The sequence below is a fragment of the Somniosus microcephalus genome, chromosome 1, assembly GCF_052327205.1.
Source record: "Somniosus microcephalus isolate GS21.2 chromosome 1, FLI_Smic_1.0, whole genome shotgun sequence".
Classification (NCBI taxonomy): domain Eukaryota; kingdom Metazoa; phylum Chordata; class Chondrichthyes; order Squaliformes; family Somniosidae; genus Somniosus; species Somniosus microcephalus.
The window spans coordinates 268,707,808-268,771,709 of NC_140987.1; the positions used below are offsets into that span (position 1 = coordinate 268,707,808).

Here is a 63,902-nt window from a genome sequence, read left to right on the forward strand (position 1 = left end):
TCCCGAGCACCGGCCTCCTGCTCTCCGGAGCCCCGCTCTCCGGAGCCCCGCCCTCCCGCTCTCCGGAGCACCGCTCTCCCGAGCTCCGCCTTCCCGAGCACCGGCCTCCTGCTCTCCGGAGCCCCGCTCTCCGGAGCCCCGCCCTCCCGCTCTCCGGAGCACCGCTCTCCCGAGCTCCGCCTTCCCGAGCCCTGCCCCCCGCCCGAGCCGGCTTCAAGACCATAGAGACGCCGCCGCGCAACCTGCCGCGTGAGGCCCGGCCGGACTCAAGTCACGCTCCGGGCAGAAGATGACGTGGACGCTGACTCCTGCCTCGCCTGCCTTTACTAAGATGGCGGCGGTGGCGACGCTCGGCTGAGGACCGCCCCCTCCAGCCTTCACAAAGATGGCGGCAATCGCTGGCCTTTTGTCGATCGCGACGGGAGGCGCCTAGCTCGGGCGTGGCTGGTCAACAGACGCCCACGCTTTGAAGCCTGGAAAAACGGTGAAAGCTAGGAAAATTATAGAGGTTAGACAAAAGATTTACAAATTAATTAACTTTTTTTAAAAACAATTTGTCTTTTTAAAGCAATTTTTTTTTGCTGGAAATGTGGATTTGAAAAGAAACACGCAGAAAGCGGGAAAAATGAAAAGTTTGGAATCAAGATGGCGGCGACTCACCTCGGTTCAGAACGATTAGGCCCGCCCACACACGCATTGGTCGACCGTCAGGTCACCGAAGCGTAGGGTTGGTCAATCGTCCCGTCACTCGACTGTAGGAGGGCCCACCTGCACGTGCCAGGAACCCGACGTACGATTGGTCGACCTCGACGTCACTCTATTGCTAATGAGCAGATAATGAGATGCTAATGAGCGGAATTTTGAACGTTTTTTGGATACCGTGGGCGCAATTTTTGTCCGGCCGAAACGTATATACGCTTACGACCGTTTTGGAATCGTAAGCTTTCTTTTGATGTAACGCACACGTAGGTACGCTCTATAACTTTCGAGTGTATAGCCGGACAGATGTGCACCGAAGGACAGACAGACAGACAGACAGATCTGTGATCTTACTCATAGCAGCACCATTGGGGAAAAGCATGGCATTAGGACCCCTAGCCTGGATCTTCAAAACAATAGTAGTCCTTACAGATGCCTGCAGGCTAATGACAACTCAGCATGTGATCACATGTGAATATAATAGATATTCCTTATAGATGCCTGCGGGCCAATGATAATTCAATATGCAAATATTACAGAGTTGTTGACTAATCACAGCAATCAGTCTCTATCAATTGGTCTACAACAGACCCAGACACGAGGCAAGGAAAACCCCAAGGGTAGACAGCTTTGGGAACCATAGGTCTATCCAAAGTCACCTGCCCCACCCGAGCTTGCAACACTCACCACACGTCATGACACAAATTACTCACCTACTGTATCCCAAAGTGTTATTTTCTGAAATAACATAAGAACATAAGAAACAGGAGTAGGACAATCGGCCCCTCGAGCCTGCTCCGCCATTCAGTCAGATCATGGCTGATCCAATCTTGGCCTCAACTCCACTTTCCCACTCTCTCCCCATATCCCTTGACTCCCTTGTAGTTCAAATGTCTGTCAATCTCCGCCTTGAATATATTGAATGACTCATTCTCCACAGCTCTCTGGGGAAGAGAATTCCAAAGATTCATGACCCTCTGAGAGAAGAAATTCCTCCTCATCTCCGTCTTAAATGGGTGACCCCTTATTCTGAAACTATGCCCCCTAGCTCTAGATACCCCCACTAGGGGAATCATCCTCTCAGCATCCACGCTGTCAATCCCCCTCAGAATCTTATATGTTTCAATAAGATCACCTCTCATTCTTCTAAACTCCAATGAGTTAAGGCCCAATCTGCTCAACCTTTCGTTATACGTCAACCCCCTCATCCAGGAATCAACCTAGTGAAGCTTCTCTGCACTGCCTCCAATGCAGGTATATCCTTCCTTAAATATGGAGACCAAAACTGTACGCAGTACTCCAGGTGTGGTCCCACCAACGCCCTGTAAAGTTGCATCAAAACTTCCCTACCTTTATACTCCATACCCTTTGCAATAAAAGCAAACATTCCATTAGCCTTCCTAATTACTTGCTGTACCTGCATTCTAACCTTCTGTGTTTCATGTACTAGGATCCCCAGATCCCGTTGTACCGCAGCATTTTGTAGTCTCACTCCATAACTACTATATAGGCAAGGTGCTGGGTGGCTAGCTTCTGTGAAACTGTACCCGGTGTCCCAGAGTCAGCATATACAGAAGAGGGAGAAATAAAAGAACTCATTCAAATCACCTGCAGTGCCAGGACCTACCTTGTGTCGTCACTCAAACCTCTGGTGTATCAAAGAATCAACAAATTAGTGAAATATGTGTAAACAAGGAAGTGTGGGCCAGGGGGCGATTTTTCACGCAAATTTTTGTTGCACATGGTTTTTAAGACCACTCGGCTTCAAACTGGGCAGAAATTCCAGATCTGGGGAGAATCCCGGCCTACAGTCTACAGTCAGCTTCAATTGTTTTGGCTTCCAGCAGCACCAACAAAGGCTCACGGAGCAGGAGTAGGGATTGTCCTGGAGTCTCCAGGAATTAAAGATTAACTTCCTGGACCCAAGTTAAAAAGAATGATGACATTAAAAAAAATGGTGTTTCCTTTCCATTTCTTTGAGAACATTTGCTTATAAAAATATTGGAAACTGGGAAATAAATAGGTTTGACTCTCGAGATTCATCCAATAGGGTAACAAAGAGTTTAGGATGATCGTGCACTGAGGATGGAGGTGTTGGGCGAAAATGGTGGGGCAGTTAGCTCACTCACCATCCCTCCCCCGCTCTCCCTCCGTCCCTCCCCCGCTCTCCTTCCGTCCCTCCCCGCTCTACCTCCGTCTCTCCCCCGCTCTCCTCCGTCCACCCCCCGCTCTCCCTCCGTCACTCCCCCGCTCTCCCTCCGTCCCTCCCCCGCTCTCCCTCCATCACTCCCCCACTCTCCCTCCATCACTCCCCCACTCTCCCTCCGTCCCTCACCGCTCTCCCTCCGTCCCTCCCCCGCTCTCCTTCCGTCCCTCCCCGCTCTCCCTCCGTCCACCCCCCGCTCTCCCTCCGTCACTCCCCCGCTCTCCCTCCGTCCCTCCCCCGCTCTCCCTCCGTCCCTCCCCCGCTCTCCCTCCATCACTCCCCCACTCTCCCTCCATCACTCCCCCACGCTCCCTCCGTCCCTCCCCCGCTTTCCCTCCGTCCCTCCCCCGCTCTCCCTCCGTCCCTCCCCCACTCTCCCTCCGTCCCTCCGCCGATCTCCCTCCGTCCCTCCGCCGATCTCCCTCCACCCTCCCCCGCTCTCCCTCCACACCCTCCTCCGCTCTCCTTCCGTCTCTCCCCCGCTCTCTCTCCGTCCCTCCCCGCTCTCCCTCCGTCCCTCCCCCACTCTCCCTCCATCCCTCCCCTGCTCTCCCTCCGTCCCTCCTCCACTCTCCCTCCGTCCCTCCCCTGCTCTCCCTCCACACCCTCCCCCGCTCTCCCTCCGTCCCTCCCCTGCTCTCCCTCCACTCCCTCCCCCGCTCTCCCTCCCCTGCTCTCCCTCCACACCCTCCCCCGCTCTCCCTCCGTCCCTCCCCCGCTCTCCCTCCATCCCTCACCGCTCTCCCACCGTCCCTCCCCCGCTCTTCCTCCGTCCCTCCCCTGCTCTCCTTCCGTCCCTCCTCCACTCTCCCTCTGTCCCTCCCTGCTCTCCCTCCACACCCTCCCCCGCTCTCCCTCCGTCCCTCCCCTGCTCTCCCTCCACTCCCTCCCCCGCTCTCCCTCCACACCCTCCCCCTCCACACCCTCCCCGCTCTCCCTCCGTCCCTCACCGCTCTCCCACCGTCCCTCCCCCGCTCTTCCTCCGTCCCTCCCTGCTCTCCCTCCACACCCTCCCCCGCTCTCCCTCCGTCCCTCCCCTGCTCTCCCTCCACTCCCTCCCCCGCTCTCCCTCCGTCCCTCCTCGCTCTCCCTCCGTCCCTCCCCCGCTCTTCCTCCGTCCCTCCCCTGCTCTTCCTCCGTCCCTCCCACGCTCTCCCTCCGCACCCTCCCCCGCTCTCCCTCCGTCCCTCCCCTGCTCTCCCTCCACTCCCTCCACCGCTCTCCCTCCGTCCCTCCCCCGCTTTCCCTCCGTCCATCCCCCGCTCTCCCTCCACACTCTCCCCCGCTCTCCATGCAGATTGTGATTGGATGCTGCTTGCCTGTTGCCATGATGTGCCCTGTTGGAGCTGCTCGTTATTGGCTGGGTTTTCTTTCTCCCCTGGCCATTCAATGTTGCTGCTGTTTCCTTGGTGCTGAAGGCGTTTCCACCTGTGTTACTCAGCATTTTAGCAAAGAACCAATAAGCAGTGGCTGATCTGGGAGTATTGGATAAGAAGTGTAGAGGGAGCTATACTCTGTATCCAACTGATCTGGGAGTGCTTCATGCTTACACAGGGCACCTGAAATGAAAAGGGTTTCCATTCCACCAGCACTCACCTCCCTTGTCTTTATAAGCACAAAATTCACAAAGGAAAGTGTAGTGTATGTACCTTTAAGAGGAACTATGTTTTTGAAGCCCCTGTATACTGTAGTACCAGTAGTGACCACTCGGGTATATAAGCCTGTGTAGCGTCTTGTGTAGTTTAGTTCACCTCCAGACTTTGTTCAGTAAACACTTGTTAAATCAACTCCTGCATTCCGTGTCTCCATTAACACACGGATCTAACAGAAAGGATGAAAAGGACGACTCCAAAATGAGACCAATGGATAAAGAATCACAGCTTCATGCCCACGATCTCTCATTCTGGGACTGGTCCCACTGGATGCAGGTAGCATGTATCTGCACCTTGATATACTGACATTCCCACTCAGACTCAGTCGGTGCAGACATTCCCAGTGAGGAGCTCATCATGGGTAAAGTCGACAATGGTGCACTCTTCAGATTAGAGCAGGCCGTTCCCACTCCCCCGAGAAAGGACAACATGCCGTGTCTACAGTAATAGAACGTTTATTCAAAGGTAAAAATCATTTCAATACAACAGAATGGCACACTGTAAACAAAAGCAAACAGATTGAGAATGACATGTGTTTTAGATGACAGGACGCAAAGATTGTAATGGGTGGAAAGACCCGAACCAAACACTGTGCCTTCCTCACAAACCATCACAGGAGGGGATGCTGCCTGATTAAAGGTACACAGCTGAGTGGGTGGACCACTGCAGTGGGACATGGCACCAAGCAATGTGAAACAGTAGGCAACCAGAAAGTATCGCCTGTTACACACCTGCAGCAGAAGTTAGGATTTGGCAACTAAACCTACCTAATAATCTCATTTCTACACTTAATGTTCATTGTACTGAGGAAAAGATTTCAGTAACAGCCCCGAGAGGTCATCAAGTGCCCCCTCTCCAGGCGCTATGTTGTCTTGCTGGAAGGGGAGTTAAAATAGCACACAGCAGTCCATCCGTGTAGCACGTGTACTTCACTGTGGGATGTATGCTGAGGACCTTGTAACAACCCAATGGTGAGCTTCTATTCCAGTTCCTTGATTCAACACATTTTCTCTGTGTCACTTTTATATCCCATCAAACCAGGGTTTAGTGAGGAAACATCAGAGATTGGCTTCATGCCAGAGGCAAAGCTCTGTGGCTGGAATATTATGCACAGTGAGCTCCCGATCCCATTCACATCACCACTCAACTAGATCGCCTACATCCTTAAGGGAGAGAGAGACCGACAGTCATTGCTGGGACACTCTCACACACTTTTCGAAGACTTGATAGGACAGTGGAGACTGTGAAAGGAAATGAGGGGAAGCAGGGGCCTGCCCACCCACCCATTCTGTCATATACGATATCCAGGGTGGGACTAGAAAACAGGAAGGGGAGAAATTAACCTGAAAAGGAGGGAGTGTAACCTGAAGGCCAGCTTGTGTATAAGGCCCTCACAGTGTTGGCACTTAATTTATACAGTGAGAGTGGGATTAGGGGCTGCAGGTCCAATCTGTAAAAGAAAGATAGACTTGCATTTTTGTTGCACCTTATCACATCCCAAAATGCTTCACATACAATACATCAGAGAAATCTGCGTATCTGGATGTTCAAAGCCACAAATAAGGAATGGAGACAGAACCAGAGGGAGTCTGGGCTGGAAGTGGAAGCAGAATCACAGAGGTGGCTGTTAATTGCTCTCAGCCCCTGTGGAAGAGCTGGTGTGGAGGTAAGGCACATTGAGAAACAAAGAGGAAACAATTAACAAAATGTCCTGTTAGAAGTTGAATATGAAATATAAGAATATAAAATCCCTGCATTTCACTCTTTTACCTATTGATGAAGAATAAAATAGTTGCTTATAATGAAGACTTGATAATAGAGTGGAGGCTGCTTACCAACTGACCGGGATTGTTAAAGGATATGACATCCCTTGGTGGTCTGTAAGTGGGATGAATAACAAACTAGAGTGTAACTAGAGGTAGCAGCACTCAGCAGGCTTAAAATGACCCCCAAGCAGTAGCACTGTCCAGTTGAGATGACCCCTGGCAGTAGAATTGCCCGGGCTGAGATGACCCTGATAATTTCAAGCTGCACTGGACATTGATGACATCTCAACAGCTCGATGTGTTACTGCTTGGTGAACAATACAAACAGGGCAATAAGCAGACGCCACAGGAACAAATTAAATGATAGCAACATTGACGGAGTTGACGAAAATTTTGGAGACTTTGGAAAAGAATGTGCTTTAAGCAGGAGTTCTCTGGACTTATTTCTCCCCTCTCACTTATCTGGAGTGATGCCCTTTAGGTAATAGATCCAAGATATCACCGTTCCGGTTCCTGCAGACCGTGGGCATGAGGCAACCAACTTGCCAGTGACAGGGGATTTGGTGGTAGTTGCAGTTGTGTCAAAACTGACGACCACAACGTGGGTTTTCTTAGGACGGAGGGTCTCAGTTGGCTTGCAAACAAACAATGGATTGTCCACTTGGAATGAGAAAGTAGTCACCTGCGGGAAGATGTTTTTAAATGGAATGGAAGTGGTGGTTCCGGCTCGAATCTGGAAGGGACCCTGAGGCTTGGCAGGTAGGCACATTCCAAAGAGGGGGATGTTGTACTCGCCTCCAATGGAAGAGAAGACATTGAGAGTCGTTCTGGACTCACCCAGCCGGAGAGGCTCGTAGACCACCTCCACACTGACCTCTGAACCACCCGGTGAGGCTGGTGGCACGGTGATGCTCTTGTCCACTTGGAATTCGGAACTGTCAACCTAAGGAAGGAACACCTGAATCAGCTTCATACACCAAGATAGCGGAGACCTTGGCTAATTTACAAGAAATCTGATCAAAGAAGCTCAGATGTCATCAGAAATTGCAATTGCAAACTTTAATAAAAAATTAGAAAGAAACTTTTTTGGTCAATTTTGAAATCAACAAAGGTGCTGAAGAATGGAAAACTACTCTACTTCTGCACCCATTTCAGCATCACCTCCTTGCAGAAATGACATGGTCTACATGCAGAGCACAGCTCCTCTACTCTGCCCAACTTCTCCAAGAACATTCCCCCTGCACCAGTCTCCTTTGTGGTCTCCGAGTGAGATTCATGCTCCAGTGCCAATTTGTGAAAATCTTTGTGTTTTTTTTCTGCCCAAACTCAATTCACATAAACTCAATTCACATAAAACCCTAACAGCTGGTTAGAGGTTGTCATCCCATTAATCTGGAGTGGATCCAAACTCAGGCTGCTTAGGCGGATGACCAGTGTGCTGACATTCTACAGAATCCAGTCCCTAGTTTGAGCGATTTATTGAGCAAGACTCATATGTAATATCAAACCCCCAACAGGGAGGTTTTCTCCCTTATGGGGAGAGCCCCACAAATTGCAAGGGAAGTTTAGCCAAACTAAACTGATCGAGGGATGAACAAAACCAAAGGTAACTTCAATTAGGACAGTGAAATCAGGTGCAAGGATGGTACCTGTAGCAAGCAATGGCCGTTGGTCACCAAGGGCTTTTAATGATCCAGTAGATATTGCAAACTGCTACTCCAAGATCAGCCTGGGGTGGGCAAGGGAGAGTTGGGGTAGGCAGGGGAGAGTGAGGTGGGCAGGGGAGAGTGGGGGTGGGCAGGGGAGAGTGAGGTGGGCAGGGGAGAGTGGGGGTGGGCAGGGGCGAGTGAGGTGGGCAGGGGAGAGTGAGGTGGGCAGGGGAGAGTGGGGGTAGGCAGGGGAGAGTGGGGGTAGGCAGGGGAGAGTGGGGGTAGCCAGGGGAGAGTGGGGGTAGGCAGGGGAGAGTGGGGATAGGCAGGGGAGAGTGTGGATAGGCAGGGGAGAGTGTGGATAGGCAGGGGAGAGTGGGGATAGGCAGGGGAGAGTTGGGGTGGGCAGGGCAGTGAGGTAGGCAGGGGAGAGTGAGGTGGGCAAGGGAGAGTGAGATGGGCAGGGGAGAGTTGGGGTGGGCAGGGGAGAGTGAGATGGGCAGGTGAGAGCGAGGGTGGGCAGGGGAGAGTGAGGGTAGGCAGGGGAGAGTGAGGTGGGCAGGGGAGAGTGAGGTGGGCAGGGGAGAGTGAGGTGGGCAGGGGAGAGTGAGGTGGGCAGGGGAGAGTGAGGTGGGCAGGGGAGAGTGAGGTGGGCAGGGGAGAGTGAGATGGGCAGGGGAGAGTGGGGGTAGGCAGGGGAGAGTGGGGGTAGGCAGGGGAGAGTGGGGGTAGGCAGGGGAGAGTGGGGGTAGGCAGGGGAGAGTGGGGATAGGCAGGGGAGAGTGTGGATAGGCAGGGGAGAGTGTGGATAGGCAGGGGAGAGTGGGGATAGGCAGGGGAGAGTTGGGGTGGGCAGGGCAGTGAGGTAGGCAGGGGAGAGTGAGGTGGGCAAGGGAGAGTGAGATGGGCAGGGGAGAGTTGGGGTGGGCTGGGGAGAGTGGGGTGGGCAGGGGAGAGTGAGGTGGGCAGGGGAGAGTGAACTGGGCCGGGGAGAGTTGGGGTGGACAGGGGAGAGTGAGATGGGCAGGGGAGACTTGGGTAGGCAGGGGAGAGTTGGGTAGGCAGGGGAGAGTGAGATGGGCAGGGGAGAGTGAGATGGGCAGGGGAGAGTTGGGTGGGCAGGGGAGAGTGAGATGGGCAGGGGAGAGTTGGGTGGGCAGGGGAGAGCGGGGGTGGGCAGGGGAGAGTTGGGTAGGCAGGGGAGAGTGAGGTGGGCAGGGGAGAGTGAGATGGGCAGGGGAGAGTTGGGTCGGCAGGGGAGAGTTGGGTCGGCAGGGGAGAGTGAGATGGGCAGGGGAGAGTTGGGTCGGCAGGGGAGAGTTGGGGTGGGCAGGGGAGAGTGAGGTGGGCAGGGGAGAGTGAACTGGGCCGGGGAGGGTTGGGGTGGACAGGGGAGAGTGGAATGGGCAGGGGAGACTTGGGTAGGCAGGGGAGAGTTGGGTAGGCAGGGGAGAGTGAGATGGGCAGGGGAGAGTGAGATGGGCAAGGGAGAGTTGGGGTGGGCAGGGGAGAGTGAGATGGGCAGGGGAGAGTGAACTGGGCCGGGGAGGGTTGGGGTGGACAGGGGAGAGTGAAATGGGCAGGGGAGAGTGAGATGGGCAGGGGAGAGTTGGGGTGGGCAGGGGAGAGTGAGATGGGCAGGGGAGAGCGAGGGTAGGCAGGGGAGAGTGAGGGTAGGCAGGGGAGAGTGAGGTGGGCAGGGGAGAGTGAGGTGGGCAGGGGAGAGTGAGGTGGGCAGGGGAGAGTGAGGTGGGCAGGGGAGAATGAGGTGGGCAGGGGAGAGTGAGATGGGCAGGGGAGAGTGAGATGGGCAGGGGAGAGTGAGATGGGCAGGGGAGAGTTGGGGTGGGCAGGGGAGAGTGAGATGGGCAGGGGAGAGCGAGGGTAGGCAGGTGAGAGTGAGGTGGGCAGGGGAGAGTGAGATGGGCAGGGGAGAGCGAGGGTGGGCAGGGGAGAGTGAGGTGGGCAGGGGAGAGTGAGATGGGCAGGGGAGAGCGAGGGTAGGCAGGGGAGAGTGAGATGGGCAGGGGAGAGCGAGGGTAGGCAGGGGAGAGTGAGGTGGGCAGGGGAGAGTGAGGTGGGCAGGGGAGAGTGAGGTGGGCAGGGAAGAGTGAGGTGGGCAGGGGAGAGTTGGGGTGGGCAGGGGAGAGTTGGGGTGGGCAGGGGAGAGTGAGGTGGGCAGGGGAGAGTGAGATGGGCGGGGAGAGTGGGGGGGTGGGCAGGGAAGAGCGGGGGTGGGCAGGGGAGAGCGAGCATGGGCAGGGGAGAGCGAGGGTGGGCAGGGGAGAGCGGGGTGGAGAGTGAGGGTCCGTCTATACTGATATAAGGAGCTGTGCCACTAGGTGTAATGCTGGAATCTAAAGGATTTGTTTTCCAGATGTACTGGTCCCAGGTGGAGTCTCGCCTGCTGAGGCATCTAGCGGGGAATCATGGGTGAGCTCCTCACGATTTCCTAACCTGAGCATCTGGTGGGTCAGGCACTGCCCTGGGAGCGTGCATTTGGATAATCGTCCCTAATATTCTGATGTGCCCAATGGTTCCAGAAAGCGCTCAGTGAACCAGCAGGTGTAGTTATCCAGAATATATCAGGAGGAAGCACAAGTTAAAGTTAGGAGTAAAGCGGAAACTCAGGCAACACGTTTTCACCCAAGGGGTAATGGAGTTGTGGGACAGGTTAGCAGGGAAGGGCACTCATGCACTATGAATGGATTCAAGTAACAACTGGATGCACCTCCGGAGACAGAAGGGATTGGAAATCTGGAACTCATTCCCTGAAAAAGCTATTGAGGTTAGATCAATTGAAAGTTTCAAAACTGAAACTGATAGTTCCATATCCCTTAATACCCTTGCCTAACAAAAATCTGAGACGTGTAAATGGGGCTAAGACACAGACCAGCCATGATCTAATTGAATGAAAGAAAGACTTGCATTTATATAGCGCGTTTCACGACCACTGGACGTCACAAAGCGCTTTACAGCCAATGAAATACTTTTTGAAGTGTAGTCGCTGAAATATTGTGGGAAATGCAGCAGCCAAGTTGTGCACAGCAAGATCCCACAAACAGAAATTAGATAAATGACCAGATATTCTGTTTTAGTGATGTTGGTTGAGGGATAAATATTGAGGAGAACTCCTCTGTTCTTCTTAGAAATAGTGCCATGGGACCTTTTATGTCTACCTGTGAGGGGAGACAGGGCTTCGGTTTAATGTCTTATCTGAAAGACGGCATCTCCAACAGTGCAGCACTCCCTCAGTACAGCACTGAAGTGTCAGCCTGGATTATGTGCTCAAGTCTCTGGAGTGGACCCACAACCTTCTGACTCAGAGGCCAGAGTGCTACCACTCAGCCACTGCTGAAACAGTAGTACAGCTACCGGCCCAGCCCTTAATCTCTAACTTTTCAGCAAGCACCCAGCCTCACGTAGAATCTACCTTGCAAAGGTACTCAAGTTTCTGGCGGGAGTGGTTGATGAACTTGGCACTGAGGACCTGGCTGCCACCAAAGGTGGTCCGGAAGTAGAGTGGCTTCTCGAGCCCCGCTGGCTTGGCTTTCAGGATGAGGTCATACTGGAAGACACCCAGCTCATTGTGGTTCAACATGAGGCGGCCGCTGGTTTCGCCCACTTTCAGAGGCTGATATTCAAAAATCAGTACACCCTACGGAGGGAAAGAAAAACAGTGAGATTTGACAAGAAGCGACCAGGAAAACCGACCAACAGCACATCGATTGTTTGAGAGGTTGGATCAGATTCAGAACCAGCTAGAATCTTTGTGCACTCTCTCCCCCACCCCATTAATTTTTTTTTAGCAGCTCTGGAATGATTTGGTGTAGAAACTTGCTTGGAGACATGATCCACTGCATCATTATCCCTTTCCACCATGTCCTCACCTACACCCAACTCCAATTCCTCGTGGTCAGAGCAAGCCTCCCATATATGAGAGGGCTCATGCAAACATAGAAACATAAAAGATAGGAGCAGGAGTAGGCCATTCGGCCCCTCGAGCCTGCTCCACCATTCAATGAGATCATGGCTAAACATCCAATTTCAGTACCCTGTCCCTGCCTCCTCTCCATATCCCTTGATCCCTTTAGCCTTAAGAAATATATCCAACTCCTTCTTGAATATATTTAATGAATTGGCCTCCACTGCCTTCTGTGGTAGAGAATTCCACAGGTTCACCACTCTCTGGGTGAAGAAATTCCTCCTCATCTCTGTCCTAAATGGCTTGCTCCTTATCCTTAGACTGTGACCCCTGGTTCTGGACTCCCCGGCCATCGGGAACATCCTTCCTACATCCAGTCTGTCCAGTCCTGTTAGAATTTTATAAGTTTCAATGAGATCCCCTCCCATTCTTCTAAACTCCAGCGAGTATAAGCACAATCGACCCAATCTCATACGTCATTCCTGCCATCCCAGGTATCAGTCTGGTGAATCTTCGCTGCACTCCCTCCATGGCAAGAACATCCTTCCTCAGATAATGCGGCCAAAACTACACACAATACTCAAGGTGTGGTCTCACCAAGGCCCTGTACAACTGCAGCAAGACATCCTTGTTCTTGTACTCAAACCCTCTCACTATGAAGGCCAACATACCATTTGCCTTCTGAACCGCCTGCTGCACCTACATGCTTATCTTCAGCGACTGGTGCACAAGGACACCCAGGTCTCGTTGCACTTCCCCCTCTCCCAATCTATTGCCGTTCAGATAATAATCTGCCTTCCTGTTTTTGCCACCAAAGTGGATAACCTCACATTTATCCACATTATACTGCATCTGCCACGCTTCTGCCCAATCACCCAACCTGTCCAAATCATCCTGGAGTTTCGCGGCATCCTCCTCAAAGCACACACGCCCACCCAGCTTTGTGTCATCTGCAAACTTGGAGATATTACATCTAGTTCCCTCGTCTAGATCATTTATATATATTGTGAATGGCTGGGGTCCTAGGACCGATCCCTGCGGTACCCAACTAGTCACTGCCTGCCACTCGAAAAAAGAGCCGTTTATTCCAACTCTTTGCTTCCTGTCTGCCAACCAGTTCTTTATCCAAGTCAGTACCTTGCCCCCAATCCCATGTGCCTTAACTTTACACGCTAATCTCTTATGCGGGACCTTATCGAAAGCCTTCTGAATGTCCAAATACACCACATCCACTGGTTCTCCCTTATCTATTCTACCAGTTACATCCTCAAAAAATTCCAGTAGATTAGTCAAGCACGATTTACCTTTTGTAAATCCATGTTGACTTTGTCCGATCCTGTCACTGTTTTCCAAGTGCTCTGCTATTATATCTTTTATAATGGACTCTAGCATTTTCCCCACTACCGATGTCAGGCTTACCGGTCTATAATTCCCCGTTTTCTCTCTACCACCTTTTTTGAATAGTGGGGTAACGTTAGCTACCCTCCAATCCATGGGAACTGTTCCAGAGTCTATAGAATTTTGGAAGATGACCAGCAATACATCTACTATTTCTAGGGCCACTTCCTTAAGTACCCAAGGATGTAGATTATCAGGCCCTGGGGATTTATCCGCCTTCAATCCCGTCAATTTCCCCAACACCATTTCCCTACAAATACTGATTTCTTTCAGTTCCTCCCTCTAATTAGACCCTATGTTCCCCGACATCTCTGGGTGGTTATTTGTGTCCTCCTTTGTAAAGACAGAACCAAAGTATGTATTTAATTGGTCAGCCATTTCTTTACTCCCCATTATAAATTCCCCTGATTCTGACTGCAAGGCACCTACGCTTGACTTCACCAATCTTTTTCTCTTCACATATCTATAAAAGCTTTTACAGTCAGTTTTTATGTTCCCTGCAAGCTTACTCTTGTAGGAATGTCTAGTTCCTATCCAAAGACTGAGGTCCACTCAGGCGCTTAAAGAAAATGAAGTTTAATGGAAACTAACAGGTTTAAACAAGTAACTGCAGGAGAACATCGAGTGTAGGTCTATTCAGTTCGGAGACTCCACGAGGACTGCTGGCTGGTCCCGTGGTTGACGTCATGACGTCATCACATTCTTCCCGCCAGTGGGGGATCACGTGATGTACGGCGTGACATCATCGCGTTTACCCGCGCTGTTAAAGTAATCATGCTCTATACAAGTAAACAGTATACATAAAGATACAGACTCAGGCTGTAACTAACATGTTGTTAAAGGGAATTATATACAAACGGTCTGAGTCCTTTAGTGGCACTGCCACATGCGCCCCCCCAGAATTGTCTTTAACAGCAAAAGTGAGATGGCGAGGAGGCCTGACAAGCCTGTCCGAGCGACTTCTGTAACCCTGAAGTGGAAACTGATGGCCGGTGGTCGAGCTGTCGGGCGGTTGTGGTGGAGTTGGCACAGCGACTGTGGGCGGTTGGCCCCGTTTTGGCGGTTGAGCGATTTCGACTGCGCTGTCCAGCTCTAAGTGCGCCGGCTTCAGCCAGTCAACCGATATCTGGTCCGGTTTACCTCCGATATCGACCGAAAAGGATTTGTCTCCCGGCTCTATGACGCGGAAGGGACCAGTGTAAGGAGGCTTGAGCGGGTCCTGGTGAGCGTCGTTGCTGGGATGCGGACCATGGCTCTGTTGGAGACGGGAGGAAGTCCCCTAGTACTCGTAGTGGTTGGCCACATACGAGTTCCGCCGAGGAGGATTGTAAATCTTCTTTGGGCGCCGTACGAAGACCCAAAAGAACCCAGGGAAGTCTGTCCACCCATCCCATGCCTTGAAGACTGGCCCGCAGAGCGGCTTTGAGCGACCTGTGGAATCGCTCGCACAGGCCGTTCGCCTGTGGAAAATAGGCGGTGGTGCGATGCAGTTTGGTGCCGAGCCCCAGCGTTCCAGAGCTCAGAGGAAAACTGCGGTCCACAATCAGAAGAGATGTCTGCCGGTACGCCGAAACGAGCAACCCAAGAGGAGATGAAAGCTCTGGCCACATCTGCCGAAGTGGTGGAAACCAAAGGAACTGCCTCTGGCCATCTAGTGGTGCGGTCTACCATTGTGAGGATGTGTGTAAAACCTAGAGAAGGTGGAAGCGGCCCCACAAGGTCCACATTCACGTGGTCGAATCGACACTACGGAACAGCGAAGGTGGCCAATGGAGCTTTTACATGACGCTGCACCTTGGCCTTTTGGCAGACCACGCGCGTGTTGGCCCAGTCATGGACATCCAGGTGCATACCCCTCCAGACGAATTTTGACGACATCAGCCTTTGCGAGGCCCTCATGCCAGGGTGTGACAAACCGTGTATGGCGTCGAACACTTTTCGGCGCCAGGCGACTGGAACTATAGTGCGGGGAACTCCCATGGAGACGTCGCAAAGTAGCGTGGTGCCTGCGGCATGGAATTCGACGTCGGCCACTTGGAAGCTAGAGGGGCTGGTCCTGTATGCTTGGATCTCCGGGTCCGAGGCTTGATCTGCAGCCATGAGGGCATAGTCGATTCCGAGTTGGACTGCGGGAGAGACAATCCGCCACCAGGTTGTCTTTGCCGGACACATGCTGAATGTCCGTGGTGAATTCTGAAATGAACGTCAGGTGACGTTGCTGCTGAGCTGACCACGGTTCGGCAGTCTTGGCCATAGCGTACGTTAGTGGCTTGTGGTCCACGTAAGCTGTGAACGGACATCCCTCTAGTAAGAACCGGAAATGGCGGATGGCTAGAAAAAGGGCCAGCAACTCCCGGTCGAAAGTGCTGTACTTTCTTTCGTTTCGCCATAGTTGACGGCTGAAAAACGCAAGCGGTTGCCACGTCCCATTCACCCACTATTCCTGCACTGCGCTGATTGCGTAGTCCGACGCGTCGGTGGTAAGGGCGATGGTGGCACCTGGAAGCGGGTGCACCAGCATGGTTGCGTTGGCCAAGGCGCCTTTGGTGTCGACGAACGCCCGGTCCATCTCGGCCGTCCAGCTGATCGGATCCTTACCGGACTTGGCCTTGAGGGCCTTGTACAAGGGCTGCATAAGCAGAGCCGCCTTAGGGACGAACCGATCATCCCGAGGAACTCCTGCAGTGCCTTGACGGTCTGCGGGCGCGGGAAAGATGTAACCGCCTCGACCTTCGTCTGCAAGGGAATTGCGCCGTCTGACGTAATGCGGGGGCCCAAGAAATCAATCCGCTGCAGGCCGAACTGGCACTTGGCCGGGTTGATAATCAAACCGTGTTGACTGAGGCGTGTGAAGAGGGTACGCAAATGGCAGAAGTGCTCCTCTTTGCTAGGGCTGGCGATGAGGATGTCGTCGAGGTAGACGAAGAGGAATTTTAGGTCCCGAAGCATGGAGTCCATTAAGCGCTGGATAGCCTGTGCAGCATTCTTTAAGCCAAACGGCATCCGTAGAAATTTGAACAGGCCGAATGGAGTGATGACTGCGGTTTTTGGGACGTCTTGCGGGTGCACGGGGACCTGGTGGTAACCGCGGACGAGGTCGACTTTCGAAAAAAAGGTATTTCCCGCCAAATGGGCCGAGAAATCTTGGATATGCGGGATCGGGTACCGATCAGGAGTAGTGGCGTCATTCAGGCGTCGGTAGTCGCCGCATGGCCACCATCTGCCGCCGGGTTTCGGAACAATGTGGAGAGGCGAAGACCAGGGACTATTCGACCGGCGAATAATCCCCAACCGCTCCATCGTGTCGAACTCCACTTTCGCAGCCGCGAGCTTGCTGGGTTCAAGTCGTCGGGCCCGTGCGTAAACCGAGGGGCCGGTGGTGGTGATGTGATGTTCCACACCATGTTTAGTAGCCGAGGAGGAGAAAGTGGGCCTGGTCAGATCCGGGAACTCTCCGAGGAGCTGAGTGAAGTCCTCTGGAGGTGGGACCGCACAGAAGACAGTGCGCGGCATGGCGTCACCGTGGTGGCATGGGATGGAGTGGAACGTGGCCGCATTGATCAACCGGCGGTGCCTGACATCGAACAGGAGGCCGTTGGCGCACAAAAAATCCGCCCCAAGGATGGCCTGCGTGACTTTGGCCGTGATGAATTCCCAGTGGAAACGCTGGCCGCCGAAACACACCTGGACCCGCTGCCTTCCGAAGGTCCGAACGGCCGCGCCATTAACCGCCGCGAGGGCGGGGCCGTGGCCCCCAGCTAGTATATCGAGATTTGACGTAGGTAGGATGTTACACTGCGCCCCGGTGTTGCAAAGGAAACGTCGACCAGAAAGGGAGTCAGTGATGAAGAGGAGCTTCCCTGAGTCTCCGATGGCCATCGCGGCCGCGAGGCGCTCGTTAGACCCAGTCCTCTTTCGCCAGGGTGTCTGTAGATGTTTTTTTTTTGTGCGAAAAACTGCAGGGAGGGCGGCAGCATCTTGCTTTCGCGCCAAAACGGTCGTGGTAAAAGCACAACCCCGCTGATTGAGGAGCTGGAGCAGCGTCTGTGGGGGAGGGGCGCCTCGTGGCCACACAGTGCTGTTGTGTCACTGCGAAGATCTTGTCCGCTTCGGCAGCAAGCTCCACGCAGTCTGTGACTTCGGGCCTGGCTAGGGCAGCCTGAACTTGCTTCGGGAGTAGGCTGAGGAATAGCTCCCTGAAGAGGAAGCATTCCGGCTCGGACCCGAGGAGCATGAGCATCTGGCTCATGAGCTCGGATGGCTTGGGGTCCCCGAGGCCAGGCATAGCGAGCAGCCGGTGAGCGCGCTCCGACTTCATGAGCCCGAAGACCTGCAGCAACCGCGCCTTTAAGGTGTCATACTTGTGATTAGTAGGCGGACTACCGAGTAAGCTGACGATCTGCGAAGCTGTGGCGCTGTCGAGGGCAGAGACCACGTAATAATAACGGGTCTGATCTGCAACGATGTCCCTGATGGCGAACTGGGCTTCAGCCTGGATGAACCACGTGGCTGGTTGTTGCTCCCAGAACTGCGGCAGCTTCAAGGTAACGGCGTTCGTTTCCATGTTGATTGTCTTCTGCGAAAACCGTTCGCAAAAGTCGGGGTCACCAATGTAGGAATGTCTAGTTCCTATCCAAAGACTGAGGTCCACTCAGGCGCTTAAACAAAATGAAGTTTAATGGAAACTAACAGGTTTAAACAAGTAACTGCAGGAGAACATCGAGTGTAGGTCTATTCAGTGCGGAGGCTCCACGAGGACTGCTGGCTGGTCCCGTGGTTGACGTCATGACGTCATCACGTTCTTCCCGCCAGTGGGGGATCACGTGATGTACGGCGTGACATCATCGTGTTTACCCACGCTGTTAAAGTGATCATGCTCTATACAAGTAAATAGTATACATAAAGATACAGACTCAGGCTGTAGCTAACATGTTGTTAAAGGGAATTATATACAAACGGTCTGAGTCCATTAGTGGCTCCGCCACACTCTCATGCTCTATTTTCCCCCTCTTAATTAATCCCTTTGTCCTCCTTTGCTAAATCCTAAACAGCTCCGAGTCCTCAGGTTAAATTAGATTAAAATCAGGAGAAAAACAGCCTCCATCATATTTCATAAGGTCCCGCATAAGAGGTTAGCGTGCAAAATTAAGGCATATGGGATTGGGTGCAAGGTATTGACTTGGATGGAGAACTGGTTGGTGGACAGAAAGCAAAGAGTTGGAATAAACGGGTCGTTTTCCGAGTGGCAGGCAGTGACTAGTGGGGTACCACAAGGATCGGTCCTAGGACCCCAGCTGTTCACAATATATATTAATGATCTGGACGAGGGAATTGGATGTAATATCTCCAAATTTGCAGACGACACAAAGCTGGGTGGTAGGGTATGTGTTGTGTATGTACCTTTAAGAAAATAACTGGTCTCAGACTGCAGTACCGGCAGTGACCACCCCTGTATAAAAGGCGCTAGTGAGCCTCTGTTGTTTTCAGTTTCACTATTGACTTCCACCAGGAAAGACTTGTTTTGTTCAACTCCTGCTGTCCGTGTCTCAATCATTCACGGACGTAATACTGGCGACGAGCAGATACGAACCTACCTACAGTCTGCACCACCTCCTGGGATCCATTCCTACAGTGAAGTGAGCAGAGGTCGAGGCCAGAAAGAAAAGAAAGTAAGAGGCAGTAGAAACGGGCGTCAACCGTGGCATCCGCCCTGTGTTGCGGAGTTGAAGATTGCTGGAGAAGCTGTCGGAAGCGGGGCCTGGTTCCTGTCGACAGTGCTTCAGCTAATCGGGCTGGTGGCAGGTAGTGCACTGATCCTTCCTGGGCTGCGGCGGTCGCGAACTCGAGCGGGTGGTTTGCAACGGGGCCGAGCAGCGTTGTCGGGAAGAAGAGAGAGAGAGGGTGGAGCACACAGGGCGCGGCCGGTGCTACGAAGCCGGGCTGCGTATAGACCCGAGAAGAGGGAGGCAAGAGTCCCACAGGGTTGTTCCACGACGGGAAAATAATAAAAAAAAGAAATATTAAACGCGCAAGAAACCGCGAGGAGCTGCAGGTTGCAACGGGAACCGCGGAAAGCAGGACTAACAACAGCGGGGAAGAAGGCAAAGCGCGGGAGGCGCCATCTTAATCAGCGGGGAAGAAGGCAAAGCGTGGGAGGCGCCATTTTGTTAAATCGGGGAAGAAGGCAAAGCGCGGGAGGCGCCATTTTAGATTTGCAAGGTGCCGAAGGCTGGCTGTATCACTGCTTTTGATAATACAATAGAGGACTGGACCACGTATGTGGAAAGAGTCAAGGTATATTTCGAGGCAAACGAAATAGCGGAGGAGAAAAAGGCATCGATATTGCTAAACTTAATGGGCGCTAGAACGTACGGCCTATTGTGGGACCTGATTACTCCAGCCAAACCAAAGGCGAAGAGTTTTAACGAAATTGTTGCTGTCCTACAGGAACACCTAAACCCTGCACCGCTGTTGATAGCAGAAAGATTTAATTTCCACAGGAGAACTCAGCATAAAGATGAGAGCAATGCTGAGTACCTTACGGAACTACGCAAGCTATCAAAGCACTGCCAGTTCAGAGCAGGACTGGCAGATACCCTACGGGACAAATTTGTCTGTGGACTCCTGAGTGAAGGAACACAGAAGAAGTTACTCTCAGAGAAGGAGCTGACGCTAGATAAGGCTTTCAGCGTGGCAGTATCGTATGAAGCAGCAGCCAGGGCCCTGAGCTGCAGAAATTCAAAAAAATCCACAGGAATACGGCACCCACGAAATGACACGGGGATTTGCAAAATGTTATCGCTGCGGCAGAAGGGCTGCTGGTCCAAAGACAAAATATGCAGGCAATGCGGGAAGATGGGACACATTGCACGAGTTTGCAGGTCTGGGAAGAAGACCAGCGACAACAAAAAGGCTACTAAGGAACCGTACAAGAAAGTACAAAAGATGACGGACAGTAGTTCCGAAGACCAGATGAGCGATAGTGAATCCGGGAACAGGAGACTAAGCTGTCTCAAACTTCACAATGTAATCGCAAAAGAGGATCACCGAACCATTTGGGTCATCCTCACGATAGCAGGGTCCCAAGTTAAAATGGAATTGGATACAGGATCAGCGCTAACCGTCATGAATCGACGAGACTACGAGCGGCTATTTTCACACATACCCTTGAGAGAGACATCCATCGTCTTGACGACGTATACGGGGCAAAAAGTATACCCCAGAGGAAAAATAAGGGTGCCTTTCAAATACAACGGTAAGAAAATACGGAAATTGTATCTCTACATACTGCCAAATGGTGGACCACCGTTATTGGGATGGGAATGGATCAGGAAGATAAACTTAGATTGGCACTGTTGTGTATGTAATATGTATGCTACTTTAAACCTATGGACAGGACTGCACTACTTGTAGGGCGTAGGGATACGCAGTACCACTCCTGGCCATAGGGGTATAAATAGTACTGTGTGTACTGATCTCCCCTCAGTTCCCGCCTGTGGGCATGAAGAAAAGACCTACGTATAGTCCCTACCTCCAACCAGTAAAGGCCTGTTTTTATTGTTACTCATTAGTCTGTGTCTTAATTAACTAAATAATTCACAGACTTAACACTGGCGACGAGTCAGGTTCTTACCCTGCGGCAGTTATTCCACGGCGGTTGAAGAGAGGTTTCAAACCACCCCACCCCACTGGAAGCGACAGGCATTAGGACCCTGAAGCCTCCATCAGCGACTGAAAACTGGAGGACAGAAGACATCCTGCAGCTTCTTTTTCAACCTCGGTGGTGGGTAAGCCGAGCAGCGTCGGCTGCAAAGACAGGGCTGGGGAAGTCGGAGGAACAAGGGCGATCGCGATCGGAGATAAGGGCCATCGATCGCAATCCCTGATAAGGGCCGCACTCGGGCTGAAAGGCGCAGCGTCGGCAGACACCGAAGGCGCGAGAGCCGTGGTGAAAAGCGCGGGCCATCGATCGCGGCGGAGATAAGGGCCGCACTCGGGGCTGAAGGGAGACGGCGTCGGGGGACGGGTGAAGACCGCCAAGCGCGGGAAAACCGCCATTTTGTGGGCGGAGGACGACGGCAAGAGCGGGAAGCCGCCATCTTGGATAGCAGTAAAAAAAAAAATCTGAGAAATTGCAAATCTGATAAAGTACTACAATGCCTAAACACGGGAATATTAGCAACTTTGATAGTGACATCGAAGATTGGGCCATATATGTTGAACGAGTTAAAAATTATTGTAAGGCCAATAAAATTCGTGAGGCTGATAAAGCACTAACATTATTAAATTTAATGGGTGCGAAGACGTACGGGCAATTGAAACACCTGTTATCACCAGATGAACCGGCGGATAAGACGTTCGATGAGATTGTTACTGTCCTGAAAGATCATCTAAACCCCACGCCGCTGATGCTAGCGGAATGATTTAAATTTTACGACAGAAGGCAGCTACAGCATGAAAGCAATGCTGAATATTTGCTGGAATTGCGTAAATTAGCGAAATATTGCCAGTTTGGAACGGGACTGACAGATGCACTACGAGACAAATTTGTGTGTGGTTTATTTAAACAGGATACACAAAAGCGACTGCTCGAGGAGAATGAGCTGACGCTTGAGAAGGCGGTCACTATGGCAGCAGCACACAAAGTCGCAGCGAGAGGCACGGCAGTAATGCAGCTACGGTCACCGGAGCTCAGTGCACACAAATTGGGTGTGAGTTCTGGCAAATGTTATCGTTGTGGAAAGACAACGCATGATCAGAACCAGTGTTGGTTTAAAAACCAAGAATGTAGAACATGTGGTAGGCTTGGACATATAGCTAGAGTATGCAGGTCAGGGAAGAAGACCAGCAACAAGAAGTCACCGCAAGGGAAATACGCAAAGGTACACAAGGTGGCCGAACAGGAGTCCGATTCAGACGCTAGCAGTAGTGAACTGGCTAGCTTAAGGTTACTCAACGTTGGTAAGGGTGCAGACCTCCAGACAATTTGGGTTACTCTTCAGATAGAAGGAGTCCAAGTAAAAATGGAATTGGACACTGGATCGGCATTGTCGGTCATGAATAAGAAAGATTACAGAAGGTTATTCCAACATATTCCCCTACAGGATACGGAGATTATATTGACAACCTACACGGGGCAGAGAGTGTACCCCATCGGGACAATAAAGGTTGCAGTGGCCAACAAGGGCGAAGGAAGTCAAATAAGGGACTTATATGTGCTATCTGAAGGAGGTCCTCCACTACTAGGACGGGAGTGGATTAGGAAAATGAATATCGACTGGCATTTCCTACAAACAATAACGAGTGAGAACTCGGTGAACATAATCAACCCAGACTCTGGAACTGATGATGGTAAGACCAACCCGTGTGCAAAAGACAAAGTTTCAGCACAGAATTCCACTGAGATAGAGAATTCTGAGTCTGTCCAGTCTACTGACATGCACATTTCTGAGGGACACCGGGCTCGAACTCAACTCCATTTCAAACTGCAACAGCAATTAGAACAAATGATTCGCCGTTTTGAGCAAGAGATGAATGCGACGAAAGAGTTCTTTGATATAGAGTGGGAACATCTGGAAAGACAACAGAAGCAGCTGATGGAGCAAATGGAGCAGGAGCACACAAAACGTCTGATGTCAGAGGAGTTCACGGTCAGCCAACTCCTGCATATGCTGAAGGACAGGACTCTGAAATGGGAAAAACTTGAACACGAACTTCAATATTCAAACGAAAGGGGTTCGGAGCTCTCAAAGGTTATTGGAAGAGCTGAGGTGGCAACACAGACTGAGATGACTGCAACAGAGCAGCCCTTGGATGCCAAAAGTACGCTGACTCACGTCAACGTAGAACAACAGACCGCTGAAACAGCTGCTCCGGTAGAGGGATTGAATAGTCCGATCAATCAATCTCCAAAAGAAGTTGAAGTAGTAAAATCTCAAATGAGGTCATTAGTAAACGATTTGCTGAAAGCCCAGAAAAAGCTGGATGAAGAGGTACGCATGAAGAAGTCTCTTCAGGAAAGATGTCTGGACTTGGAACAAAAGCTGGCTAATGCCCAGCTGGGTATGGAGGAAATAGAAGACCCTCTCGCTGGCCTAGATCAGGACGACACCAAATATTACCATGACCTATTGAGTGACACTGAATATTATAGTGACCTGGTCTGCCCAGCTTGTGATGAAAACTCACAAAGTGCAGAAATCAGGATGAATCACTTAAAGTCAAAGGAACATAGGGAGATGGTGGCGCTACAGCTGGCAGCTGACAGGGGAGCCCAGAGAGTCTCTAAGAAGCAGAAAAGGAAAAGACGAAGCAGAAGATGATAACCATCTGAACCATTATCACCCCTACCAGATCACACACGTGGTCCCTCCGAACGGAGCCAAATCAGTTCGGAAGTTCAAGCTGTTAAATCCATGGAAGGACTATTGAATGAGTCACTCCAGCAACGTGAACCGACTACACCACAGAGACTGAATCTGTGAACTATTTTCCGCAGAGATTGAATCTGTGAACTGTTTTCCGCAGAGACTGAATCTGTGATCTGTTTTGACATGAAGTTATCTATGTATCTATGTTATTCTGTTATGTAAACCTGAAGTTATATATGTATATATGTTATTACGTTATGTTAAATGGGGAGATGACTGTAAAGCTAAGAAGGGAGGAATGTTGTGTATGTAATATGTGTGCTACTTTAAACCTATGGACAGGACTGCACTACTTGTAGGGTGTAGGGATACGCAGTACCACTCCTGGCCATAGGGGTATAAATAGTACTGTGGGTACTGATCTCCCCTCAGTTCCCGCCTGTGGGCATGAAGTAAAGACCTACGTATAGTCCCTACCTCCAACCAGTAAAGGCCTGTTTTTATTGTTACTCATTAGTCTGTGTCTTAATTAACTAAATAATTCACAGACTTAACAGGCACTCCATTCATGCAATGACGGTGGACGGTAAAACAGATGAAGATGTCACTCCTGGACGATTGTCAACAATCTTAGCTAACGCCAAAGAGGTATTTCAACAAGAACTGGGCACGCTTAAAGGCGTAACCGCCTCGATAAAAATAGAAGAGAATGCAGTTCCCAAGTTTTTCAAAGCAAGACCGGTACCATATGCAATTCGCCCAGCCGTCGAGGCAGAGCTGGAGAATCTGGAGAAGGTAGGCGTGTTGTCTAAGGTCGACTGGAGCGAGTGGGCGACACCCATCGTTCCTGTCATGAAGAAAACGTTAAGCAATAAGTCCGGGGTGCCAAGGAAGATTCGCATCTGTGGGGATTTCAAGGTAACGGTGAACCCAGTCCTTCACACAGTACAATATCCTCTTCCAAGGATAGAAGACATCTTCGCCTCACTGTCTGGAGGGAAGCGTTTCACAAAAATTGACCTAGCACAAGCATATTTGCAGATGGAGGTTGAAGATTCCTCTAGGAAGTATCTCACGATAAACACTCACAAAGGTCTTTACCAGTATCATCGATTGGTATTCGGAGTAGCATCGGCTCCGGCGATATGGCAAAGAGCGATGGAACAAGTCCTGTAAGGGATTCCGGGGACTCAGTGTTACTTGGACGACATCCTGGTGACAGGTGAAGATGACAGTGAACACCTTAACAACCTAGAACAGGTGCTCACTAGACTACGGGAACATGGGCTGCGAGCCAACCGCCCCAAGTGCGAATTTTTAAAGAAACAGATATCGTCTTGTGGCCACGTGATTGATGAAGAGAGGTTACATAAGTCCCCTGACAAAATTGAAGCGGTTGTTAAGGCCCCAGTGCCTGAAAATGTGTCGCAACTGAGGTCATTCCTCGGGTTGGTGAATTACTACCAGAAGTTTTTGCCGAATTTGTCGACAATTCTGCACCCACTGAACGCCCTGCTACGAACGGGGGTAGCATGGAAATGGAGCGATGATTGTAAGCGGGCCTTTCAGAAGAGTAAGGACTTAATCACTTCAAGGGAAGTTTTGGCTCACTACAACCCAGCACTGCCGATCAGACTGGCGTGTGATGCGTCTCCCTACGGCATTGGGGCGGTACTGTCACATAAATTCCTTGATGGTTTAGAGAGGCCGATAGTTTTTGCGTCACGCTCGTTAACTTCTGCCGAGTGTAACTACGCCCAGATTAACAGAGAGGCCCTCAGCCTAGTGTGGGGGGTGAAGAAATTCAATCACTACCTGCACGGTCAAAAATTTACTCTACTAACCGATCATCAACCTCTTGTCTCCATTTTCAACCCTCAGAAGGGCGTACTGATAATGACAGCACAACAGCTGCAGAGGTGGTCCCTTTTCCTAGGGGCACACCAATATGACATCGAGTACAAAGGAACTAAACAGCATGGAAATGCTGATGGATTGTCATGCCTACCGTTGCCGACGGTGGAAGAAGAAGACCTTGCAGTGGATCCAATGGAGTTATTCCACTCGACCATAGTCGAATGTCTCCCTGTGACGAATGCAAACATAGAAAAGGAAACACGGAATGACCCGACACTATCACGGGTCTATGATTTAACGGTGAAGGGATGGCCAGCACATGGCGAACCACTGCTGCCAGCATTCTCGCCGAGAAGAGAACAGCTGTCAGTGTGCAGAGGAACCTTGATGTGTGGATCCAGAGTAGTAATTCCACCTAAGTTGACGGATAGAGTGCTCAATGAGCTTCATGAGTGTCATCTGGGTGGGGTAAAAATGAAGAACTTAGCCAGAGCGTTTGTGTGGTGGCCGGGAATCGATAGAGAAATCGAAGAGATGACCAAGAGCTGTGCAGAATGCCAGAAGGTCCAAAACGCCCCACCACAAGCTCCTCTGCATCCATGGGAGTGGCCCTCATCTCCATGGCAAAGGGTGCACATTGATTTTGCTGGTCCCTTCATGGACTCGATGTTTTTAATTGCGGTGGATGCACATTCAAAGTGGCCAGAGGTAATAAAAATGTCCTCAACCACCACGGAAAAAACTATCACAGTTTTACGAACCATATTCGCCAGGAATGGGCTGCCTGAACAGATTTGCTCTGACAATGGACCACAGTTTGTGTCTGAAGAGTTCCGAAGGTTCTTAAAGAACAATGGTGTTAAGCATTACACATCTGCCCCATATCATCCAGCCACTAATGGATTGGCCGAGAGGTTTGTCCAAACATTCAAGAAGGCTATCAAGGCAATGTGTAATGAAGATATACCCCTACAACACAAGGTGGACAACTTCTTGTTTGCCTACCGGAATGCGACACATGTGGTTACCAACCAAACTCCAGCCATGGTGTTCTTCAATCGAAGACTACGACGCCGCTTGGATTTGGTTAAGCCAAACGTCCGAAGAGATGTGGAGAACAGGCAGTTTCAGAATATGAATGAAAGGCCGACCAGGCGTTTTAAGATAGGTCAACCAGTTGTGGCCCGGGACTACCGCACTGAGAAATGGCAGCCAGGAACTATTTGTACACGACAAGGACCTCTCATGTATACCGTGTGTAGTGTATGTACCCGTCTACCCTTAAGGAAATTATTGTATGTAACCGTTCACCTTTAAGGGAACTACTTTAAGTGTGGCACTACTTGTTTGGCTTCTGTATACTGTAATACCGACAGTGACCACACCAGTATATAAGTGTTGTGACAGGATAACTGGGGCAGATTCGCCCTGACCTCTGAATAGTAAAGACCTGTTTGTTTGTACTTCAAAAGTCTGTGTATTTATTTACTGCACAACCCACAGACTTTACAGTGGCGACGAGTCCGATCGTACCCTGCGGCAAGAATAGCAAAGTAACAAAGAGCATCGAAGAGAGGCAACCGCCCTCGTCGTGCTACCAAAAGAAAACACGAGGCTACAACAACAGAAAGTGTGGTACTGTACAGAAGCTGGAAGACTAGCAACAAAAGCTTCATCAGCAACAGGCACTGATTACCCTGCTACCACGGTGTGGAGTGAGCCGACCAGCAAGAAACAAGGCGGCCGAAGAGACTGTGAGTAGGGGAAGGGGTAGAAGTATCCGGAGGAGAAGGGCAGAGCACTCGACCTCGGTCGAGGGGGAGCTGTACCGGCCAAAAGTCGGGTCCAACGGCGTCGGGTGACAGCCGGACCGCGATCGGCGGGAAAAATCCAGGCAGCGACCGCAGCCACGAAGCGCTGAACCTGTGAGTAGGCGCGGGAGGAGAAACCCAGCCGCAGCCGGGGAGGGAAACACCGGTCTGCGAGAGGGCTGGGGAGGCGAACGGGAACCGTGCGGGTGAGAGCCGGGTGCGGAGTGAGAGACTGCGAGGAGCCAGTCCAGCGGCTGAGCTGTTCTCCACCAACGGGGTACTCAGAGCCGGCAAAACCTAACGTGCGGGAGTGGGAGAGCGAACAGGAGCCGAGAACGGGGAGAGAGACTGCGCGAGAGCCAGTCCAGCGGCTGAACTGTTCTCCACCTACGGAGTACCCAGAGCCGGTAGAACCGAACGTGCGGGAGAGGGAGAGACAGAGCCGAGCACGGGGAGAGAGAGACTGCACGAGAGCCAGTCCAGCGGCTGAACTGTCCTCCGTTAACGGGGTGTACCCAGCGCCGGTAGAGCCGTGCGGGCGGGAGGAAAAGACAGAGCCGAGTAAGGGGAGCTGTGCGAGAGCCAGCCCAGCGGCTGAACCTGTCCGCTGCGGGGAAAGCGTACCCCTTCCACCAGGAAGAAACGCGGGAAGCCGCCATTAGGTGGAGGAGCCGACAGAAGCGGGAAACCGCCATTGAAGTGGGCGGGGAGAGAAAGGAAGAGCGGGAAACCGCCAAATTCGCGGGAAAAGCCGCCATCTTAGAAAAAAAAATACATAAGAATTTAAAGAAATATTTGTGTTGTACCCAAAGAAAGGAAGATGCCTAAGCGTGGGGACAGCAACGATTTTAACTCCGAAATAGAAGACTGGCCCACGTACGTGGAACGTATTGAGATACATTGTAAGGCTAACAAAATAGCTAAGGAGGAAAAAGCTGTAACCTTACTTAACATGATGGGTGCGAAAACATTCGGGTTGTTGAAACATCTTCTCTCTCCAGCTAAACCGGCGGATCAGACTTTCGAGGATATAGTAGCGGTGCTGAAGGATCACTTGAACCCCACACCGTTGAAGCTGGCTGAACGATTCAGATTCTATGCGAGAACGCAGAAGAAAGACGAAAGCAACGCGGAATACTTGGTCGAACTGCGGAGGCTAGCGAAACACTGCCAGTTCGGAGGGAATCTGACAGAGGCACTGCGAGACAAGTTCGTATGTGGATTGTCCAAAGAAGGGACGCAAAAGCGACTACTGGAAGAGAACAACCTCACACTTGACAGGGCTGTCCTTATAGCCGCATCATACGAAGCCGCAGCAAAAGGAACGGCGGTAATGCAGCGGAAGGCGGTGGCACTAGGGGTGGACCACATCACCTCGAGGACTACGAAATGCTATCGTTGTGGGAAGACAACACACGACCAGAAGCGTTGCTGGGGTAAAAACCAAGAATGCCGGAAATGTGGCAAGATCGGGCACATAGCTAAAGTGTGCCGGTCAGGAACGACGTACAACAATAACGAGTCCTCACAAAAATGGTACAGAAAGGTACAAGAGGCGACTAGGAAGAGTCTGAAGGAACAGAAGTCGGACTCACACTCCAAATGCAAAGGACTGGACAGTCTGAGAATCCACAACGTGAGCAATGAAGCTGACCGACAAACTATCTGGATAACGCTACAGATTGCAAAGGTCCAAGTAAAAATGGAAGTGGACACCGGATCGGCGTTGACGGTCATGAATAAGCATGACTATAAGAAATTTTTCAAGCATATTCCACTACGGGATACGGAACTAGTACTACAGACATACACGGGGCACAAAGTATTCCCCATCGGAATGATAGAAGTCAAGGTGAGATACAAGGATAAAGATCATCACCGGTTGGACCTGTATGTATTGCCTGAGGGAGGACCACCACTCCTGGGACGGGAGTGGACCGAAAAATAAAATTGGACTGGCAGTCCCTAAACACCATGACGGTGGATTCCGAAAAAGAGGATGTCAAACCTGAACGGTTGTCCAGAATATTGGACGAAGCTAAGGAGGTATTCCAGCAAGGACTGGGAACGCTGCGAGGTATTAAAGCAAAGGTTAAGATTGCAGAAAATGCAAGCCCAAAGTTTTTTAAGGCCAGATCAGTCCCTTACGCAATACGACCAGCGGTGGAGGCAGAACTGGAAGAACTTGAACGATCAGGGGTTCTGTCAAAAGTGGACTGGAGTGAGTGGGCCACGCCCATTGTTCCCGTCATGAAGTCCTCGCCGAGTAATAAGCCTGGGGGACCGGGGAAGGTCCGTATCTGCGGAGATTTCAAGATTACTGTGAATCCGGTGCTTCACACGGTACAATACCCGCTTCCGCGGATTGAAGATATCTTTGCTTCGTTGGCTGAAGGGAAACATTTCACGAAAATAGATCTGGCTCAAGCATATCTACAGATGGAGGTCGAGGAAGAGTCACGCCAGTACCTCACCATCAACACTCACAGAGGCTTGTATCGCTACAATAGACTGGTCTTTGGGGTAGCTTCGGCGCCAGCAATTTAGCAGAGGGCCATGGAACAGGTGTTACAAGGAATTCCAAGCACGCAGTGCTACTTAGATGACATTTTAATCACGGGAAAAGATGAGGAAGAACACCTCACGAATTTGAAACTGGTACTCACCAGGTTGAAGGAGTATGGCCTTCGGGTTAATCGCAAGAAGTGTGAGTTCTTCCAAAAACGGATCTCATACTGCAGTCATGTCATTGACCGAGAGGGACTACATAAGTCACCCGAAAAGATACATAGATACATAGATACATAGAAGATAGGAGCAGGAGTAGGCCATTCGGCCCTTCGTGCCTGCTCCGCCATTTAATGAGATCATGGCTGATCCTTTAATTCAGTATCCCGTCCCCGCCTTCTCTCCGTAACCCTTAACCCCTTTTGCCCGTAGAAATATATCTAATTCCCTCTTAAATATATTTAATGAGCTGGCGTACACTGCCCTCTGTGGCAATGAGTTCCACAGGTTCACCACTCTCTGAGTGAAGAAATTCCCCCTCATCTCTGTCCTAAATGGTTTAGCCCTTATCCTTAAATTATGTCCTCTAGTTCTGTTCTCACCCGCCAAGGGAAACATTCCTTCTGCATCCAGTCTGTCTAGACCTGTCAGAATTTTATACACTTCTATGAGGTCCCCTCTCAATCTTCTAAACTCCAGTGTGTACATCCCTAAACTACATAGTCTCTCCTCATAGGTCATTCCCGCCATTCCTGGTATCAGCCTGGTGAATCGCCGCTGCACCCCCTCCATGGCAAGAACATCCTTCCTCAGATGAGGCGACCAAAACTGTACACAGTACTCGAGGTGTGGTCTCACCAGTGCCCTGTACAGCTGCAGCAAGGTATCCCTGTTCCTGTATTCTAACCCTTTTGCTATGAAGGCCAGCATACCGTTTGCCTTCTTGACCGCCTGTTGCACCTGCATGCTCGCCTTCAGTGACTGGTGTACAAGAACACCCAGGTCTCTCTGTACTTCCCCCTCTCCCAATCTATTGCCATTTAAATAATAATTTGCCCTCCCGTTCCTGCACCCAAGGTGGATAACTTCGCACTTGTCCACATTATAGTGCATCTGCCATTTATCCGCCCAATCGCCCAGTCTGTCCAAATCGCTCTGGAGCTTCCTGGTCTCTTCCTCTGAGCCCACCCCACCTCCTAGTTTAGTGTCGTCTGCAAATTTGGAAATGCTGCATCCGACTCCCTGATCCAGGTCATTAATGTAAATTGTGAACAGCTGGGGGCCCAGGACAGATCCCTGTGGTACCCCACTTGTTACTGCCTGCCATTCAGAAAATGAGCCGTTTATTCCAACTCTCTGTTTTCTATCTGACAGCCAGTTCCCTATCCACGCCAAAACTTTCCCCTTTATCCCATGAGCCTCAATTTTCCATGCTAATCTTTTATGTGGGACCTTATCGAAGGCCTTTTGGAAGTCCAGGTACACCACATCTACTGGCTCTCCCCCATCTATTCTACCAGTTACTCCCTCAAAAAATTCCAATAGATTAGTCAAGCACGATTTACCCTTTGTAAATCCATGTTGACTCTGTCCTATCCTGTCCCCATTTGCTAAGTGCTCCGCTATTTCATCCTTAATGATGGACTCCAGCATTTTGCCCACAACTGATGTAAGGCTTACAGGTCTGTAATTACCTGCTTTTTCCCTACCCCCCTTTTTGAATAGTGGGGTAACGTTAGCTACCCTCCAATCCATCGGCACTGTTCCCGAGTCTAATGAATTCTGAAAAATCATCCTTAGTGCATCCGCTATCTCTAGGGCCACCTCCTTCAGTACCCTAGGATGCATGTTATCAGGCCCTGGGGATTTGTCCACCTTCAATCCCTTTAGCTTCCTTAACACCATATCCTTAGAGATATTGATTTGCGTCAGTTCCTCCTTTGCCAATGTCCCTATTTTTCCCGATATCCCAGGGAGGTTTTTTGTGTCTTCCTTCGTAAAGACTGACCCAAAGTATGCATTTAGTTGATCTGCCATTTCCTTATTTCCCATTATATATTCCCCCGTATCTGACTGCAATGGACCAACTTTGGTTTTCACCAGTCTTTTCCTTTTGATATATTTATAAAAGCTTTTGGAGTTAGTTTTTATATTTTCCGCCAGCTTGTTTTCGTAAGCTATTTTGCCCCTCTTGATCATGCCCTTTGCCCTCCTTTGCTCTATCTTAAACTGTTCCCAATCTTCCGCTCTGGCGCTTTTTTTGGCTATTTTATACGCCCTATCTTTGGATTTTATGCTGTCTCTAATTTCCCCTGTTATCCACGGTTGAGTCACCTTTTTAGATTTCCTTTTATGCCAGATTGGTATAAACAATTTTTGCAATTTTGTCATTCTATCTTTAAATGTTTGCCATTGTTTATCTACCTCCAGTCCTCTCAGGAACGTTGTCCAATCAGACCTACTCAGTTCCCGTCTCATGGCATCATAATTCCCCTTGTTTAAATTCAGGACCTTAGTCTCTGAGTCAATTTCTTCGCTCTCCATTTCGAGTGAGAAATCGATCATGTTATGATCGCTCTGACCCAAGGGTCCCCGTACAACAAGATTACTGATTAGTCCCTTCTCATTGCACAGTACCCAGTCCAATATAGCCTGTTCCCGAGTTGGTTCCTCGACATATTGATCCAGATAACCATCCCTTAAACACTCAAGGAATTCCTCCTCCTCATTATTTTTACTGATTAGGCTAGTCCAATCTATATGTAAGTTAAAGTCACCTATGATGACAGCTGTGCTCTTATTGCACGCTTCTCTAATTTCCCTCGTGATGCCCTCCCTAACCTCTATTTTACTATTTGGAGGCCTATATACCACTCCTATTAATGTTTTTCGCCCCTCGCTATTTCTTAGCTCCACCCATATAGATTCTGTATTAACTGAGTTAATATCCTTCCTTTCAATTGCATTTATCCCCTCTTTTACTAGCAATGCTACCCCTCCTCCCTTTCTTTTTTGTCGATCCTTCCTAAATACTGAATACCCCTGTATGTTAAGCTCCCAGCCCTGCTCACCCTGCAACCATGTTTCCGTAATCCCAATTAGATCATAATTATTAACCTCTATTTCCACAGCTAATTCATCTACCTTGTTCCTGATGCTTCTCGCATTAAGGTATAAAACCCTCAGGCTTTTTTTATGCTCACATTTTTTATGAATTAGTTTGGCCCTTTGTTTTTTGTTCCTCACCCTTTTACCATTTATTTCTGTCTGCCTTTCACTTTCCTCTATTTCACTACATAGGTTTCTAGCCCCCTGCCATACTAGTTTAAATGCTCCCGAACTGCTTTATCAAAAATTACCCCGAGAACATCAGTTCCATCTCTGCACAGGTGTAGACCGTCCCTTTTGTATAGGTCACACCTACCACAAAACTGGTTCCAATGCCTCAAAAATTTAAAACCCTCCCTCTTACACCACTGCTCAAGCCACGTATTTAGCCTAACTATCCTGTTCTCTGTACTCTTACTAGCACGTGGCACTGGTAGTAATCCAGAGATTACTACCTTCGAGGTCCTACTTTTTAGCTTGGCTCCTAACTCCCTAAATTCTACTTGTAGGACCTCTTCCCTTTTTTTAGCTACGTCGTTGGTACCAACATGTATCACGACAACTGGCTGTTCCCCCTCCCCCTCCAGAATGTTCTGCACCCGCGCCGAGACATCCTTGACCCTTGCACCAGGGAGGCAACATACCATCCTGGAGTCTCGGTCGCGACCACAGAAACCCCTATCTATTCCCCTTACAATCGAATCCCCTATTACTATAGCCCTGCCACTCTTTTTCCCTCCCTTCTTTGCAACAGAGCCAGTCATGGTGCCATGAGCCTGGCTGCTGGTGCCTTCCCCCGATGCGTCACCCCCCCCGACAACAGTACCTAAGACGGTGAACCTGTTGCTAAGGGAGACAACCCCAGGGGATTTCTGCACTACCTTCCTGCCCTTGCTCTGCCTTTTGGTCACCCATGTACTGTCTACGCTGGCCTTAACCTGCGGTGTGACCAACTCACTAAATGTGCTATCCACACCCCTCTCAGAATCGTGGATGCTCCAAAGTGAGTCCATCTGCAGCTCAAGGGCCGTCATGCGGTCCCACATGAGCTGCAGCTGGACACACTTCCCGCACACATAGTCGTCAGGGACACAGGAAGCGTCCCTGATTTCCCACATGTTACAGGAGATAGAAGCGGTTGTGAAGGCCCCCGCCCCAGGAAACGTATCACAGTTAAGATCATTCTTGGGGTTGATTAATTACTATCACAAGTTTCTGCCAAATTTATCCACGGCACTGCATCCGCTGAATGACCTGTTGCGGAAAGAAACACCATGGAAGTGGAGTGAGGAATGCAAAAAGGCTTTTCGCAGAAGCAAGGAGTTGATTACCTCCGAAGAAGTGTTGGCTCATTTCAACCCAGCATTACCCCTTCGTCTAGCTTGCGATGCTTCCCCGTACGGAATTGGGGCAGTACTCTCGCATAGGCTACCAAATGGCTCGGAAAGGCCAGTGGCTTTCGCGTCCCGATCATTGACACCCGCGGAGCGAAATTACGCACAAATAGATAGGGAGGCCCTCAGTCTTGTGTGGGGCGTGAAGAAATTCAACCATTACCTACAATGTAAAAAGTTCACATTGCTGACAGACCACCAGCCGTTGGTGTCCATATTCAACCCAAATAAGGCCGTTTCCACCATGACAGCACAAAGGTTACAAAGGTGGTCCGTGTTACTTGGGGCACACCAATACGAAATTGAGTACAAAAGGTCTAAACAGCATGGGAATGCTGATGGGTTGTCACGCTTGCCATTGCCGATGGTAGAAGAAGCGAGTATAGTGGACCCAGTAGAGTTGTTCCACTCATCCATAGTGGAGTGTCTACCGATAACAAACTCAATGATTGAGAATGAGACAAGGAATGACCCGACTCTTTCACGAGTCTATGATGTAACGGTGGAGGGATGGCCAGCACAGAGCGAACCAACACTGCAAGCATTTGCACAGAGGAAAGAACAACTGTCAGTGTGTCGAGGGACCCTGATGTGTGGATCTAGAGTGGTGATTCCACCCAAACTCCAAAAGAAGGTGCTAAAGGAGCTGCACGAAGGACATCTGGGGGGAGTAAAGATGAAAAATCTAGCAAGAGCGTTTGTGTGGTGGCCAGGCATTGATCGAGACATAGAGGAGATCACGAAGAACTGCCTAGGATGTCAGAGGGTTCAGAATGCGCCACCACAGGCTCCTCTGCACCCATGGGAGTGGCCCTCATCTCCCTGGCAAAGAGTACACATCGACTTTGCTGGTCCATTTATGGACTCGATGTTCCTAACAGCGGTAGATGCCCACTCCAAGTGGCCAGAAGTAATTAAGATGACCACCACCACGACGGAAAAAACCATCACGGTGTTAAGGACTATGTTTGCTCGGAATGGCCTGCCAGAACAGATCTGTTCTGACAATGGACCGCAATTTGTATCTGAGGAATTTAAGAAATTCTTAAAGAGCAATGGGGTTAAACATTACACGTCAGCCCCATACCATCCCGCCTCCAATGGATTGGCTGAAAGGTTTGTCCAGACCTTCAAGAAGGCCGTAAAGGCCATGAGTAATGAAGACATAAGTTTACAGCATAAGGTGGATAGTTTTTTGTTGGCATACCGAAATGCAACCCATGCGGTCACGAATCAAACTCCCGCGATGATGTTTTGTAATAGACGCCTACGATGTCGGCTGGATTTACTCAAACCAAACGTCAGAAGGGACGTAGAGAACCGACAATTCCAGGGCATGAACGAAAGGGCCACTAGATCCTTCCAGACCGGTCAACGAGTTTTGGCCCGGGACTATCGTACTGAGAAATGGCAGCCTGGAACGATTGGAAAAAGGCTAGGCCCGTTGATGTACACTGTGGACATTGGAGACAATATAATAAGGCGCCATGTTGACCAGATCATAGGGTCCGCCACAAATGGGCCCCCGACTTCACCACCTTACCCGGATAAGGTTGAGACTGAGTTACCCAGAACATCTACGTCCGATCTGGTAGTTCTGGAGTCAGAGGAACCTGACACTGTGCTTCGAGCCGATTCAACTTTACCAGAAACACCTACTAGCCCGCTTGGAATGACGACACCACTGCGGCGTTACCCGGACAGAATCCGGAAACCTCCCGAAAGACTGAATCTATGAACTGTCTTAAATAAATCTGTATATATATATGTGATAATGTATGTCCACTATGGACTCAGTATGTTGAAAGCTAAAAAGGGAGGATTGTAGTGTATGTACCCGTCTACCCTTAAGGAAATTATTGTATGTAACCGTTCACCTTTAAGGGAACTACTTTAAGTGTGGCACTACTTGTTTGGCTTCTGTATACTGTAATACCGACAGTGACCACACCAGTATATAAGTGTTGTGACAGGATAACTGGGGCAGATTCGCCCTGACCTCTAAACAGTAAAGACCTGTTTGTTTGTACTTCAAAAGTCTGTGTATTTATTTACTGCACAACCCACAGACTTTACACCGTGGACGTTGGGGAGAGCATTGTAAGACGCCATGCTGACCAGATTCTAGAGTCACTGGAAAACGTCAACTCCACACCACGATCTGATACACCTGGTAATGAAATCGACGTTCCAATTGCAGCTACCGCAGAACCGGTAATATTGGAAGCAGATGAACCAAACAACGACATTGATCCCGACTCAACATTGCCAGAAGAACCTGATACCCCAAAGAGGCGTTATCCAGACAGAATCAGGAAGCCTCCTCAAAGACTGAACTTATAATTGCTTAAACTTAACCAATGTATCTAGCACCCGTAATTGTGATTGTAATTAGTTATCATTTAGTTGTTAAATGAATGTTATGTACTGTTTATCGAAAAGGGGAGGAATTGTTGTGTATGTACCTTTAAGAGAATAACTGGTCTCAGACTGCAGTACCGGCAGTGACCACCCCTGTATAAAAGGCGCTAGTGAGCCTCTGTTGTTTTCAGTTTCACTATTGACTTCCGCCAGTAAAGACTTGTTTTGTTCAACTCCTGCTGTCCGTGTCTCAATCATTCACGGACGTAATAGTATGTTGTGAGGAGGATGTCATGAAACTCCAGTACGATTTGGACAGGTTGGGTGATTGGGCAGAAACATGGCAAATGCACTATAATGTGGATAAATGTGAGGTTATCTACTTTGGTGGCAAAAACAGGAAGGCAGATTATTATTTGAATGGCAATAGATTGGGAGAAGGGGAAGTGCAAAGAGACCTGGGTGTTCTTGTGCACCAGTCGCTGAAGGTAAGCATGCAGGTGCAGCAGGCGGTTAAGAAGGCAAATGGTATGTTGGCCTTCGTAGCAAGAGGGTTCGAGTACAAGAACAAGGATGTCTTGCTGCAGTTGTACAGGGCCTTGGTGAGACCGCACCTTGAGTATTGTGTGCAGTTTTGGTCACCTTACCTGAGGAAGGACGTTCTTGCCATGGAGGGAGTGCAGCGAAGATTCACCAGGCTGATACCTGGGATGGCAGGAATGACGTACGAGGAGAGATTGTGTCAATTGGGCTTATACTCACTGGAGTTTAGAAGATTGAGAGGGGATCTCATCGAAACCTATAAAATTCTGTCAGGTCTGGACAGACTAGATGCAGAAAGGATGTTTCTGATGGCCAGGGAGTCCAGAACCAGGGGTCATAGTCTATGGATAAGGGGTAAGCCATTTAGGACTGAAATGAGGAGGAATTTCTTCACCCAGAGAGTGGTGAACCTGTGGAATTCTCTGCCACAGCGGGCAGTGGAGGCCAGTTCATTAAATATATTCAAGAAAGAGCTGGATATATTTCTTGAGGCTAAAGGGATCAAGGGATATGGGGAGAAGGCAGGGACAAGGTACTGAATTTCAATGATCAGCCATGATCTCATTGAATGGCGGAGCAGGCTCGAAGGGCCGAATGGCCTACTCCTGCTCCTATCTTCTATGTTACTGTGTTTCCCGCCCCCCGCTTCCACCACTGAATGCTGGATTCAGGGACTGCTTACTCGGCCCCGGGGTCCTGGGTTCAAAGGTCATCAGAGGGACCTAGTAGTAGAAATGGTCCAGAGGCCTGTGCTAGCGCTGAGAGAGCATGGACACGATTAAAAGTTTTAAATCAACAAAATACGTATTTATTTTCAGGCAGTCGACGGCTGCCTTCCCCCTCCATTCATGGAGAGCCCCCTAATGTCTCCCCTAGCAGTGCTCCTCTGCCTCCAGCTTGGCACAACTCCCTGGAAGAGGCTGAGGAGTCCGCCTCCCACATTCTATACACATCTAAAACTGCTTTGCTCCAATGCTAAACTTGCACTGTGATTGCACCATAATACAAAGATCTCAGTACAAGACATCAGAATTTCACTTGAATCCATCTTGGAGAGAATACCAGACTGACGAGGTAGCAGCCCAGTGCCCTATCCCGAGAGCCCAGTGCCCTATCCCGAGAGCCCAGTGCCCTATCCCGAGAGCCCAGTGCCCTATCCCGAGAGCCCAGTGCCCTATCCCGAGAGCCCAGTGCCCTATCCCGAGGGTCCAGTGTCCTATCGTGAGAGCCCAGTGCCCTATCCCGAGAGCCCAGTGCCCTATCCTGAGAGCCTAGTGCCCTATCCTGAGAGACCAGTGGTCTTACCTTGGACTGTGGCGGGACAATCAGCTGCATCGGGAGGCTAATGTCTGAGATTTTACATTCAGTGGTGAATACAATGGGGATGGTCAATGGATTCTCAACTTCAACAGACCCAGAAGTGCTCTGCCGAACTGGTGCCACCATTTCAATCATGCCGATTAGGCCGGTAGATATGGATTTAAAGTTTACAATGTAGAACAGATATTCCATAGTTGCCTCATTACGGAAGGTCACCTGCAGAGGCAGAATGTTAGAAGCTTTAGTCGGCACGATTCAATAACATCTGGACCTGGGTATCAGACAAAAATTGTATTTCTGGTAATGACATTCAAAAACATTGATCCAATCCTATTTGCCTCCTTTAAGAATTACAGCTCAATGAATTCTCGATAGTATGAATTACATCCATTTAACATTTTCTGAATACAATTAAGAAATATAAACCAAAAAAAAATCTTAAGCCACATTTTCCCTGAATTCTCCATGCCCCACCGAGCTACCCAGGTCAGAGTGTCTGGCATTCCCTATTATTTTCTCACCATCACCTATAGAGAATATCTATCCTTCTGCTTGTGGCCTCCCACAGGAGCATTGCAGAGATTGCATGGCTAATCAGGCAGACCATCATGGGCAGGATGACTGGGGTGAAGACTGTGTGAAGAATCACTGGGGTGAAGACTGTGTGAAGAATCACTGGGGTGAAGACTGTGTGAAGAATCACTGGGGTGAAGACTGTGTGAAGAATCACTGGGGTGAAGAATGTTTGATGAATCACTGGGGTGAAGACTGATGAATCACTGGGGTGAAGACTGTGTGAAGAATCACTGGGGTGAAGACTGATGAATCACTGGGGTGAAGAATGTTTGATGAATCACTGGGGTGAAGACTGTGTGAAGAATCACTGGGGTGAAGACTGTGTGATGAATCACTGGGGTGAAGACTGTGTGAAGAATCACTGGGGTGAAGACTGTTTGATGAATCACTGGGGTGAAGACTGTATGAAGAATCACTGGGGTGAAGAATGTTTGATGAATCACTGGGGTGAAGAATGTTTGAAGAATCTTTAAATTCTGGAGGGTTTCCACCAGTCTCCCACACGAACTCTGACAGGATACCAGTGGAGCCCCAAGGGAAGTGGTGTGAATGGCCCTTGGCAGCTCTTTATGCTATTTCCCTGTGCGTCCTTCCGGTCTCTCAGTGGATTTATGGTGGGAGACGTGTAGGAACCCAATGGAATTTCAGGACCTGTGTGTTATTCAATACAAACTACTTTTTTCTTGCCAAATGACAATGCACTGACCAAATTCCATGCACGTATGAACAAGTTTCATCAGGTGTAAAGAGCAAAGTCCAAGGGCCTTCCTTCAGCTTGCTGTGGGTACAATTAACTATTTTTTACAACATAATGTATCAGAATTAGGGCTCAGTTGATCTGCTACTTGATGAACCTAGGGTAAATCTGACACAGTTCATAATGACTACTCTCGCAGAAGGAAAGTGCCTTGGACGCAGGTTTCTAGTTTACCGATGAAAGTAAAAACAACAGGCAGCTGGGCTGCTGCTCTCTTCCAATTTTACCAAGCCATATTTGGGCTCATCTCAGCTATCAGACTTAGTTTATGGCAAGCTCCCTTTACGGCTTGCAGGGTAAATGAGTCACTTCATGTGGTCCCGGCCAATATCGGCTTGCAAGGTACAGTACCAGGCTTGACCCTAGACTGGTGCTGAGTGAGCCGATCTCGCCCAGTGCTGTAAATGGGGTGCTTCAATTGGCCTTAGCTTCTCTGCATTAGGCAGGGGAAAATCAGTCAGGGTAACTGCTCCTGATCACTATCCAATGATTCCTGGCCATTGCTGAGGACAGTGACTCAATCTGTGACCACACTCACTATGGAGACTGTGAGCTATGGGGGCGGTTTGTGGTGGATGGACGGTATGTGGCCACCAGATGGAGACAAAGTCCCCCTCTCACTCCAATTCAGGTGAAGGCCACACCCACCTCCAACATACCTGAGGCAAATCTACCCATTAGCTCAGGAGCTCAAAAGGCAAACTAGTGCATCCCTTCAGGGCCAGTGCCTGAGGAGAGGGCCAGGCCAGGGCAGGGGCAGGGCAGGGGCAGGGGCAGGGCAGGGCAGGGCCGGACCAGTACCTGAGGAGAAAGCCAGGACAAGGCCAAGGCCGCTGTTGGGGCCCAGCTTGCAGCTGCCACAGAAAGGTCTGCTGTTGAACCCGGGTGGAATATTGTTTAGTTCTGAGAGCCGGATGTGATCCCTGGACCGGCTGAGAAAGATCCAGTGGTAAAGTAACCCTGGCTTATTGTTTTTTGGAGAAAACTGATTTAAGGACTGCCTTCCTAACCACCCGGCCCGGGTAATGGTTTTGTTCTTCATCTTTTTTGAACGTCGTATGTTTTTGGATTTTGACAGACGTGAACCTTTTTCCCCATTTTCTAAAAATGAAACACAGCTAACTGCTGTATTTCATTTACCAATCTTGTGACTGTGCTTGTGTCCTCCACTCCTGCTCAGCTCGCATCAACACACCCTTCGGTCTAGGTGGTGGTTGATTACAAGACACACATAAAGAAAGACAGACTTGAATTTATACAGTGCCTTTCACGACCTCGGGATGCCCCAAAGCGCTTTACAGCCAATGAAGTACTTTGTTGAAGTGTAGTCACTGTTGTAATGGAGGAAAAGCGGAAGCCAATTTGCGCACAGCAAGCTCCCACAAACAGCAATGAGATAATGACCAGATCATCTGTTTTAAGATGTTGGTTGAGTGATAAATGTTGGTGGACACCAGGGAGAACTCCCCTGCTCTTCTTCAAAATAGTGCCATGGGATCTTTCACTTCCACCTGAGAGGGTTAATGTCTCATTCGAAAGACGGCATCTCCGGCAGTGCAGCACTCCCACAGTACTGCACTGGAGTGTCAGCCTAGATTATGGACTCAAGTCTCTGGAGTGGGACCTTCTGGAAGAACAGGGCTACTTGTGCCCTGGGAAACCATACCTAAGCACAAATCAGCGACCTCGGCAGAAGAGGGGAGAAAAACTGCGGCAAAAAGGTGTTTAATTACACAGTCCCTAGGGTTCATTAATTTGCTACCATAGACACTTAACATGTAATATACAAAGGTACAGGAGCCAATTCACGACTGGGTGGTTTCAGGGAGTGCCGATCGGGGAATCGTGGGCCCATGGTTTCCTATTCGTTCATTGCAATGGTCAGAAGAAGACGAGTTGTAGGTTCGTAATGTCCCCTCCTACACTCGCTGCGAGCTTTGCTGGGAGCTCCAATTGTCGAATCAGTTCTACATTGCACCGCAACGGGGTTATAGTGTTATACACACTGTGGAGTGATAACCTGTGGGGGTCTGTGTTTTGGAATTGCCCTTCACCTGCATGGGGGATTCAGCATCCTGTATCCTGGAAACTGTCACTGCTCCACCGAGACTGCTCAGAATCATAGAATCATGCAGCACAGGAGGCCATTCGGCCCATCGTGCATGGGCCAGCTCTTTGAAAGAGCTATACAATTAGTCCCATTCATCCTGCTTTTTCCCCACAGCCCTGCAAATTTTTTCTATTCAAGTATTCACCCAATTCCCTTTTGAAACTTATTATTGACTCTGCCTCCAGCACCCTCTCAGGCAGTGCATTCCAGATCACAACAACTTGCTGCGTAAAACATTTTTGCATCTTCCCTCTGGTTCTTTTGCCAATTATCGTAAATCCTCTGGTTACCGACGCTCCTGCCAGTGGAAACAGTTTCTCCTTATTTACTCTATCAAAATCCTTCATGATTTTGAACACCTCTATTACATCTCCCCTTAACCTTTTCTGCTCTAAGGAGAACAAACCCAGCTTCTCTAGTCTCTCCACTGCTTATCCGCTGACTTTCAATGAACCGTAGCACAGAGCAGCAGAGACTCTCACCTTTGCCGAGATGATTGCCTCTTTGTAAGTGAAGAAGGTGAGCCTGTAGTCCCGCTTGGAGGACCCGGGAACGTCAATGTAGTCGAGCCCTTTCAACGTGGTGGTGGTATCCAGCCGCTCTGGCTTGATCAGGTCTATGGTAGCTCGGAATCTGTTTGCCATATTACAACAGTCAGTACATTTCCACACAAGAGCGCAGTTCATTTAACTCCACCTGTAATATCATCCCAGCGCGCATTTTCTTTTCCAAATTTCTTCCCTTCTCCGTTCCCCACTTGTATCGGAGTAGGGTTCCACGGTGCCAATAGCCCTCCAGTACCCTGCCCATGTGTCAGCCTGGACAGCGAGTGCCAGTCAGCTATTTGACTGCAGAGTGAGCACAACTCAGCCCAATCATTGACCCATTGCACTTCCACACACGTGTGCTTCCCAACAGAGGTCACTCAACACTGATCAGGAACCCTGACCCTCTAAACACAGGGTCTTGGACAATTGTAGCACTTTCCCAGCTGTGACCAGCTAACTCAGCACAGGCAGGGACCAAACTTAGGGCTTCATGTTCTCTGTGATTCATACTGGGTGGTACATATACACATAAAGGCATAGATGGAGCTGCAAAATAAACTAACACACCTGGGATCAACTCTATCAGGTCGAAGATAAGAGTTTTGTTATTAATGTTGGTACCACTTTCAAAAACCAGATTGTTTTGAAGAGTTACAATCAGTTTTTAATCCTTTATTTTCTGTGTTTTTAACGTTTTGTAGGATAGATTCACTGTGCGATCGTGCTGCAATCAGAAGGAGTGCGGGCCATGTTAAGCTGCCAATTCTCTGACCACAGGTGATGCTCCGACTTGAAGATATTGAAGAACACTCCAACTGCTGGATTGCATCATCTGAATTTACGGTTGGCTAAAGTTCAGATAGTTTAGCACCTGAACAAACAGCTAACTACTAATCCCATAAATCACGAGGCTGCAGTTGTAGCAGAGCTGTTTAGGAAATCCCGCACAGTAGTGCAAAAGATAGAAAGACTGGCTAGGAGGCCTGGGGTTGTGGTACAGCACTGCATTCACCCAAGGATATACCACGGGGAGAGCGTCCAAGTGGGCACAGCCGGAGGTCGGAGAAAGGCCTGATAAAGTCAGGGAAAGCACCAAGGAGAGCATTGTGCTCAATGGCCAGGCACAAGAAGAATGCTGAAGGAATATGGAAGGAGAACTCCTCGTTGTTTAAACAGCAACTTTCAGTTTTCCCGATGCACTCCGATGTTTTGCTATTGGTCCTGTTTGTCGATTACTTTTCTGCAGGAAGTCTCCAGAAGACTTTGCTCTGGTCACAATGCCCACAGGTACATTGGTCTCTTCCTGAAATGAATTTCTGTTAGCCACAGTTGCCAGTTGCACTCTTAGTTGGACTCTTAAGGACAACGCATCAGGCATCTGTCTGCAGTCTCACTTTTACCCAGAATTTCAAATCAGTTCAGAAATGTATTTTTTTGTATTTCTCTTTTCCAGAATCCACTCCATTAACTTTGGCCATTAAACCCCGGGCTTTGGCTGCTGGTCTTTGAACAATATCAGTTTTCAGTCAGGGTCATGTTTCTTCTTTTGCGAATATCCCAGCAAACGCCCATGCTTAACTGCTTAAACCTGGGACCAAATCGAAGCGAACCACTTGTGTGAAAGGGGTAACTTTAATTTCTACGAGTTAATTGTTAAGCAACAGCTTCACTGTCCACAGTGTGTTCCTTTCACCTGTACTTACAACTCCTAGCAATCTTCAGCTGTGTCTTGGGAGAGCAGCCAAATTGCGCTGTGCTCCCCATGGAACCCCTTTACCAATATCTCTCTCTCTCTCGATGGTTTCAGAAGGACCAGTGAGCTGTGTGTAGGCTGCCAAATATGAACCCAAATCAAGCAGCTGCTGGCAACAGAGCTGTCTGTCAGTGGAGTTCATAGACATTCACCTGATCTCCCAGCCTGTCAAACTAAGGCATCAAGCTGATAATCAGCCAGAATATATTGACTGGCACTTAAGCATAAAGGTTTCAGGAATGGAACAACCTTACTGGCTTTACACTTACATAGAATACCAGCTGGAGTGCCCGGCGGTGCCGAGGCTTTTTCGAGGGCATGTTGTTGTTGGAAGAGAGAGAGAGAGCGACTGTGGGGGGGGGAAAGAGAGAGCGACTGGGGCGGGGGGGGGAAGAGAGAGAGCGACTGGGGGGGGGAAGAGAGAGAGCGACTGGGGGGGGAAGAGAGAGAGCGACTGGGAGGAAGAGAGAGAGCGACTGGGGGGAAGAGGGGGGGAGGGGAAGGGGGGAGGGGGAGGGAGGGGGGAGGGGGGAAGGGGAGGCGGGGGAAGGGGGGGAGGGGGGAAGGGGGGAGGGGAGTGGGGAAGGGGAGGGGAGGAGGGGGAAGGAAGGGGGGAAGGAGGGGGGAGAGGGGGGAAGGGGAGGGGAGGAGAGGAGGGGGGAGGGGAGGAGAGGAGGGGGGAGGAGAGGAGGGGGGAGGGGGAGAGGGGGGAGGGGAGGGTGGGGAGAGGGGGGGAGGGGAGCGGGGGGAGAGGGGGGAGGGAGGAAGGGGAGAGGGGAGGGGGGTTGTGGGGGGAGAAAGGGAGGGGGGGAGTTAGCAGACCCGATGGCTCCGCGGAGCTCCGTGCCGCCCCACGCACTGACATGGCTCAGCCCGAGCCCCGCCCTCCCGAGCACCGGCCTCCCGAGCCCCGCCCTCCCGCTCTCCGGAGCCCCGCCCTCCCGAGCCTACGCTGCCGCCCTCCCGAGCCCACGCTGCCGCTCTCCCGAGCCCCGAGCGCGCACCCGCCCGAGCTGCACGCGCGCGCCCTCCCGAGCCCCGCCCCCCGCCCGAGCTGGCTTCAAGACCAGAGAGACGCCGCCGCGCAACCTGCCGCGTGAGGCCCGGCCGGACTCAAGTCGCGCTCCGGGCGGAAGATGACGCGGACGCTGACTCCCGCCCCGCCCGCCTTTACTAAGATGGCGGCGGTGGCGACGCTCGGCTGAGGACCGCCCCCGCCAGCCTTCACAAAGATGGCGGCGATCGCTGGCCTTTTGTCGATCGCGACGGGAGGCGCCTAGCTCAGGCATGGCTGGTCAACAGATGCCCAGGCTTTGAGGCCTGGAAAAATGGTGAAAGGTAGGAAAATTATAGAGGTTAGACAAAAGATTAACAAATGAATTAACTTTTTTTTTAAACAATTTGCCTTTTAAAAGCAACTTTTTTTTTGCTGGAAATGTAGATTTGAAAAGAAACACGCAGAAAGCGGGAAAAATAAATGAAAAGTTTGGAATCAAGATGGAGGCGACTCAACTCGGTTTAGAACGATAAGGCCCGCCCACACACGCATTGGTCGACCGTCAGGTCACCGAAGCGTAGGATTGGTCAATCGTCCCGTCACTCGACTGTAGGAGGGCCCGCCCGCACGCGCCAGGAACCCGCCGTACGATTGGTCGACCTCGACGTCACTCGATGCTAATGAGTGGATAATGAGCGGAATGGTGAACATTTTTTGGATACCGCGGGCGCAATTTTTGTCTGGCCGAAACGTAAATATGCTTATGACGGTTCTGGAATCGTCAGCTTTCTTTCGATGTAACACACGTGTAGGTATGCTCTATAGCTTTCGAGTTTATTCAATACAGACAGACAGACAGACAGACGGAATGACAGACAGACAAATGTATCCTTTTATATATATAGACTAGCTGGTGGGGGGGGGGCCGGCGTTGCCAAGGCTTTTTTATAAAACAGCAGTTTACAGGGCCGCGTGGTTTACGGCCGGCCGCTGCCGCTCCCCCGCTCTGTGTCTCGGGCCGAGCGGTTGTGAGGCCCGGCCCGAGTGACCCCACCTCTGAGGGGGAGAGAGAGAGACTGGGGGTGAGAGAGAGAGAGAGACGGGGGAGAGAGAGTAGAGAGGCTGGGGGGAGAGAGAGGAGAGAGACTGGGGAGAGAGGGAGAGAGAGAAAATGGGGAGATAGAGAGAGAGAGACTGAGGGGGAGAGAGAGAGAGACTGGGGGAGAGAGACGGGGAGAGAGTGAGCGAGAGACTGGGGGAGAGAGAGAGACAGGGGAAGGGAGAGAGAGACTGGGGCAGATACAAGAAATCCTGGCAGCCTAGAGAGAATAGAATATGCGATCAATGTCTGGCTGGCGAGGTTGAAACAGAAATGCATTTCCTCCTAAAATGCGAAAAATTCAACACATCAAGAAACATATTATTCAACAAGCTAAGCCAAACAACCCCAGATTTCAAGGAATTGGATGATCTGTCAAAATTGAGATTAGTCCTAGGAGAAGGAGACAGACCATACCTTGGGGCCAAATATGTAACAACATGTCACAACCTGAGGACTGTTTAAAATTAATATTGAACGTACCAAATGAAGTACAAAGACTGTTTAAAATTAATATTGTTTAAAAGTAATATTGTATGTACCCAACAAATGTCAAATCGATTGACACCTACAGAATGTTGGAAAACTGTACCTTTTTGCTATGTAAGCTTTGGCAATATGGTTCTCTGTAAACTTTCATGCCAATAAAGCATTTTAATTGGAATTGGAATTGGAATTGGACTGGGGAGAGAGAGAGACTGGGGAGATAGAGAGAGAGAGAAAGAGAGGGGAGAGAGAGAGACTGGAGGAGGGAGAGACTGGAGGAGAGACAGAGACTGGGAGACTGGGGGAGAGAGAGAGACTGGGAGAGAGAGAGAGAGCGCGAGACTGAGGGGCGAGAGAGAGAGAGACAGGGAGAGAGAGAGAGAAACTGGGGGAGAGAGAGAGAGAGAGACTGGGGGAAGAGATAGAGAGACTGGGAGACAGAGAGAGAGATAAAGAGACGGGGAGAGAGAGAGATTGGGGGGAGAGAGAGGGAGAGGGTTAGAAAATCGGTTTCACCCCATTTGGAGAGGGAAGGAGAGAAAGACAGAGAGAGGGAGAGAGAGAGAGAGAGAGGGAAGGAGAGGGTGAGGGAAGGAGCGAGAGACAGAGAGAGGGAAGGAGAGAGAGACAGAGAGAGAGAGGGAAGGAGAGAGAGACAGAGAGAGAGAGAAGGAGAGAGAGAGAGGGAAGGGGAGAGAGACAGACAGAGACAGAGAGGGAAGGAGAGAGAGAGACTGGGGGGAGAGAGAGAGAGACAGGAGAGAGAGAAAGAGTAGAGAGACTGGGGGAGAGAGGGAGCGAGAGAGAGAGACGGGGAGCTAGAGTGAGAGAGAGAGGCTGGGGAGATAGAGAGAGAGACTGAGGGGAGAGAGAGAGAGCGACTGAGGGGGAGAGAGAGAGACTGGGGTAGAGAGAGACGGGGAGAGAGAGAGAGTAGAGAGACTGGGGGGAGAGAGAGGAGAGAGACTGGGGAGAGAGATACTGCGGGAGAGAGAGAGAGAGACAGACCAGGGGGGAGAGAGGGAGAGAGAGAGACTGGGGGAGAGAGAGAGAGAGACGGGGAGAGAGAGAGAGGGCGAGACTGGGGGGGAGAGAGAGACTGGGGAGATAGAGAGAGACTGAGGGGGAGAGAGAGAGCGACTGAGGGGGAGAGAGAGAGACTGGGGGAGAGAGAGAGAGAGACGGGGAGAGAGAGAGAGAGAGTAGAGAGACTGGGGGAGAGAGAGGAGAGAGACTGGGGAGAGAGAGAGAGAATGGGGAGATAGAGAGAGAGAGAGAGAGAGAGAGAGACTGAGGGGGAGAGAGAGAGCGACTGAGGGGTGAGAGAGAGAGACTGGGGAGATAGAGAGAGAGAGCGAGAGAGAGACTGGGGGGGAGGGAGAGAGACCGGGGGGGTGGGGGGGGGAGAGAGAGAGAGACTGAGGGGAGAGAGAGAGAGATGGGGAGAGAGAGAGACTTGGGGGGAGAGGGAGAGAGTGGAGGGAGAGGGAGAGAGTGGGGGAGAGAGAGAGAGAGAGAGACTGGGGGGAGAGGGAGAGAGTTGGGGAGAGAGAGAGAGAGACTGGGGGGAGAGAGAGACTGGGGGAGAGAAAGACTGGAGGGGAGAGAGAGAGACTGGGGGGAGAGAGAGACTGGGGAGAGAGAGACTGGAGGAGAGAGAGAGAGACTGGGGGAGAGAGAGAGACTGGGGGAGAGAGAGAGACTGGGGGGAGAGAGAGAGACTGGGGGGAGAGAGAGACTGGGGGGAGAGAGAGAGACTGGGAGAGAGAGAGAGACTGGGAGAGAGAGAGAGAAACTGGGGGGAGAGAGAGTGCGACTGAGGGGGGAGAGAGAGAGATGGGGAGAGAGAGAGAGAGAATGGGGAGATAGAGAGAGAGAGACTGAGGGGGGAGAGAGAGAGACTGGGGGAGAGAGAGAGAGAGACTGGGAGAGAGAGAGAGACTGGGGAGAGAGAGAGAGAGACTGGGGGGGGAAGAGAGAGAGAGACTGGGGGAGAGAGAGGAGAGAGACGGGAGAGAGAGAGAGAGAGAGAGAGAGACTGGGGGAGAGAGAGAGACTGGGGGAGAGAGACGGGGAGAGAGAGAGAGAGACTGGGGGAGAGAGAGAGAGAGAGAGAGAGACAGGGGAAGGGAGAGAGAGACTGGGGAGAGAGAGAGATAGAGAGACTGGGAGACAGAGAGAGAGAGATAGAGAGACGGGGAGCGAGAGAACGATTGGGGGGAGAGAGAGAGAGAGAGACTGGAGGAGGGAGAGACTGGAGGAGAGAGAGAGAGACGGAGAGAGAAGAAATAGAGAAGAGAGGAAGAGGCCCGGCCTGAGTCACCCCAGCTGAGTAGGCTGGGCACAGTGAAAGCATTGATTTCTTTATGACAGCACAAAAACTGCTCTGACATCATAGCAGCTCTTCGACATCATAGTCACTCAATGCTAATGAGTGGATAATGAGCGGAATTTTGAACGTTTTTTGGATACCGTTGGCACAAATTTTATCTCACCGAAATGTAAATATGCTTATGACCGCTCCGGAATCGTAAGCTTTCTTTTGATGTAACACACGTGTAGGTATGCTCTATAACTTTTGCATGTATAGAGAACAGACAGACAGACAGACAGACAGAAGAGGTCTTTTATATATATAGACTAGCTGGGGGTGCCCGGCGGTGCCGAGGCTTTTTTGAAGGCATGTTGTTGTTGGAAGCGAGAGAGCGAGCGACTGGGGGGAAGAGAGAGAGCGCGCGACTGGGGGGAAGAGAGAGAGCGAGCGACTGGGGGGAAGAGAGAGAGCGAGCGAGCAACTGGGGGGAAGAGAGAGCGCGAGCGACTGGGGGGAAGAGAGAGCGCGAGCGACTGGGGGGAAGAGAGAGAGCGAGCGACTGGGGGGGAAGAGAGAGAGCGAGTGACTGGGGGGAAGAGAGAGAGCGAGCGACTGGGGGGGAAGAGAGAGAGCGAGCGACAGGGGGAAGAGAGAGAGCGAGAGACTGGGGGGAAGAGAGAGAGCGAGAGATGGGGGGAAGAGAGCGAGCGAGAGACTGGGGGGAAGAGAGAGAGCGCGAGACTGGGGGGAAGAGAGAGAGCGCGAGAGACTGGGGGAAGAGAGAGAGCGACTGGGGGGGAAGGGGAAGGGGGAGGAAGGGGGCGGGAGGGGGGAGGGGAGGAGGGGAGGGGGGAGGGAAGGGGGGCGCCCGGTGTTGCCAAGGCTTTTTTGTAAAACGGCAGTTTACAGGGCCGCGCAGTTTACGGCCGGCCGCTGCCGCTCCCCCGCTCTGTGTCTCGGGCCGAGCGGTTGTGAGGCCCGGCCCGAGTGACCCCAACTCACCTCCCGCTCCGGTGGGCCGGGAGCGGGATACTGTGCCGGAGCCGCACTGTGGGGGTTTGTTGTGCTGGTGCTGTCGCTGTTGGTATTTAAAAAATGGCAGCGATGTTTCGGGAGGCTGCAGGATTAGGCCCGCCCACACATGGAATGAAACGCACCCGTGATGCAAGAGAGAGAGAGAGACTGGGGGGAGACGAGAGAGGGAAGGAGAGAGAAAGAGAGGGAAGGAGAGAGAGAGAGAGGGAAGGAGAGAGAGACAGAGAGAGGGAAGGAGAGAGAGACAGAGAGAGAGGGGAAGGAGAGAGAGACAGAGAGAGAGGGAAGGAGAGAGAGAGAGAGAGGGGGGGAAGGAGAGAGAGACAGACAGAGAGGGGAGAGAGAGAGAGACTGTGGGGAGAGAGAGAGACACGGGGAGAGAGAGAGAGTAGAGAGACTGGGGGGAGAGAGGGAGAGAGAGAGAGACGGGGAGATAGAGAGAGAGACCAGGGGGGAGAGAGAGAGAGACTGGGGGAGAGTGAGAGTGACTGAGGGGGGAGAGAGAGAGAGAGAGACGGGGAGAGAGAGAGAGGGAGAGACTGGGGGGGAGAGAGAGAGAGTAGAGAGACTGGGGGGAGAGAGAGGAGAGAGACTGGGGAGAGAGAGACTGGGGGAGAGAGAGAGAGAGGGAAGGAGAGAGAGACAGAGAGGGAAGGAGAGAGAGACAGAGAGAGAGGGAAGGAGAGAGAGAGACAGAGAGAGAGGGAAGGAGAGAGAGCGAGAGAGGGAAGGAGAGAGAGACAGACAGAGACAGATTTGTTTTAGTCGCCAGTTTAGACAATGCCCGGAACCTTTGTAAAGGTTGGAGGGGCGGGCCTGAGCCAAGCGCAGCCACCGCCGCCATCTTAGTAAAGGCTGGCGGGGCGGGAGTCAGCGCGCGCGTCAATGTCAGCCCGGACCGCAGCTAAGGTGAGTCCGGCCGGGCCTCACGCGCTAGCCCGCGCACCGGCCGGCCCTGAGGCGCTGACCCACGGAGAGGGAGGGAGAGAGCTAAGGTGAATTCGGCTGGGCCTCACGCGCTATGCCGCGCACCGGCTGGCCGGCCTGAAGCGCTGATCCGCGGGGGGCGGGGGGGGGAGAGGAGAGGGGGAGGGAGAGGAGAGAGGGAGGGAGGGGAAAGGAGAGAGGGGGGAGAGAGGGGGAGCGGGAGTGGAGAGGAGAGGGGGGGAGGGAGAGGAGAGGAGAGAGGGGGAGAGGGAGAGGAGAGAGGGGGGAGGGAGAGGAGGGGGGGAGGGAGAGGAGAGAGGGAGAGGGAGAGGAGAGAGGGGGGAGGGAGAGGAGAGAGGGGGAGGGAGAGGAGAGGGGGGAGGGAGAGGAGAGAGGGGGCGAGGGAGAGGAGAGAGGGGGGCGGGAGAGGAGGGGGAGGGAGAGGAGAGAGGGGGGAGGGAGAGGAGAGAGGGGGAGGGAGAGGAGAGAGGGGGGAGGGAGAGGAGAGAGGGGGCGAGGGAGAGGAGAGAGGGGGGAGGGAGAGGAGAGAGGGGGGAGGGAGAGGAGAGAGGGGGAGGGAGAGGAGAGGGGGGAGGGAGAGGAGAGGGGGGGAAGGGAGAGGAGAGGGGGGAGGGAGGGGGGAGAGAGAGGAGAGGGGGAGGGAGAGGGGGAGGGGGAGGAGAGGGAGGGTGAGGAGAGAGGGAGGGAGGGTGGGTGAGGGGTGGGGAGAGGACGGGGGGGAGAGAGGGGACAGGGGGGAGAGGACGGGGGGAGAGGGGGAGAGGACAGGGGGGAGAGGGGGAGGCAGGGATGGAGAGGAGAGGGGAGGAAGGGAGAGGAGAGGGGGAGGAAGGGGGAGGAGAGGGAGCGGGAGGGAGGAGAGAGAGATAGAGAGACGGGGAGCGAGGAGAGTGATTGGGGGAGATGGTAGGTTTATTGGGAGACTTCCTAGGAAGATCCACCTATTGCTCACCTCTTGGCTTCAGCACCGTAGACTATATGATCACAGATCTAGACCCATCCTCTTTCAGAACATTCACAGTCAAACCACAAACAACACTGTCAGACCACAGTCAAATTACTGCATATCTTGAAAGGGCAGAAAACAACCAACACAGAAACACAACCCAGTAAACTGTACAACATTAAAAAATCCTACAGATGGGCCAAAAACAGCACGGAAAAATACCAGAAAGCAATTAGCAACCAAACAACTCAAGCTCTCTTGGACACCTTTCTGGAAAATACATACACACACCATAAAGAAGGCGTAAAACCGGGCAGTGAATAACCTAAATAATATTTTTGATAATTTGGCATCAATGTCAAACTTGAAAGTTCGCAAGAACAAACCCAAAACAAAAAACTACAAAAAATGGTTTGACTCCGATTGCCAGAACATGAGGAAAAAACTCAGAAAAATATCAAACCAAAAACACAGACAACCAGAAAATGAGGAATTATGCCTTACTTATTGTCAGGCACTAACACAATACAAAAACACACTCAGAACCAAGAAAGAGCAGTATATTAAGAATACACTCATCTCCATTGAGGAATCCATTGATTCCAATTGTTTCTGGGACAACTGGAATACATTACACAAAAAACAACACGACGAATTGGCCATTCAAAACGGAGACACATGGGAAAACCATTTGAAAAATTATACCAGAAAAACACACTAAGCCCAGAGCAATACCAAATATGCGAAAAACTGGCAAAGCTAGAATTTGCCAAAAAATAACCAAAACCCGATAGACCACATAATATCTGAAAAAGAGCTATTTGAAAAACTCAAAGACCTGCGGCCAGGAAAAGCTTGCGGTGCAGACGGCATCCTAAGCGAGATGATTAAACACACGGACGATAAAATGAAATTGGCTATACTGAAACTCTTCAACTTGGTTCTGAGTGTCGGTTACTTCCCTGATATCTGGAACAAAGGACTCATAACGCCCATATACAAAAGTGGGGACAAAGTTGACCCAAATAACTATCGAGGCATCTGTGTAAACAGTAACCTGGGGAAGGTTTTCTGTCGTATCATAAACAAAAGACTTATAAACTTCCTTGAGGAGCACAATGTCTTGAGTAAAAGCCAAATTGGATTCCTACCAAACTATAGAACATCAGATCATATCTTCACCCTACAGACCCTAATTGACAAACATGTTCATCAAAACAAAAGCAAAATTTTTGCCTGCTTTATAGATTTCCAGAAGGCTTTCGATTCCATCTGGCACGACGGTCTATTCTTGAAACTTATTGAAAGTGGTGTAGGGGGAAAAACATATGATGTAATTAAATCAATGTATACAAACAATAAATGTGCAGTTAAAATTGGAGACAAACAAACAAAATACTTCCCACGGGGCGTGGTGTGATGCAGGGCTCGCCCCATCTCACCGACACTCTTTAATATTTACATAAATGAGTTGGCAAAACTACTTGAACAATCTACAGCACCCGGCCTCACCCTATATGAATCCAAGGTTAAATTCCTCCTCTATGCAGATGACCTGGTTCTGCTGTCACCAACTAAGGAGGGTCCACAGCAGAACCTGGACCTGCTGGAGTCATTCTGTCAGACCTGGGCCCTGACAATAAACCCCCAAAAAATCAAAGTCCTTTTGTTCCAGCAAAGATCCAGACATCAGGGACCCAGAATAAATTTCACACTAGGAACAACTAAAATCGAACAAACCACTAACTACACATACTTGGCATAAAAATCAGCTCTACGGGAAATTTTCATCTGGCTGTGAATGAACTGAAAGAGAAAGCTAGAAGGGCTTTCTATGCCATTAAAAGATCAATCCAAATAGAAATCCAATTAGCATTTGGCTCAAAATTTTTAAATCAGCAATTGAACCAATTGCACTCTATGGCAGTGAGGTGTGGGGACCGCTAACACAACAAGAATTTGCAAAATGGGACAAACACCCAATTGAGATCCTACATGCAGGAATTCTGTAAAAGTATCCTCCGGACTCAAAGGAAAACCGTAAACAATGCATGCAGGGCAGAACTAGGCCAATATCCACTAATAATTACTATCCAAAAAAGAGCCACCAAATTTTGGAAACACCTAAAAATAAGCAACCCCCACTGCTATCATTACGAAGCCTTGAAATGCCAAGAGAGGACCATAAAGAAGAATACCCTCAGTCAACTAGTCCTGGGACTCAGTGAAGCAACCACTAACACTACTAACAATAACCAGCCCCAGGACAGTGACATTGTAGCACAGAGAATTCGACCCAACACAATTGTCACTAAGCAAAAGGAAAAATACCTGTCATATTGGGCAGAAACAACAAAAACCCAAACAAACTCAATTGCTACTTGGCCCTAAACAGACAATACAACATGGCTGAATACCTGACCATGGTAAAGGATAGCAAACTGAGAAAAACCTTGACAAGGTACAGACTTAGTGAACATAGCCTGGCGATCGAAAAAGGCAGACACAGACAGACCCGGCTGCCAAGAGAGGACAGGATATGCTCTCACTGCAATCAGGGAGTGGTGGAGACAGAGATGCACTTCCTCACAGCTTGTGGAAAATATCAGGGCATCAGGGAGAATTTCTACCAAAAATTCTCACAAATATGCCCTGAATTCAGAAATTTGAATGACGACCAAAAACTCCATGCCTACTAGGGGAACAGAGAAACTGTGTAACCTTAGCGGCACACTATGTTACAGCTTGCCATAAACAGAGGGACAACCAGTAAACATAAGAAAAGAGTATATACAAATTATACGAATGTATATTTATACACTCAGGGATATATCCGTTTATACACTATATGAATAGATCTGCGTTTATGTGTTCAACCATAAATGTTTTTCGATGCTTTGGCAACATAAGATGTACCTTATCATGCCAATAAAGCGATTTGAATTGAATTGAATTGAATTGAATTGAATTGAGAGAGAGACTGGAGGAGGGAGAGACTGGAGGAGAGAGAGAGACGGAGAGAGAGAGAGACTGGAGGAGGGAGAGTCTGGAGGAGAGAGAAAGACTGGAGACTGGGGGAGAGAGAGAGACTGGGAGATAGAGTGAGAGAGAGACTGAGGGGGGAGAGAGAGAGAAACTGGGGGAGAGAGAGAGAGAGAGACTGGGGGAAGAGATAGAGAGTCTGGGAGACAGAGAGAGAGAGACTGGGAGAGAGAGAGAGAGATAAAGAGACGGAGAGAGAGAAAAGAAGAGGCCCGGCCCGAGTCACCCAGCTGAGTAGGCTGGGCACAGTGAAAGCATTGATTTCTTTATGACAGCACAAAAACTGCTCTGACATCATAGCAGCTCTTCGACATCATAGTCACTCAATGCTAATGAGCGGATAATGAGCGGAATTTTGAACGTTTTTTGGATACCGTGGCACGATTTTTGTCCGACGGAAAAGTAAATATGCCTATGACCGGTCCGTAATCGTAAGCTTTCTTTTGATGTGACGCGCGTGTAGGTACGCTCTATAACTTTCGAACGTATAGAGAACGGACAGACAGACAGACAGACAGACAGAAGAGGTCTTTTATGTATATAGACAAGCTGGGGGGGGGGGGCACGGCATTGCCGAGGCTTTTTTTGAGGGCATGTTGTTGTTGGAAGAGAGAGAGAGTGCGAGTGGGGGGGGAGAGAGAGCGCGAGTGGGGGGGAGAGAGAGAGTGAGTGGGGGGGGAGAGAGAGAGCGAGAGGGACTGGGGGGAAGAGAGAGAGAGACTGGGGGGGAAGAGAGAGCGAGAGGGACGGGGGAAAGAGAAAGAGACTGGGGGGAAGAGAGAGAGACTGGGGGGGAAGAGAGAGAGACTGGGGGGGGGAAGAGAGAGAGACTGGGGGGAAGAGAGAGAGACTGGGGGAAGAGATGCTTTGGCAACATAAGATGTACCTTATCATGCCAATAAAGCGATTTGTATTGTATTGTATTGTATGGAAGAGAGAGAGAGACTGGGGGGGAAGAGGAGAGAGACTGGGGGGGGAAGAGAGAGAGACTGGGGGGGAAGAGAGAGAGACTGGGGGGGGAAGAGAGAGAGACTGGGGGGGAAGAGAGAGAGACTGGTGGGGGGAAGAGAGAGAGACTGGGGAAGAGAGAGAGACTGGGGTGGTGAAGAGAGAGAGACTGAGGGGGGCAGAGAGAGAGACTGGGGGGAAGAGAGAGAGACTGGGGGGGGAAGAGAGAGAGACTGGGGGGGAAGAGAGAGAGACTGGGAGGGGAAGAGAGAGAGACTGGGGGGAAGAGAGAGAGACTGGGGGAAGAGAGAGAGACGGGGGGAAGAGAGAGAGACTGGGGGAAGAGAGAGAGACTGGGGGGGAAGAGAGAGAGATTGGGGGGAAGAGAGAGAGACTGGGGGGGAAGAGAGAGACTGGGGGGGAAGAGAGAGAGACTGGGGGGAAGAGAGAGAGACTGGGGGGCAAGAGAGAGAGACTGGGGGGGAAGAGAGAGAGACTGGGGGGGGGAAGAGAGAGAGACTGGGGGGGGAGGAGAGAGAGACTGGGGGGGAAGAGAGAGAGACTGGGGGGGTGGGAGAAAGAGAGACTGGGGGGAAGAGAGAGAGACTGGGGGAGAAGAGAGAGAGACTGGAGGGGGGGAAGAGAGAGAGACTGGTGGGGGAAGAGAGAGAGACTGGGGGGGGAAGAGAGAGAGACTGGGGGGGAAGAGAGAGAGACTGGGGGGGGAAGAGAGAGAGACTGGGGGGGAAGAGAGAGAGCCTGGGGGGGGGAACAGAGAGAGACTGGGGATGGAAGAGAGAGAGACTGGGGGGGAAGAGAGAGAGACTGGGGGGGAGAGAGAGAGAGACTGGTGGGGGGAAGAGAGAGAGACTGGGGGGAAGAGAGAGAGACTGGGGGGGAAGAGGAGAGAGAGACTGGGGGGAAGAGAGAGAGACTGGGGGGGAAGAGAGAGAGACTGGGGGGAAGAGAGAGAGACTGGGGGGGAAGAGAGAGAGACTGGGGGGGAAGAGAGAGAGACTGGTGGGGGGAAGAGAGAGAGACTGGGGGGGAAGAGAGAGAGACTGGGGTGGTGAAGAGAGAGAGACTGAGGGGGAAGAGAGAGAGACTGGGGGAAGAGAGAGAGACTGGGGTGGAAGAGAGAGAGACTGGGGGAAGAGAGAGAGACTGGGGGGGGAAGAGAGAGAGACTGGGGGGGAAGAGAGAGAGACTGGGAGGGGAAGAGAGAGAGACTGGGGGGGAAGAGAGAGAGACTGGGGGGAAGAGAGAGAGACTGGGGGGGAAGAGAGAGAGACTGGGGGGAAGAGAGAGACTGGGGGGGGAAGAGAGAGAGATTGGGGGGGAAGAGAGAGAGACTGGGGGGGGAAGAGAGAGACTGGGGGGGAAGAGAGAGAGACTGGGGGGAAGAGAGAGAGACTGGGGGGGAAGAGAGAGAGACTGGGGGGGAAGAGAGAGAGACGGGGTGGAAGAGAGAGAGACGGGGGGGAAGAGAGAGAGACGGGGGGGAAGAGAGAGAGACTGGGGGGGGGAAGAGAGAGAGACTGGGGGGGAAGAAGAGAGAGAGACTGTGGGGTGGGAAGAGAGAGAGACTGGGGGGAAGAGAGAGAGACTGGGGGGGGAAGAGAGAGAGACTGGGGGGAAGAGAGAGGAGACTGGGGGGGAAGAGAGAGAGACTGGGGGGAAGAGAGAGAGACTGTGGGGGGAAGAGAGAGAGACTGGTGGGGGGAAGAGAGAGAGACTGGGGGGGAAGAGAGAGAGACTGGGGGTGGTGAAGAGAGAGAGACTGAGGGGGAAGAGAGAGAGACTGGGGGGAAGAGAGAGAGACTGGGGTGGAAGAGAGACTGGGGGGGAAGAGAGAGAGAGACTGGGGGGGAAGAGAGAGAGACTGGGGGGGAGAAGACTGGAGAGAGAGACTGGGGGGAAGAGAGAGAGACTGGGGGGGAAGAGAGAGAGACTGGTGGGGGGAAGAGAGAGAGACTGGGGGGGAAGAGAGAGAGGACTGGGGGTGGTGAAGAGAGAGAGACTGAGGGGGAAGAGAGAGAGACTGGGGGGGAAGAGAGAGAGACTGGGGTGGAAGAGAGAGAGACTGGGGGGGAAGAGAGAGAGACTGGGGGGGGGAAGAGAGAGAGACTGGGGGGGGAAGAGAGAGAGACTGGGAGGGGAAGAGAGAGAGACTGGGGGGGAAGAGAGAGAGACTGGGGGGAAGAGAGAGAGACTGGGGGGGAAGAGAGAGAGACTGGGGGAAGAGAGAGACTGGGGGGGAAGAGAGAGAGATTGGGGGGGAAGAGAGAGAGACTGGGGGGGGAAGAGCGAGACTGGGGGGAAGAGAGAGAGACTGGGGGAAGAGAGAGAGACTGGGGGGGAAGAGAGAGAGACGGGGTGGAAGAGAGAGAGACGGGGGGGAAGAGAGAGAGACGGGGGGAAGAGAGAGAGACTGGGGGGGGAAGAGAGAGAGACTGGGGGGAAGAGAGAGAGACTGTGGGGTGGGAAGAGAGAGAGACTGGGGGGAAGAGAGAGAGACTGGGGGGGAAGAGAGAGAGACTGGGGGGAGAGAGAGAGACTGGGGGGTGGAGAGAGAGACTGTGGGGGGGAAGAGAGAGAGACTGGGGGGCAAGGGAGAGAGACTGGGGGGGAAGAGAGAGAGACTGGAGGGGGGAAGAGAGAGAGACTGGTGGGGGAAGAGAGAGAGACTGGGGGGGAAGAGAGAGAGACTGGGGGGGAAGAGAGAGAGACTGGGGGGGAGAGACAGAGACTGGGGGGGGGGAGAGAGAGAGACTGGGGGGGGAAGAGAGTGAGACTGGGGGGAAGAGAGAGAGACTGGGGGGGAAGAGAGAGAGACTGGGGGGGAAGAGAGAGAGACCTGGGGGGGAAGAGAGAGAGACTGGGGGGGAAGAGAGAGAGACGGGGGGGGGGGGAGAGAGAGAGACTGGGGGGGGGAAGAGAGAGAGACTGGGGGGGAAGAGAGAGAGACTGGGGGGGGAAGAGAGAGAGACTGGGGGGGGGAAGAGAGAGAGACTGGGGGGGGAAGAGAGGGAGACCGGGGGGGGAAGAGAGAGAGACGGGGGGGGAAGAGAGAGAGACCGGGGGGGGAAGAGAGAGAGACTGGGGGGGGGGGGAAAGAGAGAGAGACTGGGGGGGAAGAGAGAGAGACTGGGGGGGGAAGAGTGAGAGAATGGGGGGGAAGAGAGAGAGACTGGGGGGAAGAGAGAGAGACTGGGGGGGAAGAGAGAGAGACTGGGGGGAAGAGAGAGAGACGGGGGGGAAGAGAGAGAGACTGGGGGGAAGAGAGAGAGACTGGGGGGGAAGAGAGAGAGATTGGGGGGAAGAGAGAGAGACTGGGGGGGGGAAGAGAGAGACTGGGGGGGGAAGAGAGAGAGACTGGGGGGAAGAGAGAGAGACTGGGGGGCAAGAGAGAGAGACTGGGGGGAAGAGAGAGAGACGGGGGGAAGAGAGAGAGACTGGGGGGGAGGAGAGAGAGACTGGGGGGGAAGAGAGAGAGACTGGGGGGGTGGGAGAAAGGAGAGACTGGGGGAAGAGAGAGAGACTGGGGGAGAAGAGAGAGAGACTGGAGGGGGGGAAGAGAGAGAGACTGGTGGGGGAAGAGAGAGAGACTGGGGGGGGGGAAGAGAGAGAGACTGGGGGGGAGAGAGAGAGAGACTGGGGGGGAGAGACAGAGACTGGGGGGGGAGAGAGAGAGACTGGGGGGGAAGAGAGTGAGACTGGGGGGGAAGAGAGAGAGACTGGGGGGGAAGAGAGAGAGCCTGGGGGGGGGAAGAGAGAGAGGACTGGGGATGGAAGAGAGAGAGACTGGGGGGGGAAGAGAGAGAGACTGGGGGGGAAGAGAGAGAGAGACTGGGGGGGAAGAGAGAGAGACTGGGGGGGAAGAGAGAGAGACTGGGGGGAAGAGAGAGAGACTGGGGGGGAAGAGAGAGAGACTGGTGGGGGGAAGAGAGAGAGACTGGGGGGGAAGAGAGAGAGACTGGGGTGGTGAAGAGAGAGAGACTGAGGGGAAGAGAGAGAGACTGGGGGAAGAGAGAGAGACTGGGGTGGAAGAGAGAGAGACTGGGGGGAAGAGAGAGAGACTGGGGGGGGGAAGAGAGAGAGACTGGGGGAAGAGAGAGAGACGGGGGGGAAGAGAGAGAGATTGGGGGGGAAGAGAGAGAGACTGGGGGGGGGAAAGAGAGAGACTGGGGGGGGAAGAGAGAGAGACTGGGGGTAAGAGAGAGAGACTGGGGGGGAAGAGAGAGAGACTGGGGGGAAGAGAGAGAGACGGGGTGGAAGAGAGAGAGACTGGGGGGGAAGAGAGAGAGACGGGGGGGAAGAGAGAGAGACTGGGGGGGGAAGAGAGAGAGACTGGGGGGGAAGAGAGAGAGACTGTGGGGTGGGGAAGAGAGAGAGACTGGGGGGAAGAGAGAGAGACTGGGGGGGAAGAGAGAGAGACTGGGGGAGAGAGAGAGACTGGGGGGTGGAGAGAGAGACTGTGGGGGGGAAGAGAGAGAGACTGGGGGGGCAAGGGAGAGAGACTGGGGGGGAAGAGAGAGAGACTGGAGGGGGGAAGAGAGAGAGACTGGTGGGGGAAGAGAGAGAGACTGGGGGGGGAAGGGAGAGAGACTGGGGGGGAAGAGAGAGAGACTGGGGGGGAGAGACAGAGACTGGGGGGGAGAGAGAGAGACTGGGGGGGGAAGAGAGTGAGACTGGGGGGGAAGAGAGAGAGACTGGGGGGAAGAGAGAGAGACTGGGGGGGAAGAGAGAGAGACTGGGGGGGAAGAGAGAGAGACTGGGGGGGAAGAGAGAGAGACCGGGGGGGGGGTGAAGAGAGAGAGACTGGGGGGGGGGGGAAGAGAGAGAGACTGGGGGGGAAGAGAGAGAGACTGGGGGGGGAAGAGAGAGAGACTGGGGGGGGGAAGAGAGAGAGACTGGGGGGGGAAGAGAGGGAGACCGGGGGGGGAAGAGAGAGAGACCGGGGGGGGAAGAGAGAGAGACCGGGGGGGGAAGAGAGAGAGACTGGGGGGGGGGGGAAGAGAGAGAGACTGGGGGGGGAAGAGAGAGAGACTGGGGGGGGAAGAGAGAGAGAATGGGGGGGAAGAGAGAGAGACTGGGGGGGAAGAGGGAAGAGAGGGAGACTGGGGGGGGGAAGAGAGAGAGACTGGGGGGAAGAGAGAGAGACCGGTGGGGGGGAAGAGAGAGAGACTGGGGGGGGAAGAGAGAGAGACTGGGGGGGGGGAAGAGAGAGAGACTGGGAGGGGGGAAGAGAGAGAGACTGGGGGGGAAGAGAGAGAGACTGGGGGGGAAGAGAGAGAGACTGGGGGGGAAGAGAGAGAGACTGGGGGGGAAGAGAGAGAGACCGGGGGGGGGGGAAGAGAGAGAGACTGGGGGGGGGGAAGAGAGAGAGACTGGGGGGGGGAAGAGAGAGAGACTGGGGGGGGAAGAGAGAGAGACTGGAGGGGGGGAAGAGAGAGAGACTGGGGGGGGGGAAGAGAGGGAGACCGGGGGGGAAGAGAGAGAGACCGGGGGGGAAGAGAGAGACCGGGGGGGGAAGAGAGAGAGACTGGGGGGGGGGGAAGAGAGAGAGAGCTGGGGGGGGAAGAGAGAGAGACTGGGGGGGGGAAGAGAGAGAGAATGGGGGGGAAGAGAGAGAGACTGGGGGGGAAGAGGGAAGAGAGGGAGACTGGGGGGGGGAAGAGAGAGAGACTGGGGGGGGAGAGAGAGGGGGGGCTCGGGGGGGGAAGAGAGAGAGACTGGGAGGGGGAAGAGAGAGGAGACTGGGGGGGTGGGAAGAGAGAGAGACTGGGGGGTGGGAAGAGAGAGAGACTGGGGGGGGGAAGAGAGAGAGACTGGGGGGGGAGAGAGGAGACTGGGGGGGGAAGAGAGAGAGACTGGGGGGGGAAGAGAGAGAGACTGGGGGGGGAAGAGAGAGAGACTGGGGGGAAGAGAGAGAGACTGGGGGGGGAAGAGAGAGAGACTGGGGGGGGGGAAGAGAGAGAGACTGGGGGGGGAAGAGAGAGAGACTGGGGGGGGGAAGAGAGAGAGACTGGGGGGGGAAGAGAGAGAGACTGGGGGGGGGAAGAGAGAGAGACTGGGGGGGGAAGAGAGAGAGACTGGGGGGGAAGAGAGAGAGACTGGGGGGGAAGAGAGAGACGGGGGGGAAGAGAGAGAGACTGGGGGGGAAGAGAGAGAGACTGGGGGGGAAGAGAGAGAGACTGGGGGGGAAGAGAGAGAGACTGGGGGGAGAAGAGAGAGAGACTGGGGGGGAAGAGAGAGAGACTGGGGGGAAGAGAGAGAGACTGGGTGGAAGAGAGAGAGACTGGGGTAGGAAGAGAGAGAGACTGGGGGGGAAGAGAGAGAGACGGGGGGGAAGAGAAGAGACTGGGGGGGAAGAGAGAGAGACTGGGGGAGGAAGAGAGAGACTGGGGGGGAAGAGAGAGAGGCTGGGGGGGAAGAGAAAGAGACTGTGGGGGGGAAGAGAGAGAGACGGGGGAAGAGAGAGAGACTGGGGGGAAGAGAGAGAGACTGGGGGGGAGAGAGAGAGACTGGGGGGGAGAAGAGAGGAGACGGGGGGGAAGAGAGAGAGGACTGGGGGGGAAGAGAGAGAGACTGGGGGGGAAGAGAGAGAGACGGGGGAAGAGAGAGAGGACTGGGGGGGAAGAGGAGAGAGACTGGGGGGGAAGAGAGAGAGACGTGGGGGGAAGAGAGAGAGACTGGGGGGGAAGAGAGAGAGACTGCGGGGGAAGAGAGAGAGACGGGGGGAAAGAGAGAGAGACTGGTGGGGAGAGAGAGAGACTGGGGGAAGAGAGAGAGACGGGGGGGGAAGAGAGAGACGGGGGGGAAGAGAGAGAGACTGGGGGGGAAGAGAGAGAGACTGGGGGGGAAGAGAGAGAGCGGGGTGGGAAGAGAGAGAGACTGGGGGGGGAAGAGAGAGAGACTGGGGGGGAAGAGAGAGAGACTGGGGGGAAGAGAGAGAGACTGGGGGGGAAGAGAGAGAGACTGGGGGGGGAAGAGAGAGAGACTGGGGGGAAGAGAGAGAGACTGTGGGGGGGGAAGAGAGAGAGACGGGGGAAGAGAGAGAGACTGGGGGGGAAGAGAGAGAGTCTGGGGGGTAAGAGAGAGAGACTGGGGGAGAGAGAGAGACGGGGGGAAGAGAGAGAGACTGGGGGGGAAGAGAGAGAGACTGGGGGGGAAGAGGAGAGAGAGCGGGGGGGAAGAGAGAGAGACTGGGGGGGAAGAGAGAGAGACTGGGGTGAAAGAGAGAGAGACGGGGGGGGAAGAGAGAGAGACTGGGGGAGAAGAGAGAGAGAGGCTGGGGGAAGAGAGAGAGACTGGGGGGAAGAGAGAGAGACTGGGGGGGAAGAGAGAGAGACTGGGGGAAGAGAGAGAGACTGTGGGGGGAAGAGAGAGAGACTGGGGGGGAAGAGAGAGAGACGGGTGGGGAAGAGAGAGAGACTGGGGGGGAAGAGAGAGAGACTGGGGGGGAAGAGAGAGAGACTGGGGAGGAAGAGAGAGAGACTGGGGGGAAGAGAGAGGGACTGGGGGGGAAGAGAGAGAGACGGGGGGGAAGAGAGAGTGACTGGGGGGGAAGAGAGAGAGACTGGGGGGGGAAGAGAGAGAGACTGGGGGGGGAAGAGAGAGAGACTGGGGGGGAAGAGAGAGAGACTGGGGGGGAAGAGAGAGAGACTGGGGGGGAAGAGAGAGAGACTGGGGGGGAGAAGATGAGAGAGACTGGGGGGCGAAGAGAGAGAGACTGGGGGAAGAGAGAGAGACTGGGAGGAAGAGAGAGAGAGA

General features: G+C 52.0%; 1 protein-coding gene across 1 annotated transcript; it reads right to left on the minus strand.

Moving 5' to 3' along the window:
- Positions 1-4,996: 4,996 nt before the first annotated feature.
- Positions 4,997-43,407, minus strand: LOC147124797 (axonemal central pair apparatus protein HYDIN-like). The gene is made up of 4 exons (XM_085993350.1): positions 42,493-43,407; positions 38,553-38,783; positions 11,406-11,630; positions 4,997-7,266 (listed from the first exon to the last, which is right to left on the minus strand). The coding sequence occupies exons 1-4, from the start codon at positions 42,694-42,696 to the stop codon at positions 6,778-6,780; spliced, it is 1,149 nt and encodes a 382-aa protein (XP_085849476.1). The 5' UTR covers positions 42,697-43,407; the 3' UTR covers positions 4,997-6,777.
- Positions 43,408-63,902: the final 20,495 nt, after the last annotated feature.

Excerpts from the sequence above, each read along its gene's own strand:
- LOC147124797 (XM_085993350.1), bottom strand. The coding sequence starts at position 42,696 with ATGAACTGCGCTCTTGTGTGGAAATGTACTGACTGTTGTAATATGGCA. Across the intron at positions 11,631-38,552 it reads TTGTCCCGCCACAGTCCAAG|GGTGTACTGATTTTTGAATA; the intron begins GTAAGACCACTG and ends TTCCCTCCGTAG. Across the intron at positions 7,267-11,405 it reads AACTTGAGTACCTTTGCAAG|GTTGACAGTTCCGAATTCCA; the intron begins GTAGATTCTACG and ends TTCCTTCCTTAG.